We start from the raw sequence: 72,089 nt of genomic DNA, 5'->3' as shown, positions 1-72,089 counted from the left end.
TTCTTGCTGCCTTTTGTCCGTTAAAGCAACCATTTTACAGTGGTTTGAAGGTTAGCATTTAAGGAAAAACCTAATGATTTATGCATTGGATTCTACAATCAATGTCAACCAGGCTTTAAATTTTATGTACTTGACAATGCAAAATCAATTTTTAATGTACAGGATAAAAAGCAAAGGAGTAAAATGATTCCATATCTTTTGTTTTTCCTTAGTTAGTGTACATTATTTTCCAATTTTCATTTTCCCTGGATGCTATGTTTCTTTTAATTAATTTTGAACTCATTGGAACTTGTTTCATGTAAGACAGCTTTATTTATTGGGAAATTCTGCCGTAGAGTCTCTATCAGGTGCAGAGTACTCAAAGTTGACATCGGTATGATCTTTTCTTCGTTGCTTATCAATCTGTGATATTGTTCTAGTGTCCCAATTTAGGCTTAAGATTTATCTTCCAACATTATATTTATGAATATGGTAGTGTAAGTTCTCTCATTTAGTTTTCCTTTGGCAAAGACATTTTCAGGTCAGATCTGTGATTACTGAATTGAGGGAAAGACTTCAATCACATTCAATGAAGTCATATCGATCTAGATTTCAGAGGTAACCATCTTTCTCATCAGGTTACACTAACAGAATTGGGTTTGCATAGTTTTCAAATTATTGACACCTAAATGATCATATGCTTACATCATAACCAAGATTCATGCCCAAATCATCTTATCTACTGTAATATTTCTGAGGATATGTCCTCTAAGCTTCTTGAATTCCATCTAATGGGCTAATTATTGTTTCAAGCTTTTGGTAATGCTTTTCTACATTAATTGGTGTTTCATATAGGAATAATACTGGTTTTCCTTCCTGGTTTGCAGAATCTATGACCTTTATATGAGTATTGATTCCTCATCTTTCTCTGGGATTGATCAGTTTCCTCATCTGAAGCAATGGCTTGGGTTTACAGCTGCTGGCACTGTGGAGCTTGGTCACATAGTTGAGTCCCCTGTTATTCGAACTGCAACCTCAATTGTTCCTTTGGGATGGAAAGATGGACTACGAGCAAAAAATGGAGAACCTCTGAAAGTTGATATTGCTGGTTATGGGTTGCATTTATGTACACTGGTTCATGCTCAAGTGAATGGTAACTGGTATTGTCATTACCCCATAAAACATCATAACTTCTAAGATAAATGGAACAGAGAGAGGAGAGAAAAATAACAGTGAAAGAATCTGTGTGTTATTCACATTATTTGCACAATCATAAGTACATTGACTTATTTATGAGTCATTTACTAACAGCTGTCTAATGTTGACAGCTGTTCAATTACAGGGAAAACACTTGTACAAAAACAAAGAAAACTCCACAATATACTAACTATCAACTATTTAACTATAGTATTACTAACACTAAATCACTTATTGGTTTAGTTTTCTTTTGATAAAATTTAAATACTAAATGGATCTGTTTAGATTTGTGATGGGTGGAAATGGGGGCAGTCCCAGGGCAGAGAAAGAATTAGTAGTTATAATCAAGGTTGTCAAACTCAGAGTTTACGTATACTCGTGAGAGTCCGGTAAACTCATAAGAGTTTACTTTGACATGAATTTTTTTTATATAAATAACATCCTAATTCAAATGAGTCCACAAAATTATAGAACTTAAAAGTACTATAAATAAATAAGTTCACTCAAATATTATAAAACGTAAATCTAAATATCAAGTGTCTATGTCTAATCCTCTAATCCTCTAATCCTCTAATCCTCTACTGACATTATCATCTTCATCATCATTTTCATCCAACTCTTCCCATGATAAAAGTTGTGCATCCTCATTGGCATTGAAAGTTATTTTATCAAGATCAACAACATCTAGAGCTGGATCGGTTGTTGCTTCATCTAAGTGAACATTTTACCATCATTTCAAATGAGCTCCAATTATGCTCATATTCTGAAGAACTACAAGTCAAGCTTAGAATTTTGAATGGAAAATCTCTTCAACTCCGGAGTTCCATCCCTAAACATTTTCTCCATTCCACAGGATTCTATCATTACCATTAATATCTATCCTATGTTTCCATCCAATATCAGATCTCTCCCATGTTTCCATCCAATATCAGGTCTCTTTCCTGGAGCATTTTTACTTCTACTTCTACCGTTAATAGAGGAGGAAGCAGTTGGATTCCTCTCAATTGAATTTGATCTATTCCCGAACATTCCGATCAAATTTAAATTTTTTACTACAAAATTAAAAAATATATTATAAATAAAATATCCACGGTTTTTGGTAGACTAGAGAAGAATTTTCTAGTAAAAGAATTGCACAGAACAGTGCAGAGAGGGGCTGAATATAATAGGCTGAAACATAACTCAAGAATAATGCCACTTACACAAACAAACAGTACAGGCTCTGCATAGAAAGTGTGCATTGTGTGCGACGAAAATAGAGCTCGTGACGGAAAGCAACCGGCGATGGCAAGTGACGACAATAGTGAGTTAGGTGGCGACGACGTCAACAGTGAACGCGATGGCAATACACGATGAAGCGACGCAAAGCGATTCCGAGAGAGGGGTGCGATTGTGAGACAGGGGCTGCATGACAGAGGAGTTCAAAAGAACGAAGAAGGGACTTAATCACAACCTAATCTGGTTAGTTTTCTTCAAAAGACATCCTCCATACGAAGTCGTTATACACTTAAATATTTTTTATTGAACTTGCCAAATCGGAACCAAACTTGCGAGTTCGATCGATTCCACCTCCGTGATTCTACTCTGAAACTGAGTTTGGAAGCATTTAGTGAACATGTAAACTTGTTCGAGTTAACGAGTTAACTCACGAGTTTGATAACCATGGTTATAATGATCAGAAATAGAAACCGTTAAAGTACTAGAAAATATCAAGGTTTTCAGGATTGCACTAGGTGATCGATGAACGAAACATAGGAATACATTAACTAGCATACATTCGCGCTTTCTAAACATAATAAATAGGGAAGCCTATCATTGTGTACTGCATCTACAAAGATTTTCTCCTATTTCTTATTTAAGTTTTTCTGCTTAAAATAAGCTCAATAATTTTGGTTGAAAGAGAGAAAACCACTCAATCCTATTTGCACAAGGAGATCTGTTATAAGTTCCGTGCCTGGCTCAGTGGAGTTTTACATGGTTTTGTCCATAAGAACAACCCCATCTGGCAGTCTCTTGCTGGCACAGTAAGTTTGTTATACCATGTAAAACGAGTATGAGAGTCATATATAACGGATTCACTATATATAGTACAATATCCCAGGCTTGACCCAATCATGTTTGCCAAGCAAATAAATCACAACCAGAGGCAAAGGTCTCACGAGCTTACAATAGGAAGAAAATGGCCAATGATTGTCTCTAGACTGTTTGTTAGCTTTCTGTCTGGGGGTATCTAGTAGATAGTTAGAGCTAATTTGATAGGGATAAGAATAAGAAAGGATGGGTAGTTTATGAGAGGAGGAATAGGAAGAAATGAATATAACAAACAATGAATATAACAAACTAACAGTTAGGACAGTTGTGGTGAGATTGTAAGATTGTATAAATAGCGGCTGAGTAGAAGGGATTGGGGGATTGATTGATTACTTAGTGCTTACGGGTTTATACCTGTGGAAGAGGGTTATGCCTCTGCATTGGATTGTACAGATACTATACTGGTGAATAACATTCAGACTTCCCTTTCTTTCTGTGTTTCTTGGGGAGGAATTGAGTCCTGAACGTAGGTTCCCAATTTAGGAACCTAACATAATTTATGGGTGAACTCTCTAAAGTGAAATAGGGGAATCTTGTGTAATTAGACTGTTTGCACTGGGCTTTCTCCCAATGTGAAAGGAGATTGCTCTTTTGTATGGTTCGTATGTTTTCTTTCACTGTAAAGGGCATAGTCCAATTTTTTCCATTATTATCTCTCTTTTGTGGACTTTCTTTGGTTTTAACTATCTTTCTTAAGGTTCCCCTAACAAATCCCGTGCACTCTTAAAGTTCAATAACCTAATGCTAATAACCCTTAAATCCTCCTAACAATATGTAATATTTCTTTGACATTTTGGTTATCAGTAGCATCTGTCTTGTTACTCCATCTCCATTGGTTATTGTGATTGCTAATGTATATGGTTTAGTCCATGAAAGCATCTTATTTTCTTTATTAAAGTGCATAATGTCTGTGTTACAAACTTACAATTTGTTTTTAAGCTGAATTAGTTGAATGCTGTTGAGTCAATGCTTTTCATTTTTATATTGGTTTGTTAAAGTTATGATTTTATGAGCACTCTTCGGAACTCTCCATGTCTTAGTTTGACTTGAAAATTTACGTATCTTATCTGAATGAGTTTAATCTTTTTTTTGGAGATGATTAATTTGTGTTCGGAGAAGCAGTTTTTTCAAGGCCAAGTGCAGCTGTTAATTACCTGGTTTGATAATATTATGGAGAAACAGTTAAACATATATTTTACATGCTAAGTAAAATTTCTAAGGCAATATGATTAAGTGATTCATAGTAAGTGGGATGGGAAGTGGATTCCTGAAATTTCAGGATACTCATTATCATTGCAAACCCTGGGGATTGGATTTCAATGGGTGGGATTACATTCCATTCCCTTTCTTCCTGTTCCTGTGCATGAACAAATTATAAAAAGCTTTTCCAATATCATCTCTCCAATCCATCGGTTCATCTAAAGCTTTGGTTACATATACTATATAGATTATGGATGCTTGATTATAGGTGGTTTCTGGAGATGTCAATGACCTTGTTTTATTATATGAGCAAACTTTTGCTGACTTCTGTCTTCTGTTAAAACGATGATGTTCCTGAATGAACATGTGTATGGTTTTTGCTTTTCCTATTGATCTGAAAGTCTTTGTTGGTTGTGTAGATGGGTGAAGATGAAAATAAAATAGAATGTTTAGTAGGAATGAAAGAGGAAAGAAACAATTTTAAAAAATGGTGAGACCCATTTTAATATTTGTCACCTATTTCTTGTCTCTGTATCTCTTCTCTATTTCTCTTGAACCAAACACTTTTGCTTCTCACTTTATTTCTCATCTATTTCCTTTCTACCTACTTGTTTCCATCTTACTTATTTCTCTCCTCTCTACCAAACACAATGTTTATAATCTAGATTCCTTTATTAGTGACCTAGGAGGATGGAACAAAACTAATATATTTGCAATGTAATGCAAAATGGTACTTAAAATATGTTAAACGTCACCCCTTTCCTGTTGTTTCTCATTGCATATTATTTCTGCAAAGTAACTTAAATACGTGAGGTGTGTGACATTTGTTTAATGTTCATTAGGTGTTCAACTATGGTTGAATCATTTCCTTCTCCACCAAACTATTCTTCTGATCAAGGAATGCAGCCTGAGATACAGAGGTTGAGAATATTAGTTGGTCCTCCACTAAGAAGTCCACCAAAACATCAAACTGTGTTAGACTCATTGATGCCTGCTTTTTCTTCTGTTGACTCTGAGACTGCAAGTAGTTCAGCACCTGTTGACAAGGATAAATTCATCCGTCCAGAAAGTTTAAATAACTTTGTAATATTTTGCACCAGTGATTTTACAACTGTTTCCAAAGAAGTTCATGTAAGGACCCGCCGAGTACGATTAATTGGGTTAGAGGTAAAGGCAATTTTTCTTGGGGGCAGCATATTTAACTCCATTTATTATTTGTCCAATGACCTGCGTGAGTTTGCTACGTGCAGGGAGCTGGTAAAACTACTCTTTTAAGGGCTGTCTTGAATAAATGTAAACCAAATACTGCTGCCAATGATGATGCTGTTTCAGAGGTTGTGCGAGAAGTTATTGTTAATGGTTTGTGCTATTGTGACTCCAGTGGAATAAATACGCAGGTTTTCCATTTTCCATTATTTTTATTTGTCAGATTATTATTATTTATAGAAAAAAGAACAAGCATGTTCTTTATTTCTGATGTTTGCCTGCTCTATAGATCAAACAACCTAATGTTAACCAGTTGAATGTCTGTTGCATTCTATATTTGCTTTCTACTTTAATGGTATGGCCATGGTCTGTACTTTTTTTATGGATGCCAAAATATTGAATCAGTCCTATAACATTTATTTTATATTCAGTAGGGTAATGGTGTTGTTATCAATCTATTACGTGCATTATATGTTTCAATGAATTGTTATTAATATTTTAGACAACACAGTTAATATGATAGGCAAACTGGCCAGTTTTAGTGTTCTTATTACATAACTACTTGAGCTGGATATAGATTCTTCTCAGTTTAACTTTGTAGAAAAATATTCCTATAACCGAGTGCTGTCAAATACTCTGTAGTTAAGCAAACATTTGAGACACATAGTTATGATTGCTTGTAAGAGCTTGGCCATGAGCACTAGTATGTTTTGTTCACGTGTTAAATAAACATTAATGTTGTTTTACAGGAACTAAATGTGGAAACCTCTCGCTTCAGGGATAAACTGTGGCTTGGAATACGTGATCTAAGTCAGAAGACAGATTTGATTGTTTTTGTTCATAACTTATCCCATAGCATACCCCGTTGTAGTAATTCAAATGATAATCAACAAAGGCCAGTCCTGTCTCTTTTCTTAGATGAGGCTAAAACTCTTGGAATTCCTTGGGTTCTTGCAATCACAAACAAATTTGCAGTTAGTGCACACCATCAAAAGGCAGCAATTGAGGCTGCTTTGACAGCATACCAAGCATCACCTGGCTCGGCTGAAGTTATAAATTCTTGTCCGTATGTTATGCCCGGATTTGTTGGGGCTTCTATTTCTTTGGATGCAATCAATACAAATTCTACTAAAAGGGTGGGTGCTGAAAAGTTTATATTTGCTCCTATTAACTTCATTAGGAAGCCTTTCCTTAAAAGGGAGATTGTTTTTCCAGTAGAAGGAGTAAATTCTCTCTGTCAGCAAATTCACCAAATACTCCGAAGTGGTGAGGAGTCTTCCTTTCAGGTGGGAAAATCTGTATTATGTCAAATCTCGTACTTGTTTGAATAATTTTACTAGTACATTATTTTTGTTTTGCATATATTTTACTTCTAAACTGTGATTATGGCCATTAGAATAACACACTTTATTATTAATTAAAATTTATTGAGATTCCTCTTTGCTATTTGACAAGACTCTTATGCTATGTCTGAATTGGGGGATGAATTTGTGAGAGTGGATTTGAGAGGTATTGAATATAGTAAAACTAGGTATAGGATTAATCTCTCTTGTCTCTAAAATACACATAGGGTAATATATTTATAATGAAGAATGATACAAGTTATATATGACAACCAAACATGACTATGGTAACAGAAGATATTGTTAGAAAACAATATCAACAATATTTACCAGTATCAAACAATATCAAAAGTCTATGTTTCCTAATTAACATAAAACACAATAAATCTAACAAGAAAGTTGAGTTGTTTGGATTATGAGAAAGATGGTGAGAAATGAAGGTATTTGAGATGAAATTTTATAGGAGTTAGTGAGTAATGTGATGTGTTTGATAAATTAAAAAAATAGTTTAATCGATAAAAACAGAAGATTACTATTTTGCCCTTGATTATTACTATTTTGTTAATTTTATACTATTATTATTTATATTATTTTTACTATTTTAAAGTTCTATTATTACTATTAATAATTATAGTAGTGAGTATTTTATTATATTATACTATTTATTAATTTTATATTCACTGTTATCATGAAAATTAAACTTATTCAACTATAAACAATTATGAAAGGAGAAAGTGGTCATTGGAACGTATTTCCTCGCAAATCTTTTCAATTTTGCAAAGAAAGTTAACCTTCAAATACTTGCTTCGTTTTCTGTTTTTAAATACTTTTTTATTTGTTGTTTTTCGTGCATTCTCTTCCATTCATTGCTTGCATTTGTCTTTGCAAATCCGTGCCTGGAAATAAACACTGCATTAATGTAATTCTCATATGAATTTCAATCAATAATAAAAGATATTAGAGGATGTGTTTCTAGCGCATATATTGTGGCTTTTTTATCTAAATATTATCATCATAAATGGTATGGTACATTGCTCTTATATATTCATTCTTGAGCTTTCACTACATGCTTAAATTTTTTTAGCATAGTTGGTTATTGACATATTTGAATAGCTTTGATGACCAAGCAATAACATTTTGATATTGTCCCCACTGTTCAAAATTAAGTTCAATAGATAGATTATAAAAAATAACCTTTACTTGTGACCCTTCAGCTAAAAGCTTCAAAGATAGGAGAATCAATTGTTAACCCTTGCGAATAAGGCACGATTAGGAAAGCTCTATAGTAGACTAGGTAATAATTGTTCAGGTAGGGTGCACCCAAGGTAAAGGGTATTTGGGTCTTGATGTAGTTGTAGTATTTGTATAGAGTAAAGGTTTGTTATTGGGTAAGTATCTCAATTATTTAGGGCATTTATATTGAATTCCTTTTTATAGGTTCCACGTGACATAACTTTTGATCCTCCTCGTGTTAGTAAGTTGTAGAAGTGTTTACTAACTAAAACATTGAATTCATTTAGTGCATGTTGAAAATATATGCCTAAATATTTTTAATTTTGAATTTGATTAACATAGCTTTTAGGAGTTTTTGTTGTGTTTCAAATTTTAAAATATTGTTCAGAGAAAGAGAAATATATGGTTTTATAATCAAAATTTAGGAAGCTTTTATTTTGTTTCTAAGATTAATATAATGCTAATATTTGAACTTTTGTTATATTTTTTCTCTCTATAGAGTTAATGATCAACATGTTGTTGAAGCTCCTTCACTTCACATAATACATCTCTTGTTCTTTCAAAATATATTTAAAACAAAAAAAAGCTAAACAGTATCCAGCATATTACACTATTTTGATAAGAGATGCTCAAATATTCCAGTTGTCTAACATTGACTAAGAATACTATAAGAGGAAAAGTCAACCCATGTAAACCTTGATGTGAGTTGTGATGATATATTACTTATTCACTTACCAACTTTTGTTGTTTGATTTTGAAAGGCATGCATGCAGTGTCGTAGACATAGAATAACATTACATTGGTACCAATTTAGGTGTAAGAGGTGTCAAATAATGGTGATATCACTTGTCAAATTAATACTGGAAAAGAAATTGACTGGGTTGACTTAAATGGGAAGGTGCATATTTTCATTCAAAGGAATGCATATCCTCTAGAATATAAATTTACATATACCTTTGTTTTTTCTTCTTTTTAACACCCACTTTTAATTTTGCTATCTGTAATTTTATAGAAAGTATTATGTTTTAACTTAGTGTTTTAAGTTTAATGCTCCAACTTCCATCTTCACACTGCTTTTACCATGTGTCAAATTTTTGGCCACCTTTCATGTTTTTGGTTCCGTCCTTGGTGGCGTTATGTAATGTTAAAGTTTCGGCTGTAATAGATTGGGACCTTTAAAGGTCATCCTTTTTCTGGAAGTACGTGATCATGTAATTTACTTGAGATTTCCAGTGCTTTTTAATACCATCTACTCCCTTGTGTTTTGATTCCATCAGCTACACTAAAATATATTGGCAATTAAAATATTCATGTAGAGTTAGCCGTTTTTTTTCTGGTATTTTTAAGAAAATGATTTATAATTAAATATAAAAAACAATTATGATAATTAGACAGGTTTTCCAGAAATTGTTAGGGAGCAAAAGCCCCTAACAAGAATTTTATAGTTTTTCTTTTCTCTGAAATCAGGAAAAGTAGCTTGTAAACAAAAGTTGTCATGACAACACTTTATCATAGGAGATAAATTACCTGTCTTATGAGTGATATAATCAATAGTTACCTGTATAAATTACCTGTCATGACAACACTTTATCATAGTAGATAAATTACCTGTCTTATGAGTGCCCCTCCCTAAAAGAACTTTCGTGTTGGCTCAAGCCATTGACGCATGTTTGGCATCAGAGCAAACTTTATCCCATTTCTTTTTACTAACCTTAACCTTGGAGTCCACTTTTTTTTTTCTTGTCTTACCTGAATTCCGACAGTTCCGTGCCCTGTTTTTATGCAATACTTCGTGCCATTTAGTTTTCTGCAATACTTTGTGTTATGATGGCCCTTGCTTTGCACTTAAGGGTGTCTGGTGCCTTTTTTTGTGAGGTTCTTCCACTAAACAGTGTGTGTGCGAATCTTGTAATGATGCAGTTCTTTAGATACTTCACTAAAGATAATAGATGGAAATATGGTTAAATAGAAGTTTAGTTATTAGGATCTCTCTCATTTAGATATTCTACATCAAGAAAATGATAGAATTTCAGTTATTGCTAAACCAGCTGAGCTATTGGGTTAGAAGTTCGATCTGTTATGCTCAAGATTCCTTGTTTAAGGTCTTAGTTAAATATTGACATGTACACTTCAGATCTAATTCAATATTAAAAAACTAACCTGTATGGTGAGAATTGTTCTTTACTTGTATATACTAATTTGGTCAAAATAATATACTTTTTCTTGTCAATAACAGCCTGATAAATAAAGCAATAATCGATAGGATAAATTCTAATATTATTTTAGAATTTAGGTTTGGTACCTAACCCAACCTTATAAAATATAGTTGTGAGATAAGGAAGGACTGTTCTCCATTCGTACAGATTATTTTGGTCACATGACTATTGATGTTGGATTTCCAACATTAATGATACCAATATTTTCTCATGTTTTCATTGCACAGATTGATTATTTTTGTATAACAATGCATGCTAATAAATTCTATTTCTTATTAATGATTTCATCTCAGGAATTTGCAAGAGATAGGCTTACGATGGAGTTGGCACGAGAGCAAGCAATGTCGATTGAAGCAAGGAGAGGTGCTCGAGCAAAGGAAAATTCATTGAATTCTGCTGCTGTGGGGGCATCTGTTGGTGCTGGTCTTGGCCTTGTCCTAGCAATTGTAATGGGTGCTGCATCTGCCCTCAGGAAGCCCTAAGGACCAAATTTTCCTTATAATGGACCCGGGGCTCGCTCAACGGAAGTTGGATCTTGTCTTCCCGGTGCTCATATAATTTTTGTTATTAGGATTTCATTCTTTTCCTAGATAATAGGTATATAGATAGAAGAAAAGTATACGAAGGCAAGTTTTAATTTATATGTCAAGTTAGCAGCATATCTCACTCATTTATTTATTGAATTATTTTAAATTTCTTGAATTTTGAGTTTGTTATATTGTGAGGCTTGGTAAAAATGGCAGTAGATTGGAGTCCATTGAAATTGTGCTGATTGAGCTAAATGGTCAATGCATTATCCATATTTATTTCAGAGTCTAATGTCAGCAACTAATGACCAATGGGACAAAACTTAGGGATGCTCCCTTAGTATTCATTATGCTATTCTTTACAAAAGTGGATAGAAAGGCTTCAAAAGAAAATATAGTGGATTTTTTTTCACCTCCATACTTTCCTTTTCTCATAAATAGGAAAATCCCTACTATGCCCTTCGGGTTTTAAGTTTCTTTTTCTTTCTTTTGTTCAAATTTTGTAATTTGGAAACTTTTTGTACTGTGCAATCTGGAGTGGGTTTTGAATTTTATAATTCAAACGTCATTTTTTTCATAAAGAAATGCTTTTAGATTATATAGTTTGGAAGCAATTTTTGGATTTTAGATTATATAATCTGAAATTTAGTTTTGCATAAAAAGTGATTTTGGATTGTATAATTTTGAAATAATTTTTTCATAAAAGAGTCTCAGATTGTGTAATTAAGAAATGTTTTTTGTGATTGTGAAATTTGGAAGTAATTTTTAAATTGTGAAATCTAGAAGTTGTTTTTGAATTTTATAAGGTAAAAGTCATTGTTGAGAATAAAAAGTTTTCATTATAATTTTTTTATCGGTAAAAAATAAATAAATATAAAATAGAACACTTGAGCTTTTCTAATCCTTTTAAAAAAAAAAATACAAGATATCATCCTTCTTATGTTTCCCATTTTTATGGTACCTTATATTTGTAGCATACAAACTAATGAATTGCACCAGCTGGAGGGGATTCGGTCTATGTCAAATGGTGCATGAAAGCATCTTCCTGCACGAACAATTTTTTCGCTCCTTGCCATCACATATAACAACTTCGCCCTGCGTAGACTAGTATTTTGGGTGGCTTATCTGGACTGATTTAACCCCATTTCATTAACAGCAAGCCTTGACACAAACAACATAGATAGTCAGTGCATCCAAATTGTGTTTTTCTTACAAAATAGCATAACAATTGTTTTTCTGTAAAAACAACATAGATAGCTCTGTACAAACAATATCAAGAAACAACTCTGTTTTCTTACAAAATAGCATAACAACATAGATAGTGAGTACATCCAAATAATATTACTCCTGCTCATTGAAGCAGAAATACAAACTACTTGCAATCAAATGTTGTGTTAGTTATAATTTAGATATTATTATAACTTGTGTAAATTTGTAAAGCTGTCATTTCTTTAATAGATCAGAATTATTCTTTAAACCTTTTTTGCATGGTATCAAGAGCCAAACAACGATATCCTTTACAATATAGAAATCAATGCTTCTTTTTTTATTGTATATTTCTGATGACTTCTTATGATAAAATCAATAGGAAAAACATGATTTTTGGACTTCCGTTGCTACCCATATGCATGAATCGCTCACCTCTGAACGACTTGACGACACCAACTATGTTGAGTGGTCGTTGAACACACAAAAAAAGATCAGAGGCAAAAAACGTTGGGGTTACATATCTAGAGCAAAGGCTGCACTAGAAAACAACAAATTTGATGAATACGAAGAATGGGAAGATGAAAACTGCCTAGTCAAGTTTTGGCTTCTAGACTCCATGACGAAAGAAATCAGATCCCTCTTTATTTGCTTAGCTATGACAAAGGACATTTGGGACATTGTGCAACAAACATACTCGGTCAACCAGGATGCGTTCCGATCATATCAATTATATCGTGAGATAATCTCTACTCAGCAAAGTATTGTAATAATTAATATATCTATGTTGTAATAATATTCACGAGTAGTTTCAAAACAAAGTAAATTTTAGAAGGTCTTGCGACATCATAATTTTTCATATAAAATTAAATTATTCAATATCTAATATAAATTCATAACAATATTATTGTACACTAAAATTATTGTTAACAAAAAATGTATTTATTTAGATAAATGTAAAGAAAAAATATTTAACTTGCATAATATAAAAGGTGATGATTTATTCATTTTCAATTTTTGTATTTATTTATTTTCTTAACGAACATTTTGGTCTGATTTTAGATTCACTCTCCATAAGTTTTTTTATTGTTGTTGAACTCAAATTGACTCTTGGTTTACAACATGTTTTCTAAATTAGTAGACTGCATTTTCTTAATGTATTATTAGTAACAATATTTATTATGTCAAACAATGCATCAACCAAACACTATAACATAAATAACACAAGAGATTTTATACTGGTTCGCTCCAATTGAGCTACGTCTAGTGTCCTTTGCATAGGGTTCCACTATAATCTTCACACAATTAAAAATGAGTATTAGCACCACTCCTAGTGCTCAACTACATAGTTGAGATTTCCTTTGAGTATTAGCACCACTCCTGGTACTTAACACCCTTACCGAGATTTCCTTTGAGTATTTGCACCACTCTTGGTACTTAGCAACCTTAGTTGAGATTTACTTTGAGTATTCAAACCACTCCTGGTACTCAATAATCTTAGCCGAGATTTCCTTTTAGTATTTGAACCACTCCTGGTACTAGAATATCGTGCCTAGATTCCTCAACTCAAACAGAGTTCAGTTGTAGGTATTTTAATTCTCTTCAGAATTTCAATCAATGATTGCTTACAAGTAGTTTAGACAAAATTTCTTACAGAGAGGATTGATTTCAATACAATGTATTCTAAACACTTGCAAGTGTTTCTCTATTCTCTCTTACAATAGTAAGAAATTGGAAGCTTAAGCTCGAGAGTATATCTTTCTCTTTTTCTCTTCTCTTCTCTTTTCTTCAGTTCAGATGTATTTTTTTCTTTGAGCTCTTTCTCTCTTTCTCTCTTCAGGATAGATATATCATTGTAAGCTCTACTTATGCTCTTATATCCTCTTTATTTTCTTTTTGAGAGATCTTTAATTTATAGACTTCATGGATATATGTCCGTTATACTGGATTTGTAATTGATAGTCTCGATACTTGTAATTTCTCTTCTTCTTTTCACAGTAGTCATTGTGTAAGCTAACTTTGTGAGAGCATACATGCTTCTTCAGTTCTTTTCTTGAAGTAGGTTGTACGATTTTTTTAGACTTTGCTTCAAGTGAGGAACATTCTGTGAATATCTTCTTTGTCTCTAACGTCCACTTTTTGATTTTTGTTTTGTAGCACTGTCTCTAACAACAAAATGCTTTTGATTGTGCTCTTTTTCACAATGGATTAGCATGATATGTACTTCATCGTAAGACGAGGTATTTGTTAAGCTCATGGTATCAGCTTGATCAAGTAAACACTTCTTTATATTTTGTCTTTGGTTAGATAACATTTAGCATTTTTAGGTTTTTCTTATATTTTAACAATTTAGTCTTTTAAAAGGTTTTGTCAGAGACATTGTCTCGACCCATTTTTGTTTTCGAGAGATGCTGAATACCTACTCAAGGTATTATAAGTATTGAGCATTTAACTCAATCTCTCTTGTATGCTTTTAGACAAGACATCATGCATCTAAGCGTTTAGGTCTTTTAGCCTATATGTTTTTGTATTTCTAAGTGTTTTCCTAGGTACTTTTCTATTCCTAAGACCTAAGTGTTTTCCTAGATGTTTTTCTATATTTGGAGTTCAGGTGGTTTAGGCTCTAAGTCTCGTGTTATTACCATATGTTATTTTCTGGTTGTTAATCTGTTTTAATGTTATTTGATTAAATTTCAAAACGTGAAAACATTTGGTAGTATAGACAATTTTGTCATTAATAAAAACGTCTAATGTAAATTTGTTTATATTTTTTCATGAAACCCCTTTCTTCGTCACTTCTCCCTTGTGTTTCAAACATTTTGGCTATATGCTCTGGTTGTGGCCCTAGCTAGTGTGTACTTAGGTACAATGGTGATCTAAAATGCATTTATCTTTCATTTTAGCGTTCGGTGAGGTAGACATTTATGTTTGATTAGATTATAAATTAATTATTTTAGGTTAGTGATCAAAACCATTATTTCATCTTTTAAATCAACATTGTGGTTGTTTTTTTTCTAAATCATGATAGTGTATAAATGTTTTTATTGGATTGTTGTGTCTTTGATAATGTGTTATATAGATACTTAAATTTGATATTATGAATATCAAAGTTAATTCTTAAAATTAAGTTAAATAAATAATTGTAATTAGATTTTTATAATTTAAATTCAAAATATATGACAATAAACATTGCACGGACTACTTAGTTATTTAAGTCAAGGAAAATTATTAAATCATTACTTTGTTTACAAAGTATTGTAGTAATTAATATATCATGTTGTAAGAATATTCACGAGTAGTTTTAAAACAAAATAAATTTTAGAAGGTTATAATTTTTCATATAAAATTAAATTATTTAATATTTATATAAATCCATAACAATATTATTGTACACTAAAATTATTGTTAACAAAAAATGTATTCATTTAGATAGATGTAAAGAAGAAATATTTAACTTCCATAATATAAAAGATGATGATTTATTCCTTCTCAGTTTTTGTATTTATTTAATGTAAATTTTGGTCTGATTTTAAATTCACTCTATATATAAGTCTTTTTATTGTTGTTGAACTCAAATTGACACTTGGTTCATAACATCTTTTCTAAATTAGTAGACTGCATTTTGCATTTTGTTAGTGTATTATTAGGATAACGATATTTATAATCAACCAAACACTATAACACAAATAACACCATCATAAATTAAGTTGGGCGTTAAAAGTAAAATAACATTAATACACAAAGTAATAATTGGAAACTGATATTTGTGTATTACAACTATCTTTCAAATTAAATATGAAAAACTTAATTTTAGCAATAATACATTAAGATAATTAATTTTTTAAAAGGATATAGAATCTAACAAAACATTTATTTACTAATGAATACAAGAAGTGCACAAGATTTATATAAGAAGTGTACAAGATTTATCGTAAGTTTATCTATATAACTTTTACAAAAGTTAATTATATGAATATCTAGATGTGTGTAATAAAAACAATAGCTTGCATAATACAAAGAGAAAATTTATTCATTTTCAGTTTATATTTATTTCTTTTTCTTCATCTTCACTTTGATGAGATTTACAATTAACTCAAGTATTTTTGATATTAATCGATTCAAATTGGCACTTAGTTCACAAAATATTTATTCACAATCATAAACCAAGTAGTTGATTAAAATTAAAACAACATTAGTATACATAGTGATGATCTAGAATTGGTATTAATGTATTGTAATTATACGATAAATTATATAAGTCATTACATAAAGATAAATTACTAGTTTTACATCAAATTTCCTTCAAATATTTGTTTGGTATTTGTTCTGCCAAGTGAATGTAGAAATGTCCCATAGCTCCAGTGCGAAACTTGTTTTCATATATGGATTCCAGTGTTAGAATTTCTCCATCTTCAATCTTGATGGAACCAGGTTTGGGATAACAAATTGACATTCCAACTAGGTAACCCTTTTCATTTCCTGCTTCTTTTCCAGTTCCGTATTTTGGATTTGAAGTGCATAAAACCCTTCCATCCTAAGTTAAGCATCATCATAAATATAAAGATGATTCAATAAACTAATTAACTTCTTATAAAGATATATAAATATCAACAAAATTTATTCCTAATGAATATATGAATTACACAAAAGTTAATGTAAGTTTATCTACATGATATAACTTATATGGGAACAACAAATATCAAACATTACCTGTCCATATAGAGTAGCATTGACAACACCAGTGTGCATATGTGCAGTGCCATATATAAGATAACCACCTTTTGTCATTGGGATGTCTGCTTTCTTAACATGAGGGAAGTTGCTGTCATGATTTCTCGGGATCGTATACTCTGCCTATAACAAATTTACGAATTTATTTTACTCACATATCGACCAAAAAAGTAATTAATACCCTAATAGTTTTGTTTTGAAAATAAATAATTTTCTAATGTTTGCTTATAATTTTTAAAGTATATTATGTATTGAACAAATCATCTACCTGACAATCATGAATTGGTGTAGAACCATTTGATCTTACACGATCAGTTGAATCAAGTATGTAGAACTTAAGAGGCACTTGGTGTTCATCCCAATCAACCCACCTTATTTTGTATCTTAGGGAAAGATTTCTTGTTGGGCCACGAAAACCATTTCTTAATTTGCATTGTATGTTATCTTGACAACAAAAGAGTCCTCCTTTATAATTTTTAGATAACAATTGACCATTAATGCCTGTTGTGACATTGTAAAAGTCCTTTGGAAGATTCATAAGCTTACACCTACACTCTGTACAACCTTTTCTATCATGTGTTCCACGTGTATCAATAACCATGATGCTAAACAACCATTTTTCTTTAAACCCACACTTTATTTTTGCAGCATTACCTAATTCAACTGCAAAAGACTCTGGAAGATTTGATTGTGTTCCTCGTGATTCTCCTCCCAAGCCCCAATAATGTGGAAGCAAAAAACCTTGGCATGCACCATCATTTCTTTCAAATTCGATACCATTGCGAAGGTCATGAGATTGTTTAATGTAGGGTGACATGGTAATGTTTTCAATATATTTTACAGCAAACCAATGATGAAGGTAAGTTTCATACAAAGGTACTGAATTACCAACTTCATCAACTACTTCAACATCAAAACTCTTGACCCCAATGTGACCCCTTGGAAATTCAATATCTAATAATGTTTTCACCGCAATTTTTCCAGGTCCCACTTCAAATTTTTCAGAAAAAAAAGTAGCTGACTTTATATGATTTTCACCAGACTCCAAAACAACTGAGTGAGTTGTTTCAGAAAGCAACATCATTATTGATAATAAAATCATAGCTACTTTAGAGATACTCCTCATATTAACCTACACAGAAATCAATGCCATTAGCCATGAAAATATGTATATAGGATAATTCATTTGATAATCATGTAGATAACTTAAAACATAACGAGAAAATATGAATTTGATAAGATTGAAATTAAAATGTGAAGTAATAGAAAATTAATGATAAAAAGTGCATACCTTATAAGAAAAAGATAATTTGTTGATCATGATTTCTTATTGGATGAAGATTATGATTATTTAAATTTTAAACCGAGTAAATTTATAGTTATAGGAAATTAGTTACTAGTGTTATATATAGTGGATCACTATATAATGATATATTTGGCATAACTAAATTTTAAATTGATGTTGGTTGTCAATTTTTCATTACATGTATAGGGTGTTTGGTAAGGTATTTAAACCTAATTTAACATGTATTGACCTAGTTTTAGACGTTACAAAACTATTTGGAAACTTTTGTAACTTTGTTTAGACGTGAAAACAACTTCATTAGTGATTTGTTTAGGCAAACTTGATATGATTTCACTTTTATAGGTTTTTCTTTTTCTTAAATAATAGAAATTACTTATTTTATGACAACAAATTTTTATCTTAAATTATGCTTAAAAGATGAAAATAAAAAATATCAATCATATAAATTTAACAAAAAACGTTTATTCAAATAAACTTATAAGAAAGAGACACAAAATATAATTTCAATAACATTATTTAATGATACTTTAATAGAATATATAAAGGAGAATTTTGTACATGACAATAATTAATATATATAGAGGTTGAGAGTTCATTGCATGTGCTTGATATTTTTTTTTATTATTCATAGTATTTAATTAAGACATAAAATAATGTTTTTATATGATTTATAAATATTTTACCTACCTCTAAATTTATACAAGTTAAATATATTTTAAGATTATACTTTAAAACTTGATTATTGAATTGTTGTGGTCCTGAATCATAAACTACTAGAAACAAAGATGTTATAGAGCAACTATTACCAATAACATAACTTAGCTTTTTTAACCAAAATGAACAAGTAATACAACACACAACAATAGTGTTAGCATACAGATGAATCTTAAAAGTTTTGATGATGTCTTAAAATCAAGTTTCAAGTGCTTTTGTTGCAAGAAGATCTTCATGAAAACTTGTTTTATGTTAAAACTTTTGTAATTTCGTAGTCCTATGTATAAGAAGTTGGTTTCATGTATTGTCTGCTTTTAGTTTGCTTTATAATTCGTTTTGGAATCATAAAACCTCATTTTGACTCAAAATACTATAAATCATGGAAACTTAAAGGTAGAAGGGTATACTGATGCAAATTGGGCAGGTTTGAAAGATGATAAAAGATCTACCTTTGGATACTTTACTTTTGTAGGAGGGGACCTTGTAACTTGGAGGAGTAAAAAACAACCTATAGTAGCAAGATCTAGTGCTGAAGAAAAATTCAGAGGCATGACGTTAGGTGTATATGAACTTTTGTGGATTAAAAATGTTCTATCAGATTTGGGCTTTAAACCAAATGAAGTTATGAGTTTATACTTTGACAATACGTTGGCTATAACAATTGCTCACAATCCTGTTCAAGATGATAGAACAAAGCATGTGAAGATTGATAAACATTTTATCAAAGAGAAGCATGAAGCTGGAATAATTTCCTTTCCCTTTATAACATCAGAATTGTAGTTGGCTGATGTTCTCACCAAAGGAGTGTCAAGCAGAGTGTTTAATGAGTCTCTATTCAAGTCGAGAATGTGTGGGGGTGTTAAGATATGCCAAATATTCTATTAACAAATATTAGGCAATCAAATATTGTGTTAGTTATAATTTAGATGTTATTATAATTTGTGTAGATTTGTGCAGCTGTTATTCCTTTAATATATGAAAAATTATAGGATCCTTGTATATATATATATATATATATATATATATATATATATATATATATATATGCTACTTTACTCTTTTAAATAACACATCAAAATTATTCTTTACACCTTTTTTATACAATCTAGTATTACAATCTGACCTCGTCTTTTGTAAATTATAGCGAAGATTTTAAGTATATTATGGGTTTAATGCACTAGTCTGAAGATGAAAACTTGACTTTAGAGTATTTAAAAATTATCCAACCCCATGTTTTGAGTTACGCTAGGATAAATACCTTTTACAATTCATTTTTAAAAATAACTCTAATTCTTTGTCCTCATAGAACCCACACAATTGCTATCCTTATACAATCCCATATACTATTTTGTTTACTATTCACTTTCGTAAGGTAAAACTGTTAGAAGTGTTCTTGTCAATCATTTTGGTTAACCTTGTATTTCCAATCCTTTATGACATTTGTTCCAAATGCTCCATGCATTTTTACACACAAAGAACAAAGGACTAATATTTTCTTCTACATTGCCATACATAACACATATGTTTAAACCATTTAGTATACCTCTCCTACCCAAATTGTCCAAAGTTGGCACTTTGTTTAGAAGAATATTCCAAGAAAAGTGTTAGGCAGATGAAAGAGCTTTAGTCTTCCAAATTTTCTTAAAAATATTGTTTTGCTCTCTGTGATTCACACCCATCAACTTCTTGTAGGTTGATATAACAGTATAAGTGTCTCCACTTATGTCTTTTCATTTCAATGTGTCTTCCATATCCATACAAAGTGTTATCCTTGTCAGTTCACCCTTAAGTTTATCTAATTGAGTTACTTCCCATTCAAACCAACCTCTCCTCCACTTCATATCTCATTCCCAACCATGATTGTTCCATCTTCCAAATTCCACTATTGCACTAGATTTTTTTATGGAATTGGCACATAATCTTAGAAAGACAGCTCTTAAAAGTTGCTCCAGAATTCATACATTATCCCAAAATTTAATCTTTTCCCCCTTTCCAACTTTCCACTTAATATTATTATATTATATGGCCTTCTGGTCAGCCTAGGACCGGACAACCCAACTAACAGGTAATACGTCCTTTAGACTGGTTGCTCGAATAATGTGCACCGAACAACAAGCCTTAAACAACAATTATAATTTATTATGATTAACTTAAGTCAAACCACTATCATTACAAGTTGGACCGTAATTAGGCTAACGTTAATCCGAAGCCTATTTCGACATTTATAAATCCAGGTTTGAGGTAATATGGTAGGCTAACTATATTTAATACACATTTATTTCTAAGACTATCGAATCCTTGTTGACTTTGACATCAAAGTACCTTCTACATGTAACCCCCTAGTGCAACCGAATAGAGTGAAGGACGAGCGGTGATCAAGACAAGTAGTTGAACAAATGAAACTTAGAAGATTTATAACCTCTGTAGAAAAAGATAGGCCAAGTTTCTCAACCAAGAGGGGGTGAATTGGTTTCCCTTTATAAAAATTGTTCTTTTAAAAAACTTTTTGAAATCTTTAGAATTTTCTTGGAATGCAATTAACAAAGAATGAAAGGTAATGTAAAAGTGTAAGGAAAGAGAGAATCACACTGTTGTTTACACTGGTTCGGCCCAACTGCCTACGTGTAGTATTCTTTCAATCAACCTTAGATTGAAAGGATTCTACTATATTGATTGAGTTTTACAAGCAAGACTTCCAGAGACAACACTTTTAATGTACTCTCCTCTCTAACTCCAAATCCAATATTGTAACCTAGAAAGAACAACCTCTTTCTGTCAACCCTTAGAGATACCACACTCTAAGTCACTAGAACTTCTCTAAGTCGTCTTCCTGGCAAACATCAATAGGGAACCACAATCACTCTTGATTGTAAATGAATCTGATCTCCAGAAAATACAGCTCACTTGTGCATATATCATCAGTCTATGACATCACTTGAATTCTTCAAGAATCTTTGAGAATTTCTTCCAAATTTGATAATCTTTATTCTTGGAGAGTTTCTGACGCTCCTACAATAAAAGCTCAACAAACAAGTCAGATATGAAAGTTATGAATCGCTAAAGTTGTTGAATACAAAGAGCAATGCATCTATTTATATATATATATATATATATATATATATATATATATATATATATATATATATTAGTGTAGATGCATACCTGATTTACATTTTTCAGATTTTTAACAGATTAAGTAGAACACATAACAGATTAAGTAATTAATACTCATAACATTTAAAAATATGACCGTTATGATAGTTATGACTTATTAATAAAAAGGTTTTCAATCAACACACATTTTAACCGATTAGAGAAATAACATTAGCGGTTAAGTATCATACTTAAGCAAATTTTGAAAACTTTTTATACAAATCACATCAATGCACTCAGTAAACATATGCAGGCATAACCACAAGTTTTAATCGATTATACCATAATCTAATCGGTTAAAACTTGTTGTTTTGCCATGGTTAAGCATATACCGATACAAGATGAATCTAACAGATTATATAATCAGTGTAATCGATTAATTCATACAAATATATTATGTGCAAAGTGTTTCAATCAAAGATTCATTTTCACACAATGAATATACATCACAAATAGTTCAAGCACATACACAAATATAATCAAGCAACAATTTGCTAATTAGATGTGCTAGAAACTATAAAACAATTTTGTTGTCATAATAAAAAACACAATGTGAGATATAAGTTCAATTACATGGCTCCCCCTATCAACAACCTCGACCCCATAAACTGAAACATTTTGACGTCCACCGTGTGAAACAAGTAAGTTGAAGAAAATCTAATGGTGACCACAAGGAACATGGGTCCAACAAGATCAAGAGAGACAGGAGAGCAACAAGATCCCTTGGAAATGATTAGGGAGATGCATCGACAAATATAAGAGATGTAGAGGAGACATGAAGTCGAGATAACAGTGTTGAGGGCTGAGGGTTGAGAATGTAGTCGTGCATTAGAAGCATATCACCCAACATGTTATGTTAGGTGGGACTGGTCCATCAAATGTCAGCAAACAGGTTGAAGGACCGACCAAGACGGTTCGGCAGACGAGCACGTGAGCGAGAAGGGTAGCTTTCAAGGTGAAAACGATGCATATGGAGGGTTTGTTACCTTTTCCAGATGTTATCATAGAGGCACCCATGCCCGAAAGATGGATGCCTCCTGCGTTCAAGATTATGATGGGTCAACTGACTTGATGAACATCTATGGTCCTTTGTCAACATCATGGCTTTCTACTCGGCGAGCGATTTCGTGTGGTATATGACATTCTCCATATCCATAAAGGGGGGGGGGGCAATGACGTGATTCAACACTTTGCCTCCCAACATACTGGATAGCTTCTCCACTATTCGTACCCTGTTCAATCAACAAGGGTTAAAGCTTAACACACCTTGCGTTGATCAAAAACAAGCAAGACAAAGATGAGTCCTTGAGAGCTTTCATGGACCGTTACAATAAGACTACTCGACAAATGAAGGATGTTAGCTAGGAGTTCTTCCTCAACAACCTCTCAATGGCCCTAATAGCGGGATCATTCACTGGAAGCTTGTGTGTTAAGCTGCCTAAGACCATGGACGAGCTGCAAGAGGTCATAGTAACCGATGGATGGCAGAGACAAGGGGAAGATCTCTCGACTAGAGGATCTTCCTCAGGGGCCAACGTTATACCCTATACTCCCTTGAACGTGCCAAGGGCGAGGATCTTGGAAGAGGTGTTAAACGTAGACCTTTTCCCTTTGGTGAAGAAGAAGCCAACCCCTAGGAATACTGATGGTAAGAAGCACTGTCGGTATCACCAAAACTTGAGGCATACCACGGAGGAGTGTGCCATCCTTCGTAACAAGACAGAGGAGCTGATCTGGTTGGGTCATCTCCCACTTTATGTGAAGATCAATCATCCTTAGAGGAGCCCTCCTTGACGAAGCCTTAAGTGGTGTCCAAGTTGCGATGATCGTGGACGAGAAAACCGACAAAGAAGGAGTATAAGCAAGAGCTGTGACCTCACCTTGCACGGTCACATAAACAACATAAGAGGAGGATTCATGAGCGACAGGTCCTCATGGACCGTAAATTGAAGTCTATATTGCCCATCACGTGTACATATAAAGACTTTCAGGCACCAGACCCCAATCAAGATGACCCATGGTCATCATAATAGAAATTGTGTAGTATGGCGTGAGAAAAGTCCTAATTGATCAAGGTAGCTATGTTAATATTTTCTACGAGAATGACTTTCCAAAAGATAGATATGCTTCAGGACACCAAATCCTAAGCTTTTTAGATGTGTATTATAGTTATAACCAAATACTCATGTACCTCTCAAGCAGTGCACAACTATCTTGTAGATAAGGAGTCCCAAAACTTGAAGGAGGTGTAGCGACTTGTTGGCTGTTTGACTTCCTTATCCTGGTTCATCCCTAAGTTGGTTGAAAAGATACGACAAATTTTGAAGGTAATGAAGAAGAACACCATCATTAAGTGGGAAGAGTAGTGCGAAGGTGCATTTGTGAACATGAAGGTTATCTTGGCCAGCCTACTCGTCATGGCCAAATCGGTCTAGGGCAAAGAATTACAACTCTACTTGGCCGTGTTCAAAGGAGTGATCAATGTCACTCTCATGAAGAGGCTCCAAAACTATAATTGATTTATTTCATAAGTCGTATTTTGCAGGATCCAGAGATGTGTTATTGACAGGTGGTCGTACTTCCAGAGTCATCAGGAGGTCGTACATGTTATCTAAGTTGGCGAGTGGAAGGGAGAATGACCAATTGTTTACCATAATTAGACAAATGCTTACCAAATCTATTGTAGAGTATTTATCCACCTCATCAACTAGGAGCAAAGACTTAAGGAGGAGATCAAGCTACTAATGAAGAAGCAAGATAGTGGGGAAGTTGTCAGTTTTATCAAAAGCAAGAAGATCACTCAATATGTTTTTGTAGGTAATGACCTTTATAGGAGGGACTTCTCCACCCCTTGTTTAAAGAGTGTGATGAGTCAATATTTTATTCACTTCACTTAGTTTATTGTACCGAATTTAATCGGGAAATTGTGCTTAATTGTCCGGTATTTTCCCGTTTTTGATAATTGTGCTTAATTTGACCAAAAATTCTTATTTTAATTAATTTGAATTATTTGAGCTAATTATTTGCATTATTAATTGTAGGGAAATTGTTGGATAATATTTGGGACATTTGGAGGTGAAAAGAAATACCACATCAATTATGTTTTAAAATAAAATGAGAGAGGAGGTGTGGATTTAAATTATAGGGGTGCACATGGAGAAGGAGCTCACGGAGGTGCAGCCAGCAAAAGAAAAGAAGCACATGGCAAACGGCACCCACGGTCCAGCAGAGAAGTGAAAACGTGGTGCTGGAAGAAAAAAATGATTCACGGTCCAGCAGGAAAAGCAGTTTGGAGAGCAAACAGATGGCAGCAGGGGCCCATGGAAATTAAGTGGAGTGCTGATTTTATTTGGTGATGGAAGTGGAGTCACGGGAGGAGGTGCACACGGAAACGGTCCAGGGGCTTCATTCAATTTGGCAAGCACCCAGCAGAGCACACGTGAAGAAGCTCCCAAGTTATCTCCAGCTCACGGAAGGGGGTGACACACAGCAACTTTGGAGTCCAGCTGAAGCAAGGAAGCACGAGCAGCAACATGAAGAAGGAAGTCCAGCACAGCTTCACCACGCGGTCCAGCAGCCAGCAGCACGCAACGTCCAGCTTCGGCAATGTAGCCCAACGATGATTGAAGAGAAGCGTGGGTGTGCACATGGAAATGAGATTCTAAATCTTTATTCCAGCAGAGGGAGAGCTCCAAGAGCAGCAAGCCCAGCAGAGAGAAGACTTCAGCGGAAGCACATCCAGATTGGTCACAGTCCAATAGCAGCTGCACGCACATGGAGGGCCTGCTTTCACGCGGAGAATGAAAAGCTGGAAGGAATCCATCAGCAACACGTGGTGGCAGAAGCACTTGGCCTGGTCCAGCAAAGCAGCGTGATCCAGAGCACAGCACACACACAACCATATCCAGCACGAGCAAGGGAGAAAACTGGGCTGATACACTCACGCTCCAGCAACACTCACGCTCCAGCATTTTTCCAACAATGCACGAGGGAGAGGGTCACGGCCCAGGTCCAGCAGGTGTGTGCTTGGAGAAGAAGGGAGGTGCAGCAGGGATGAGGCCTTCATGAGAAGCTTTCCAGCAGCAACATCCGTCCGAGGAGAGTCCAGCAGCGTCTAGCGTGGAGGTGGGCCAATTAATATGAAGTAGGGCGGCCGCCACGAAAGAGGAGGGGAGAGTTGGAGAAAGAAAGCATGGAGGGTTACGGTTGAGTTCTTCTCTACGTTTACTGCTGTTGTTTTTTTTGGCTCTCGGTTTTGAGTTCTTGGAGGAGAGGAATGAGAAAAAAACCTTCTAATGTTTTTTAATTTCTTATGGAATGAGAAATGGCTTTACACTTTGCACTGCAGATTTTTTTTTATTCCAGCTTGGAGTAGTTTACTTGCTTAGTCTATTTCCTTTGCTGCCACGTTTGGTTTCTTTTCTGTTCACATTTTTCTTGTCTTTGCTTTGTTGCCGAATGAATGGCATTGTTGACTGCTGCAAAATGGCATTTTACTTCTAGCTCAAAAGTTGAAATCTAATAGCATTGAATGAGTTTTCCTTTGAAGTTAGTCTCGCTACTTTAATTTGGTTCAAGCATTATGTTGTTGCATTAAATTTTGATTTCAGCTGTTGTGCTTCAAAACCGCAATTTAAATTTTATTATTAGCTGGCACGTGCATTTTGTTATTTAATGTATTTTCCTTGTTTAAAATTGGTTCAAGCACTTTTTGCATATTTTACTTTTAATCCCCGCTAGCTTGTGTTTTAATGTTTTAGCTCAACATTGCCTTTTAATAGCTTCAATTGTGTTTGGATATTTATCTACTGCAGTGATCAGTTTAATGCTTTGTTCATGAATTTTATTGCCTTCAATTTATTCAGTTGTGTTGAATTTTTTAATTTCGTCATTTGCATTCACAAGATCTTTCACAAACCTCCCCACTACGTGTGTGATCTGAGACTGAACCAAAAATTGGTCCTTGAGAGACGACCTAGGAGTCACTTCCTAGTCTATACTGCATTCTTTTATGCACAACTTTTGTTGGGAGGTGCGACCCTTTCATCAAAATGGCGCCGCTGTCGGGGACCAATGGTTCGGTCTTAGGTCTTTTTGTTGTGTTTGTGTGTGTTGTGTTTTGTCTTGTGTTGTGATGTGATGTGATGTGATGTGATGTTTTGTTTTGTGTGTGCGTGTTGCATGTATAAATGTGTTGTGTTTTATTTGTTTCGTAATTTGTAGTATTTTTCTTTTTCCATGTCTACCTATTTTGATTTTGTGAATACTGCTTATTTTGCTAGTGCCTCGGATTATGATTCTCCTTCTGCATGTTACTCTGATTGTAATTCATATTCTGCTGACTTCTATGTTGAGAACAATATGACTCATCCTCTAATTTCTGAGAGTGCTCTTGGTGAGCCGGTTTCACTTAAGGAGGATGATCTTCATTGCGATCTCACCCCTGGACTGATACATTTGCTGCCTAAGTTTCATGGTTTTGCAGGAGAATGCCCACACAGACATTTGGAGGAGCTCCACATCATGTGCTCTTCAATGAAGCCTCCAGATGTCCCTCTTGATTACATTTTCTTGAGCGCATTTCCGCATTCATTACAAGGAGCAGCTAAGGATTGGCAAGACTCTCTTCCTCTGAGATCCGTTACCGATTGGGGATATCTTGAGCACCAGTTTCTGAGCAAATTTTCCCCTGTGCAATATGCTTATAGCAACGGTCTTGGATGGAATGACCCTACCTTGGGATGGTATGATGGTCCACAGCATCAATATCAAGAACCACCATTCCAAAGTACTTTTATGCCTCCACCAGTCCAGCAATACGAGAGTCAGCAGTATGATGCTTCTACCGAAACAGCTCCTTAGCCTTCTATTTCTGAGCCTACATTGCAGGAGTTGTTGGAGCAGATGACCATGCAGAACCTTCAGTTTTGGCAAGAGAACATGCAGTTCCAGCAAGAAATAGGAGCTGCCATTCAGAGTATGACTGATCAGATAGGGCAAACGGCTACTCAGCTCAATCAGGAACAGCCTCATGATTTAGAGGAATCACCATTTCAGACTGTTCAGATTCCTGATGATGATAGTGTCGTCCACATAGGAGATGGGGAGCAGAGTTATGAGCTTACCACTGAGCAACCTACTTTCCCACCTTCAAATGTCCCTATTCTTGCGATTGAGGAGATAGATCCTGATGATGATTTGGAGGACCAGGAAAGTATAAGCAGAAATTGTGAGCCAGGTAGACCACTTTCATATTCCACCACTTTACCAATCTTTAGGGAAGTGGAGGTAAACATACCTCAATTTGATTATGTTGATGATTATGCTTTTGAGGGGTATGTTGATGATTATATTGTTGATGAGAATGTTTTTAATTCTCCCTCTATGCATGATGAGAACCACTTTTTGCTATCACATCCAAATGTTTATTCTCCATGCACTGAACATGAATCTGAGTCTGTTGTTGATATTGCTTTTGAATTTGAAACTGATTCATGTTCTGAGAGTATATTTGTTGTTCAGCCTGTTACACTGGGATTGGGTGTTATACCCCTGCGTGTCAATTCTTTGGAGCCACAATGTACTAACCATGTTGCAGGAGGTACATATGAATCTGACCAACAAACACCCACAGTGGAAGACAAGGGTGCTTACATACACAATAGTTTGAATATCAATAGGCACCGGCTGAACCCACTCATCAACAATCTTTGCTTCTTAGATCCAGCTGTGGAAGACATTTCCCTGCTAGATCAAATCTGGAGGATGAAGAAATTCTTCCTCAAAACTTCCCTGCTGGATCCTATGACGGAAGACATCTCCCTGATAGTCCAAAATTGGCAACTGCCACCATGACTAGGGGAGTTTTCTTTTTCCCTTCTCCCCCTTTCCGTACTTTTATTGCACTTGTCCATGATCTGTTCACTGTTCTGATTTCTGATCTTATTGTTTGTGACACATTGAGGACACTGTGTAGTTTAAGTGTGGTCTATTGGGGGAGATTTTTATTTTTCTTTGTTAGTTTTTGTTTTTCTTGGTTAAATTTTTTTTTCTTTTCTAGGTAGTGTTTGTTTTGTTTTGTGTACAGTTTTACATGTTTCTCTTGATTTCTGGACTTTGTTTGGGTTGTAGACTTATCATTTCACTTCACTTGATTGATACTTATTGGTTTGAAATCCCTTGTTTTTCTTTGCTTGGGAAGATGATTATGATGTTTGAGAGGTTGAACTGATTGTGACAATTACCCTGTGTGAGATTTGAGCCACTTTATGTTCTTTCTTGTGTGTGATATGTCTCCTGATTGCTTGCGCATATGCCTTGGCTTGACTCTTGTTGATAACTCTTGATTGATATGCATGTTTGGAAGTGATAAAGGCAGCTTTGTTTTTTTTAGCCTCTCTAGCCAAATAAGCTTACCTTGTTCTGATCCTTTGAAAACCCCTTTTGAGCCTATACTTTCCTCATTTCTTTCTTTTGAAGCTCATACACTAGCCCTAAGTGAAAAACCATGATTACCTTAACCTTAGGGAATTTTGGAGCTTTGGAAGTGTTTTGGGAACAAGTGTGGTCTCCTTGGGGTTTCTGATGAATTGGCTGGTTGGTTCCTCTTCTTGTTTTATGTTTGTAAATATGTTGTGTATCTTGTCTCTTATAGTTGTGTCCTAAACAGAGAGAAAAGAAAAGAGACAGGATGAAAAAAAAAAAAATGAAAAAAAATGAAAAAAAAAATAAAAAAAATAAAAATTTGTGAATAATGGAGTCAAGAAGAGGATTGAATTAGAGGTTTGGGTGTGATTTGACTGTGTTTACACTTGTTCCCCCATTGCTCCTCTATTCCTTATGGTTTGTAGCTTCTTATCCAGATATATCCTCCCTTGTCCTTGGCCCCATTACAACCATGAAAAGACCTTTTGATTTGAACATGCATGTGTTTGAGTGTTGATATTAGAGGTTTGCCAAGTCTATTTGTGTTTGTTTTCTTGAGTGCATTGAGTTGATATTGTTTACCCTAGACACTTGAGAGAAACACTGATAGTGCATCTGTGAGATTTTGTTACTTTTGATTCACCTCTTGAGCTGATTGATCATTTTTCCATGTCTTGAATTGCTTGGATGATTTCATGAGTATCTGCTTTCTCTGATTGATTCTGTGTTGGATATTGTCTACTTCTTTTCTTGGTCCAGATTCCTGGAGAACTGTGTAATTTTGTTTCTGTCCTTCTTGAGTCTTTGTTTTCTGTATGCTGAGTCTGTGTCACCTTCCTAAAAGTCCTTTGAACTATTCCTTGATCTGCGTCTTGATTTTGCCCAGGAGTGCAAAAGACTAAGTGTGGTCTATTTTGATGAGTCAATATTTTATTCACTTCACTTAGTTTATTGTACCGAATTTAATCGGGAAATTGTGCTTAATTGTCCGGTATTTTCCCGTTTTTGATAATTGTGCTTAATTTGACCAAAAATTCTTATTTTAATTAATTTGAATTATTTGAGCTAATTATTTGCATTATTAATTGTAGGGAAATTGTTGGATAATATTTGGGACATTTGGAGGTGAAAAGAAATACCACATCAATTATGTTTTAAAATAAAATGAGAGAGGAGGTGTGGATTTAAATTATAGGGGTGCACATGGAGAAGGAGCTCACGGAGGTGCAGCCAGCAAAAGAAAAGAAGCACATGGCAAACGGCACCCACGGTCCAGCAGAGAAGTGAAAACGTGGTGCTGGAAGAAAAAAATGATTCACGGTCCAGCAGGAAAAGCAGTTTGGAGAGCAAACAGATGGCAGCAGGGGCCCATGGAAATTAAGTGGAGTGCTGATTTTATTTGGTGATGGAAGTGGAGTCACGGGAGGAGGTGCACACGGAAACGGTCCAGGGGCTTCATTCAATTTGGCAAGCACCCAGCAGAGCACACATGAAGAAGCTCCCAAGTTATCTCCAGCTCACGGAAGGGGGTGACACACAGCAACTTTGGAGTCCAGCTGAAGCAAGGAAGCACGAGCAGCAACATGAAGAAGGAAGTCCAGCACAGCTTCACCACGCGGTCCAGCAGCCAGCAGCACGCAACGTCCAGCTTCGGCAATGTAGCCCAACGATGATTGAAGAGAAGCGTGGGTGTGCACATGGAAATGAGATTCTAAATCTTTATTCCAGCAGAGGGAGAGCTCCAAGAGCAGCAAGCCCAGCAGAGAGAAGACTTCAGCGGAAGCACATCCAGATTGGTCACAGTCCAATAGCAGCTGCACGCACATGGAGGGCCTGCTTTCACGCGGAGAATGAAAAGCTGGAAGGAATCCATCAGCAACACGTGGTGGCAGAAGCACTTGGCCTGGTCCAGCAAAGCAGCGTGATCCAGAGCACAGCACACACACAACCATATCCAGCACGAGCAAGGGAGAAAACTGGGCTGATACACTCACGCTCCAGCAACACTCACGCTCCAGCATTTTTCCAACAATGCACGAGGGAGAGGGTCACGGCCCAGGTCCAGCAGGTGTGTGCTTGGAGAAGAAGGGAGGTGCAGCAGGGATGAGGCCTTCATGAGAAGCTTTCCAGCAGCAACATCCGTCCGAGGAGAGTCCAGCAGCGTCTAGCGTGGAGGTGGGCCAATTAATATGAAGTAGGGCGGCCGCCACGAAAGAGGAGGGGAGAGTTGGAGAAAGAAAGCATGGAGGGTTACGGTTGAGTTCTTCTCTACGTTTACTGCTGTTGTTTTTTTTGGCTCTCGGTTTTGAGTTCTTGGAGGAGAGGAATGAGAAAAAAACCTTCTAATGTTTTTTAATTTCTTATGGAATGAGAAATGGCTTTACACTTTGCACTGCAGATTTTTTTTTATTCCAGCTTGGAGTAGTTTACTTGCTTAGTCTATTTCCTTTGTTGCCACGTTTGGTTTCTTTTCTGTTCACATTTTTCTTGTCTTTGCTTTGTTGCCGAATGAATGGCATTGTTGACTGCTGCAAAATGGCATTTTACTTCTAGCTCAAAAGTTGAAATCTAATAGCATTGAATGAGTTTTCCTTTGAAGTTAGTCTCGCTACTTTAATTTGGTTCAAGCATTATGTTGTTGCATTAAATTTTGATTTCAGCTGTTGTGCTTCAAAACCGCAATTTAAATTTTATTATTAGCTGGCACGTGCATTTTGTTATTTAATGTATTTTCCTTGTTTAAAATTGGTTCAAGCACTTTTTGCATATTTTACTTTTAATCCCCGCTAGCTTGTGTTTTAATGTTTTAGCTCAACATTGCCTTTTAATAGCTTCAATTGTGTTTGGATATTTATCTACTGTAGTGATCAGTTTAATGCTTTGTTCATGAATTTTATTGCCTTCAATTTATTCAGTTGTGTTGAATTTTTTAATTTCGTCATTTGCATTCACAAGATCTTTCACAAACCTCCCCACTACGTGTGTGATCTGAGACTGAACCAAAAATTGGTCCTTGAGAGACGACCTAGGAGTCACTTCCTAGTCTATACTGCATTCTTTTATGCACAACTTTTGTTGGGAGGTGCGACCCTTTCATCAGAGTGCATCTTTCAAAGAAGCCAAGTATGTGCTAAACGAAATTTACAACAAGGTGTGCGGTCTACATACCGGACGGTGGACGCTGAAGGCCCAAGCATTGCGAGCCGAGTATTATTAGCCAACAATGGATGAAGATTGAAAAACCTTTGTCCAAGAGAATAGAAACAATGTCAGGGTACCCTCAACTGAGCTGCATAATATCATCTCCCTATGGTCGTTTGCTTAATAAGGAATGAACATTGTGGATCCCTCAGATGCAGAGAAGTTCCTCTTTGTGCCCACACACTATTTCACCAAAGTGTAGAATTTCATGTGGAAACTTATTTGCCGCTGCAGTCTTCCCTGCACATTCATTATTGATAATGGCAGCCAGTTCATCAACAAGAAATTAGCTGAGTTTTACAAAAATTGGGCATCAAACATGTGACGAGTTCAATCAAGCACCTCCAAACGAACGATCAAGCCGAAAAGGTCAACAAAACCATCATGGTCGAGCTTAAATGTCATCTGAGGGACACTAAAGGAGCTTGGGTAGATAAACTCCTAGAGGTCTTATGGGGATATCACTGCTCACCACACAGTACCACGAGCGAAACACCCTTCAACCTCACGTCTCACTTGAAGTGGGTGAGCCTTCTCTTAGACGACGATTAAAAGACATGGACGTTAAAGAAGTTGAATTGAGAGTAGAGTTAGACACCCTACAAGAAAGAAGAGCAGCGATCGTGCAATTAGAGTCGTATAAAAGACTAATCGCAAGAAGGTATAACACTAAAGTAAAGCTGAAGAACATTCATAAAGGGGACTTGGTATGGAAAAAGACGTGTGAAGATCGTAAGAAACCCACTCATGGAAAACTGGTAGCAAATTGAGAGGGATCATTTAGAGTTGTTGAAGATTTGAAGAATGGAACTTACCGATTGACATACCCGGACAACATAATTATCCCTAACACGTGGAACACTTCCCTCCTAAAATTTTATTTCAGTTAAAATGCTACATGCAATACATTTTATTGAAATGAATAAAACATAATTTCCAGTTATTCTTTCATGTGGAAATGACCGAGTCAAGTACATCTGACAAAGGTTGCTTAGGGAATGTTCTCAATGAACTCCCAACAACCTCCAAATTAATCAACAAGGAACGCTCTAAGTGAACTGTTGTTGCATCGCAAAGGCGAGTTTGGAAAACGTTCTTAGTGAACTCCTAATACTCAACCGATCAACAAAGAACATTCTGAGTGAACTCTTGTCGCATCTCAAAAGCGAGTTTGAGGAACATTCTTAGTGAACTCCTAATACTCAACCGATTAACAAGAAACGTTCTAAGTGAACTATTGTCAAATCCCAAAAAGAAAGTTTAGGGAACGTTCTTAGTGAACTCCTAACACTTGATCAACTGGCAAGGAACATTCTAAGTGAACTCTTGTCGCACCATAAAAGTGAGTTTGGGGAACATTCTTAGTGAACTCCCAACACTTGATCGATCGCTAAGGAACATTCTAAGTGAACTATTCTCACATCGCAAAAGCGAGTTTGGTGAACGTTCTTAGTGAACTCCCAACACTCGATCGACCAACAAGGAACGTTCTAAGTGAACTCTTGTCACATTGCAAAAGCGAGTTTGGGGAATGTTCTTTGTGAACTCCCAACACTTGACCGACCGAACAAAAATTTTCTAAGTGAACTCTTGTCGCATCGCAAAAGCGAGTTTGGAGAATGCTCTTAATGAACTCCAAACACTCGACCGACCAGCCAGGAACGTTTTAAGTGAACTCTTGTCAGATCCCAAAAGCGAGTTTATTGAACGTTCTTGGTGAACTTCCAACACTCGACTAATGATAAGGAACGTTCTAAGTGAACTCTTTTCACATTGTCAAAGGGATTCTTGGGAATGTTCTTAGTGAACTCCCAATACTCAACTTATTAGCTTAACCACCAAACAATGCTAAAATTTCAATAACTATATATTACAACGTGTGCCTTACTAAGCATTTCGAGACTAGCCGTTTAATGAGTTTAAGTAAATTTAATGAAATCACATTATTTTACGATTGAGTGTCCTCGCAAAATAAGGCAATGAGTAATGAGCAAGTAAATTATGAATTTCCATTAAGTCTTGACAGGTATACAAAATAAGGCATTTTCCCAAACAAGGCAGTCTAACCCAAAATAACCTTGTTTGGTCGACGACCATCATAATTACATGTATTAAAAATAAAAAAAATATGTCCTAAACCCTTACATTAAGGCATTCGCCTACTCGTTATCCCTCGCACGACTCTTTTCTTCCTTCCCTCCAACAACTTCAACCTCATCGTGAACAATTTCAATGTGTTGGTCCTCTCCTTGCTCAGCAGGTTGCTTCTCTTCTGGTTTAGTGAGATTGGTGTCCACTAGCTACCCATCCATCACGTGCTTCATCACGTCGAACCCTTCGTGATACGTAGGATATCAAAGAAAATGGCATCTTGGGTATCGCCTTGTTGAACTTGACAATGTGTTCGTTGAAGATAACATCACTTAACTCTTCAACCTCTTGCATCAAATTAACCTTATGCTTCAACAAGGCCTCCTGCTCGTCTGAGAGTTCTTCGTAATTATTATTCACTTTTTGAAGATCCAACTTAAGCTTGACATTCCTTCTTTGAAGTTACTCGATGGTCATCCAGGCATCGTCAATCTTCGAGGTGGCGTTCTTCATGGTCTCCTCACAACCAGCATAAGCCTTCTTGGCCTCATCCAACACCTTAGCCAATTCTTCACTTGCCTTCTTGGAGGCCTCTAAATCTCCCTAAGCGGCCTTCAACTCCTCCAAATAGGTCGTCTCCTTAGGATCAGATTAAGAAGCTTGGGCTAGGCAGATTCTTGCCCGAGGGTTAACTTGAAGGTCACCTCCAAGGCTTCATTCATCATGGGTCATGTTCTTAAAGAAGCTTCGCTCAGCACTTGGCAAATTGAAGTTAGGCTTAGTAGCCACACGGATCACTGTGTTAAATGGCCCAATGACGAGGGACCCAACTTGGTAGGCCTTCTTCTTACTCCTCTTTTGTGAGGAATATGACCTCTCTTTGTTGGACTCCTCTTCTTCTTGCCCCAAGCGATCGGGGGACATAATCATGATTGGGATAGGTTAAGAAGCGTAAGGAACGAGCTTAACAGCTTATAGGTCTTGTCTTGAGTTCTTCTCCCTAGATGTGGGCTTAGGGGTAAAGGCTTGTGTATGGAAGGACGAGCACTCAACGTACCCTCTCTAGTACCTTTATTAACAACCTTTCGTTGAACAACAATTTTGGCGAAGGCTATTACATCAACATTATGGGAAACCTTGATATATGAAATGAAGTACAAAAGTTAGCTAAGTTAAAAATGATAGTTATAACATGCAATACAATTGAAATCCTACCGAACACTCTATTACAAAACGCTTTCAGAGTTAATGAGGAAAATGAAACTCCAAGAGGAGAGGCGACAGAGTAACTAGTCGATCAAGCTGACCGCCTCTATCTCTTCAGGCGTCTTCATAGACTTCGCCCACTACGTCAACCTCCTCGGGCTCTCAATCCAATAGAATGGAAATTTTGGCCAACCATTATCCATGTAATATTTTGACCGACCAACTTCCTTTATTATTATCTTTAAATTATTAGTTTTAAATCTTTTAAAGGGAACGTTAAAAAGCATGAAAAACCACTACCCTTTTTCGGATATGAGGGATACCCATGTCCTATTAACGTGCAGTCGAGTCTGGAAAAAGAGAAAGGAAATGGGGTGTAGGAGTAATATCCAATGCTTTGCATATCACCTAGAACGCCTACATGAAGGCCCACCAATTCAGGTGCAGTTGGGTGGGAGCCACATTGAACTCCTTTACGACGCTCATTTGGAATTCGCTAAAGGGTAACCGGACAAGCAGATCCTTAAATAAGGTAGAATATGCATAGAACAAATCTTGAGCGACACCTTCCTTTCCGTGGAAGACCCGTTCATTCCTCTTACACACGAGAAGCTTGAAATGTTCAATGCCAGTTACTACCCTAGCTATGTCCATTGTACCAGTGAATTCCTCTAAGGAAATTCACGTGATGAAATAGGACACATACTCCCCAACCTCATAAGAAGCCCAACCATACCCTGGAATGGGCGAGACAGATGCTCAGGACTCAGTCCACTCCCCAACTACATCCATTTCAATTGTAGCCACCTCACCCACATTGACTTGAGTAAACATTAATCATATTTACACTCATTGTTGTGTCACCTAAATCCATTTCCCGCTTGATTGATCTGAGGATGGAAGACCCGATCGACGATACCGATGACGCCGAATTGCTATCAACATAACTCCGACCTCCCCTCCCTTCGGACTCCTTAAAGAAAGATAGCAAAACGGTCAACATTATTACCATAAAAGAAGAAGTGTGCAACGCTCGATTCATGCAAAGAAGGTGGACAACAATGATGAAAATGATATTGAGCCCCACCTATATCTATAGTTGAAACAGGTGCTCCAACGAACAAATCCTGATCGTTAAATCAAGGAAGATCTGACAGCCTACACCTCATGACCTTTCGTTTCAAGGGATGCACGAATCCTAATGAACCATCGATTGTAACTTCTCCCAACTGACCCCTAGATAACATATCAAGCAGTCACCCATTACAAATTGACCAGTTACGAAATGAGTCAATCATCTCCAAAATGCATGAGACCCTTTTTACTACAAACTCATTCGCCCATCAACATATGCTCGGGCTTAAGAGGCTTGTGTATTGTATGGTTGTCTGGTCAGCCTAGGACTGAACGTCCCAACTAGTTGTTAATACCCCCACATAGACCAATTAATCAGATAATATGCATTGAGTGGTCAACCTTAAACAATAATTAGGATTGGTGATGATTAATTTAAGCCAAAACACGTAGTTGGGCTGTAATTAGGTCGATGCTAATCTGAAACCCATTGCAAAACCTACAAATACAAGTTTGAGATAGTATGGTAGGTTGGTTACATTTAATATGCATTTATTGCTAAGACAATCGAATCTTTGTTGACTTTGATATTGAAGTACCTTCTGTAAGTAATCTCCTGGTGCGACCAAATAGAGGAAAGGATGAGCGGTGATCATAACAAGTAGTTGAACGAATGGAACTTGAAAGATTTATAACATCGATCCCATAAAGCGAAACAATTATTATTAAGCCAATTTTCCCCTTTTCCCTTCACACACGCACGCATATATATATATATATATATATATATCCCACATAGATTCCTGATTTTATGAACCCTTTTGTTGGATTTTTTTTCTATTCTACATATTTAGATTCTAAAATTCCTTTCCATAGTCTTTCCTTCCTCCTTGCTAACATCCAAATCCATTTTCCTAGTAATGCCATCTTTAACTATTTAATACCATATTCTGCCCCCCTTTTCACTTACAAATCTTATCCAACTTTACCTATGCTATCTTTCTACCTTCGTTACCACAACTCCAAAGGAACTCTCTTTGAATTTTTCTTATATATCTCTTCACATCTGGGGGCATTTTAAAGAATACACATAAAATAAGGGTAATGCCGTTAATACCGATTTTAGTAGACACGTCGTCCCCCAAGCGGTAGACGTTTTCCTTTCCATCTAGCCAACTATTCCCTAACCTTCTCCATTACCTCATTCCACATGTTATAGCTTCTAGGGTTACCTCCTATGATCATTCCCAAGTATGAAAAAGGAAGATTCATGATTTTACAATTCAGTAGTTCTCCATACCTCAATATCATACTTGCATGTAACCCCACACCTCCTATTTTGGTTTTAGAAAGGTTTACCTGAAGTTCAGAGGCTAGCTCAAACCACCTTAAAATACTCTTAATAATCATAATATTTTTTTGTGTTAGCATGACATAGAAATAAGGTATTATATACAAATTATAGAATATTCACTAACACCTATCTATCCCCTATCTTAACTCCTTGTAGTAAATATTTCTTTGTTGTCACACCCTAACTATTCCGGCCAACCCTTATGCCATAATAAGGAACAAAAAAGGGGTTAAAGAGTCTCTTTACCTAAGACCTTTTGATGGACTAAACTCTATCATTTACTTTGACCGAAATCGTGGAGGACTCAAAACATGCTTTTACCTAATTGATCTGTAAGTTTGTAAATTCCATCCTTACCATCATATAAAATAAGAACTCCCATTTCATTGAGTCATAGGCTTTCTCATTGTCAACCTGAACAACTAAACCTCTTTTCATTTTCTTTTGATTTCATCTATAGTTTTATTTGCGACCACAACACTATTAAGCAAGCATTTCCTTCCAAAAAAGATTTGGAGTAATCTATATCAATCTCAATGATAGGGTTTTGGATATAATCTTATAAAGGAAATATGCTCCCCTAAATTTTGTGGGTTGACACATTTTTGGAATGAGAGATAAGAAAGAAGCATTTCCTCCTCTAGGCAATTTTTCAAAATTATAAAAATCATTAATTGATTTTAGGACATCACCTTTAATTGTCTCCTAGAATTTCTTTATAAAACTAAAGTTGAAACCATTTGGTTCTGGACTCTTACTACTCTATTACACCTAACTTCCTTTTCAGGGAACTCATTAATTAATTTTAGATCAAATTCTTCCTTTCTCCAATTAGTTATCATGTGAAAGAACCTTGTAATCAAATCACCTGACTTTAACCATTGAACTCTAGATTTTTTTCTCTCTAAAGCCTCTTGTATAAGATTTACTCTTTTGTGGTGAGCAAGAGTTGAATTCTCTCCTTTCTATATTCATCATCTATTTGACCTTCCTCGTCAATTCTATCTATATGATTAATTTCATTTATCAACCGCTGCTTCTCTTTATGTCACCAAAGATCTCTTTGTTCCATACTTTTAAATCATATTTCATTCTTTTAAGCTTTTCTTTACCTGGCATTTTGTTTTTCAATTTTTCCTTTTAAATATTCTTTTTAAATTAAGATATTTATTTTATTAGTTTTACATTTTGAGTGAACATTTCTTTAAAATTAACCGTTTTTTATACTTAACCATTTTATTACAAAATAAATAAAAACTATTTACAATAAAGATACAAAAATTATTTTAATTTTATAATAATAATAATAATAATTTTATTATCTTTTATTATTACGTGAAAACGTGGATATGTGTTTTCGCTATATATTAGTGATATTTTATATTATGATTTATATTATTATATGATGAAAAATATTATTTATTTTGGTATATGTATTTTTTTCTTACTTTTATCCTTTAAATAACTATTTTTTAAATTAAAATAGTTACTTTATTAAATTTATCTGTTTTTTAAAATTGATATTTTCTATTTAATATTTTTAAAATTTTACCATTTTAAAATTAAAATAATTATTTATAATTTTTTATTATCCTAAAATAAATTGTACATACATACACGCGTTTCACTATTAACAATAATAATAATAGTTTTGTAAATAATTTTTTCTTAAATTTCTTCTCCCTTACGCTTATCATGGAAAACCGTCTCTAAAAAAGGTTAAAACTTAATCGTAACTTAGGACTGGATCGGTGGCATTGCCATGCATGAATGCAAACACAAAGAGACTGTTACGTATGCTGCTAACCTCACCCGACTGTCTCGTCTCTTCTCCCACGACCCACTCCACTTCTCCTGTCATTTTCTTCGTCACCACCATCAGGTACACCAATTTTCATTTTTTCTCTTCACTATTTCAAAATCTCATTTTTAACATTCTCAATCTGTCATCATCCACTTATCATTGATACACATAACAGATGCTGTTCTCCGATCACAACTAAATTCTGACGTTCATGAGAATCTGAGTAACAAATAATTCAATAAATTTCATAGGGCATTGCCAAAATTTGTAATTTTAGTAAAATCCTCAATTTTGCGTACATTTTTATTTCGTTCAATTTGAATCCTAAACCTAACATTTGTTTTAATATTTCTTGATTGGTTATTGGGGTTAGTATGATAAGTTTGTGTAAGGTTTGGTTTGTGACAAGAAATGTGTTTCCAGATTAAGGGAGTTTAAGGGGCAATGGATGTAATAAGAACAAAGAAAAGAGCTGATGTAGATATTGGTGATGAAGGAGAAGACTTGGTTCTTGCAACTCTTGTTGCCAATGGAGATGACATTAGTCCTCTTGTGAGGCATGCCTTCGAAATGGGGCGCCCCATGGGGCTCCTGCGCCAACTGGATTTTGTGGTGAAGAAAAAGGAAGCTGAAATCGAGGCAATGTGCAAGACACACTATGAGGAATTCATCCTTGCAGTTGACGAACTTCGTGGTGTGTTGGTTGATGCTGAAGAACTCAAGAGTGAACTGCAAAGTGACAATTTCAAGTTGCAGCAGGTTGGCAGCACCCTTCTTGTCAAGCTGGAGGAGCTTTTTGTGTCATATACAGTGAAGAAGAATGTGACAGAAGCTATAAAGATGTCGAAGAACTGTATGAAAGTTTTGGAGCTGTGTGTGAAGTGCAACAATCATATTTCTGCAGGGGAGTTTTACCCTGCTTTGAAAACTGTTGATTTGCTTCAGAAAAGTTATATAGAGAACATTCCTGCCAAGGCTCTCAAAAGGGTGATAGAGAAGAGAATTCCTTCCATAAAATCACACATAGAGAAGAAAGTATGCAGCCAGGTTAATGAATGGATGGTCCAAATACGAAGTTCTTGTAAAATAATTGGGCAAACGGCAATTGGTCGGGCTGCATCGAATCGTCAGAGGGATGAGGAAATGCTTGAAAGGAAGAGAAAGTCTGAAGGATTGAACATGTCAGGAGTTGAGGATCGAGCTTTAAGTTTGGTGGTTGAAGAAGATGAAGATTCTGCCATGAAATTTGATCTCACGCCCTTATATCGTGCTTGTCATATTCATAGTTGCCTTGGGATCCTAGGGCAGTTTCATGAATATTACTACAAGAATAGATTGCTACAATTGAATTCGGATTTGGAGATATCTTCAATGCAACCTTTTATCGAGTATTATCAGACATTTTTGGCTCAAATTGCTGGGTACTTCATAGTGGAGGATAAGGTCCTGAGGACTGGTGGTGGGCTCCTAGAACCTGATCAAGTTGAAACTATGTGGGAAACTGCTTTGGAAAAGATAACATCAATGTTAGAAGTGCAATTACCCCAGATGAAATCTGCCACACATCTTCTCCTGGTTAAGGATTATGTTGCACTTCTTGGGTCTACTCTTAGACAATACGGATATGACATTGGCCAACTCCATGATGTGCTTGATAATAGCCGAGAAAAATACCACAGGCTTCTTTTGGAAGAATGTAGGAACCAAATCGTTGATGTTCTTGGAAGTGACACATACGAGCAGATGGTGATAAAAAAGGATTCTGATTATGAGAACCATGTTCTGGCCTTTAATCTTCAAACATCAGATATCATGCCTGCTTTTCCATATGTTGCATCATTCTCCTCCATGGTACCTGATGCTTGTCGCATTGTGAGATCCTTCATCAAAGGCTCTGTTGATTACTTGTCTTATGGTGTACGAACCGGTTTGTTTGATTCTGTGAGGAAGTATTTGGACAAGTTCTTGATTGAAGTGTTGAATGAATCTTTGCTTGACATCATCAACAGTGCAAGTATCAGTGTTTCTCAGGCCATGCAGCTTGCTGCAAACATAACTGTTCTTGAAAGAGCTTGTGATTTTTTCCTTCGACATGCTGCTCATCAGTGCTGCGTACCCGTTAGAGCAGCTGAGAAGGCTCAAGGTTCTTTGACTGCTAAGGTATTACTGAAAACTTCGAGAGATGCAGCTTATATTGCTCTGCTGACTTTGGTAAACGCAAAGTTAGATGAGTATATGAACCTTATAGATGGTATCAACTGGATTATAGAGGAGACAAAGACTAGTGGAAATGAATACATGAATGAAGTGATATTTTACCTAGATTCACTAATGTCCACAGCACAACAAATTTTACCCTTAGATGCTACCTACAAGGTTGGAACCAGTACACTTGAGCATATTTCCAACACAATTGTGGGAGCTTTCCTTAGTGATAATGTCAAAAGGTTTAATGCAAATGCTGTTATGAACCTCAACGTTGATCTTAAGATGTTGGAGAGTTTTGCAGATGACAGGTTTTATTCTTCTGGTTTGTGTGAAATTTATCCAGGAGGTGGTTTCAAGGGCTGTCTGATAGAAGCACGACAGTTGATTAATCTTCTCTCAAGTAGTCAGCCCGAGAACTTCATGAATCCTGTGATAAGGGAGAGAAACTACTATGCTCTTGATTACAAGAGGGTAGCATACATTTGTGAAAAGTTCAAGGATTCTCCAGATGGAATCTTTGGAAGTCTTTCAAATAAGAACACAAAGCAAACTGCTAAGAAGAAATCAATGGACGTGCTCAAAAAGAGACTAAAGGATTTCAATTGACTAGACTTTGGATATTATTCTTTCATTTCTACTAGGGTATAATTGTAGTGTTCTTCTGTTATGGATGTTTAACTTTCAGTTAAATAGTATTCTGTATTGCTCTGATTCTTTCTTTTTTTCATATAATAAAAAATCATTTCTGTCTTTAGTTTGTTTATATGACACTAATAAATGTTTCTCCCACTAGAATAACGAAGTTTGATACCATTGTTCATTAAAACATGCTGCAAGGTTTTTAAAAAAAGTGTAAATCTTGCTGCGAAATAAACTGAAGCATCTTGTTATATATTGATAGAAACTGGATCTGATTATGGAGTAATTAAAGAAAGTGTAAATCTTTATCCAACATCTTGTTGCATATTATACTCAGTACTGGTCAACTGAGAAGTTACTTTGACGGAAGCACTAGAGCAAATAGTTCTGATTAGAGAAGTTACTTTCATATTAATACACCATAGGAAAGAAGATCAATTTCTCTCCAATTCAAGGTTTCTTGGTAATCCAGAATCCTCTGCAAAGAACAACACAAAGAACTGTAAAAATTTCTTCATCACATGACATGAGTGATGAAAGAGAATACTGTAATGACAGACAGTTAATGTCTGCTCCTTTAAGAAATCAATTGGGTGAGTCTTTTTGACAAGAGTTCTTTTTTCTGTACATTGACCAATATTTTATGAATGAGTAATGATTCGTGCACACTTTCATAGCACCAAAAAGACTATAAACACTTCATATATACCTAGAAAGAGTAAAAACTATAAGTTTATAGTTTATATGATGTGATAAGAAGAGGGAGATAGGAAGAAAAAATAAGTGTGTAATAGGTGTAGATAAATGAAGGTGTCCATGAATCATTACTCATACTTTATTTCCCTTTTATGGGTTTCACTGCTCACTATATAGTTAGAATTAAAGCAGAAGATTTTTAGTTTTTGATTCACTACACTATTAACCATATGAGGGGAGAATATAGGCATTGCTATAGTAAAAGGCTAGAAAGAGTAGGTGGCCAAAATTTGCTCTATTGCTTTAGATAATGCTACACTAGTTCAGACATTAAGTTCTATCGTATTTTATTTTATACCAAGTAAATGATAAATATTTTCTATTTCAAACTATTGTAAGGCTTTTAAGAAAATATGTACTTTAGATTGACTTTATGCATTAAATATTTTAATTATTTAAAAATAATATAAGTAATTTATTTTAATTAAATGATGATGCTTTTGAAATAAAATCTTTGCCATTTCTTCCTTTGAATATTTTGGTAAGATTCAATGTGTCATGTAAAGGATAGAAAAGTAATTAAAAAGAAAATTTTCTAAAAAATACTACAACTTTAATAACAAATGAATAAAAAAATGAAGAGGATAAGTTAGAGAGAAAAAAAATTAAAATAATGATCACGAGATCTGTTGAAAATAAAATTAAATCATAGAATACTTAAATAAAAACAAAAAAAAATTGAAGCATTCAATATAACAATAATTTGCAGTAAAAAACTTGATTAAAAGTATTTAAATTTTTAAAGAAACAAATACTTAATTAAAATTTAAGACAACTTTTTTATTATATTTTTTCCTTAATATATATAATTCACGCGTAAGTGGAAGTCTTCATAACTAGAATTTGACATTTTGCTTTGCACTCTACAAACGTATGCAAACAGAATACACTACTTCCCGCCCAATTACCGAACACCAAAGAATACCAAACCCAAAACCCAACACAACAAAAGAACCACACAACACAACCTCGTCTAACTCCGAAATAGAAACAATCCCTTTCCTTCTCCCTCAAACCTAAAAACCTTCTCTAAGCAAAGCATCTTTCTCTCTCTATATCATCACCATGTCTTCCCCATCTCCTCCAGTCACACCAACAAACAAATCCTTACTCCTCAAGCTTTCCTCACCACCATGCCAACAACAACAAACCAACAAACTTCTCCAGCTCCTCTTCATCTCGAATCATCGCATGATGTCCCACTGTTACAATATTCGAATCGTGTCCAAATCAAGACTTTGCTGGATCGATCAAATAGTTTGGTGGGACAACGGGTAACTGTTGGTGGATGGATAAAATCTGCCAAGGAAGTTGAGAAAGCGGTTGTGTCATCTTCGTCGTCGTCTATGGCAAGTAATGTCGCAGTAAAAAATTATAAAGGCAAGGATGTGTCGTGTGTGGAGATTCTGCAATCGAAGATACCTTTGATAAGGAGCATCTTGGATGTATTTGGAGGAAGCGGTTACGTGCAGCGCAAGAAACGTGAGTCTGTTTTGACTGAGCCCAATCATGCAACGCTTTTAAAAGCTTCTATTGTGTATTTGCTTCTCACGGATGGGTCATGCGTTCAAAGCCTTCAGGTTTATTGCTCTGTTTGGTTCTGAAGTTTTTTTTTGTTCCTAGAATGCGTTTTGAAAGTATACAATATGAACACACCCAAACACTCCATTGATTAAAATATTTAGGTAGTCAAATAATCAAAATTCATTATTGTAAAAACTAACAATTTTAATTACCTGGTTATGAATTTTTATTCGATGAAAATGTAGTTAGAGTCACTGTGTTGAAATTGAATAAAAAAGTTTGTCGAATGAAAACTTATTTTTGTGTAACCTTATTTTAAAGGGTAAAAATTAGATTTATGTGAGTTAATCATTCTTTTTAAAATATTCATAGTTGACATATAAATAAGGCAACTTTCAGAATGAATACAAAATATAACAAAGCCTGTCTGAATTCATGTATTGATTTTGCATAACATAAGGACTTGCTGAATAAAAAAATTCGAAAACAAATATGATATCATTTTTCAAAATATGTATAATAGTAAAAGTGTTTTTATCATTCATTTCTTTTATAAATTATTTATATTTCTTTTGCATATTTTTAGTTCGAAAGCCATTTTTTCCTTACAAAAATTACCGTAAAATAAGTAGACCTATTGAACAAAATCAGGAATTAAAAGAAGCATATAACTTCCTTGAAAGTGAAGGCCTTTGATTTCTTATCATCACTCTCAAAACATAAAAGAAAAAACAAAATTTAGAGAATTTATTCGATGTGACATTATATATGCTTAACTTCTACACCTAAATTTCCTTATTTGAAGTTAAATCATTCATTAAGTAGGGAATTTTATGGCTTAATTTATGTGTCTAAACTAAAGTTACAAATGGATGGTTTTCATGCGTTTTAAAAAGCAAAGTGGCAAAGTAACTTTTCAAAATCTCATAACCATGAAACACTTTTGTTGTATATGTTTTAATTTAATTCTTTTCATGTTTTCTTGTTGTTTAAAACCTTTCAGGTTGTTGTGGATTCGTCTCTAGCAAGTCCAAGCAGGGTTATGGCTACTGGGACTTGTCTATTAGTGGAAGGTCAGCTAGAACGTACATCAGAAGGGAAGCATGATATTGAGCTTAAAGCTGAAAACATTCTTCATATTGGAACAGTTGATTTTGACAAGTACCCATTATCAAAGAAACGAATTCCACTAGACACATTGAGAGATTACTCCCACTTTCGCCCTCGAACTACCACGGTGAAATTCAATTTCAGATTATAGTGTCTTGTTCATTTTACACAGCTAGAATTTTTGCATATTAACACATCAGATTTTCTGAAAACTGACATGTGATACAGTAATAGATGAGGTTAGACCAATTTATAGTGTGTAAATTGATGTAAACCTTGCCGTAGGATTGAGTGTTTTGAAAATCATCTTATACAATTGTAAATCATTTTATACCATTTTTCTGGACAAAATTGCAAACTCACATACAATATTTTTTAGACTTGGAAACTTTCTCATGACTCACAAATATCCAAGCACCATACATCTAAAGAACTAATTGAGTTGTAATGGTAATTCTCAAATCAACTTTTCATTTGATTCCTTCTTCATATTTCTCGATTAGGAACTTCAATAAATATTAACTTGAGAACCAACCGTTAGACATGAATTCTAATAGTTGGTTATACTTTCTTAACTGAGATAGCAATTAATGAGATTTGAAGAAGCAAATTTGGTAACAATATTGGTGTTACTAGCAAGACCCTTTTTGTGTTTTTTGGTATTAATATAGCATCTTCTTCTACAAGAATATAAATTTTAGAACTTGATACTTGATTGCATTCTACTGATAATTGTGTGTTTTATGTTAGTTTTGTATGATGAGAAGATTAGCTTTGATCTGGTTGTAGGTGGCAACTTTGATGCGGATTCGTAGTGCTCTCTCTTTTGCAACCCACACATTTTTCAAGAAACATGAATTTATTGATGTGCAAGTACCCATTATAACGACCACAGACTCAGAAGGATTCAGCAACATGTTTAAGGTTACCACCTTGGATCAGAATCAGAAAGCAGAGAAGAAGGAGAAACTAGAGACCATTTACGAGAATGAAGGTGTTAGCCTTGAACATGTGAAGGCAGCTGTGAAAGAGAAAAGCAACATAGTTGCGCATTTGCAGAGAACTGAGAGCAATAGAGAAGCACTGGCTGCTGCAGTTCAGGATCTGAAGAAAACAAATGACCTGGCATCACAATTGGAAGCAAGAGAAAAGAGAAAGTTAGGAACATCTTTTAAGGATGATAAAGTAGACTCTTCAAATGATTTTTTCCCTTTCCAAACCTATTTGACTGTCTCTGGTCGCTTGCATCTGGAGAGTTATGCATGTGCTCTTGGAAATGTCTACTCTTTTGGACCTAGATTTCTAGTAGATAGAACAGATTCTGCTAAACTTGCTGCAGAAATGTGGATGGTTGAGGTGGAAATGGCTTTTTCTGAGTTAGAGGTATCACTCTCTGTTCATCTGCATTTGCAACATCAGTTTAATTTCTATGCAACCTCATAGTAAATTTTTTACCCTATCAAATGTCCTCAAAGTAAAAGGCTTAAAATGTTCACTAACCAGACATGAACTTAACTGATATAAAATATTGACATTATCTCCAATCAAGAACTTTAAGACTTGACTTTCATAGCTTTATTTTTCTTATATACTATTCGACTTTCTTATTTCTATTTAATGTGTGATTTTCAATTTATATTTAGATTCTTAACCATATCTTTCATAAGTGTGAGTTGAGTTGAGTTTTATCACCGATTTCTACTCCAATAGGACATTTGACTCAATGTTACATAAGGATTGTTACTTAAGTTTGGTTCAACGTTCCTTCAGGTAGTGTTTGATGCATGGATAGAACAGAATGAAACATTCTATACTCTTATGTTCTCTTTTGGTTCCACTACCCATTTTAGTAGAACCAAAACGTTCCAGATTAACACTATGTAAATTCTTGTTTATTTATAGAAAGGCTTTTTGTTTTGTATCATTTAGTAGCATGAATGCACTTTGTGTTACTTGCAGGATTCCATGAGCTGTGCTAGTGACTTTTTCAAGTACCTCTGCAACTGGGTTCTTGAAAATTGCTCTCAAGAAATGGAGTTTGTTCGTAAAAGAATTGACACCACCTGTTCCAATCGTCTTAAGCAGATTATAACAGGTTCTCCTAAAAAGTTGACCTACCATGAAGCTATAGAAGCTCTTAGAAAGGTAGGCAACACTACCAAATCCTATAAACAAATCTCATTTTGACTTTTACCATTATGATCTTTCTTTTCAAAGAGAAATTAAACTTTGTTCCTTTTTAATGTTAACTAGTCATCTTCTCAGACTGAAGATAAGAAATATGAAACAAACTTTGAGTCTGGTTTTGTACTCACTTCAGAGCATATAAGGTATACTGATACTTTCATCATATTCTGAATTTTCTGATTTCTAACTAAGAAGAAGTTTTTCCTTCACCATTATCAGTTGCTTATGGTTCTATTTGTTTCTTGACAGCTCTCTCGCTGAAGACATCTTCAAGAATCCGATTATAATATACAATTATCCAAAAGAAGCTAAGCCATTTTACGTTCGCCAGAATGATGATGGAACTGTTGCTGCATTTGACTTGATTGTCCCAAAGGTATGTCCAAATGTGACTACTACTATAGTGCAGTATGTGTTGATAGATTGGCACATTTTTGTGTGTTGAAGTTCTTAAAAACTTTTTGCAGCTTGGAACAGTAATTTCTGGTAGCCAAAACGAGGAACGTCTTAACATGATAAGCTCCAGGTACTGCTTGTGTGATTCTTCTCTCTTTCATGTCCTCATAATAGAAAACTTTCAACCAAATGGTTGATGTATGAGTTGAAAATTGGTAAACTTTTTTCTTTCTCTTTTGTGTTGAATGGCAGGATTGATGAATTAGGTTTGGAAAGAGAGAAGTATGAATGGTACTTAGACCTTCGTAGGAATGGAACAGTGATTAACTCTGGGTTCACCCTAAGGTTTGATCTTATGGTTCTCTTTGCAACTGGCCTTGCTAATGTCAGGGATGTTATCCCTTTTCCAAGAAGCTATGGCAAAGCCAACAACTGATGAAACTAAGAACATTCAAGTTCCATTTATTGGAATCAAAATTCCAATGTTCATGCATAGAGAGGCTTCTGTAACAACAATTATCATATCAGTTGTTTATTTGTGTGTGCCTGATGTATATAAGGAATGTCCAAGTAATCAAATTTACTCAAGTCTTGTCAAGTTCTTCTTTGTATATTAATTCTCCTAGTTTCTGTTTGATTTACTACAGTTTGATTTTCTTTTCTTTTTTTTTTAAAAAAAATAAGATCTCAGATTTAAGTTTTACAGATGAAAAATTCTACTCACAGAGGGAACTAGTTTATACAATGTTAGTATTCAAGTTACCTCACAAAAAGGTTTCATTTTAGTAATAAGAAAATGATTTCGACTTTAGTGTTGTGTTTGTGAGAAGAAAAAAGAAAGTGTATACAAAATGTGAAACTAAGAATTGTTTGATTTAGACTAAAAATAGAAAATAAGTATAGTAGAAATAAGAAAAAAATATAATTAATTGGGTAGACTAATTAAATAAGCTTGAATTTTATTTTTATTTTTATTAAATAGCCAATTAAAATTACGTGCCATTTACAAAATCTTCTATTTTTCTTTTCTTCAAAATAATCGTTAAAAACGTGCCTAGATCAAGTTAAAATATATATCACAAATATCTTCTATTTTCACCAAATATTGAATTAATTAAATAATAACGAAAGAATTAATATTAATTGGGAATCACACTAAAAATACAAAGAATAAATAATTTACAAAGCAAATATAAAAAAAATGTATGAGGAAACTTACAAAATAAATTGAAAAAAAATGTATATGAGAAATTTAAATATAAAGTTAAAAGTTTCATATAAAATAAAAATAAGATACATATTATAAAGAAATATTATATATTCTAAAAGTTTAAAATTATTTAAGATAATATGTTTCTTATATATATATGGTTTGACTCATATCTTTTCATATATTGAAATTTTCTGGATTGACCATTTTTATGTCCAATTGAAATACCAAATGAGCCATCGAGTCTAAGTTTTCACAGTGAAAATGAAGAGTTGGAACAAATTACCCATGAGATGGTCGTTTATGTTTATTATTTGGGCCACTTCCATTATTATTTAATAATGCATGTACATTTTTTTTCTTTATTGAGGAATTGAAAATTGAAATGGATTATGTGTCGGGTATGGTAAATACAACTCGTTTTCTAGATAAATTTTTTTTGTAAACACTTCTAAAAGAAATAAAATAAGTGTCTTGTTCTATGGTGAAAAATATTTAATTTTTCTTTTCCTTTTTTATTTCTAAAAGTATTTATGAAAACATTTGTTCATAATTCTTATGAGGGGAGAGAATCGAGTAAGGTTTTTAGTATGATAAGAGTGTTGTAGAGTAATTCGTCCAACAAATCTAAGTGGAAGTTATAAGAAGAAATATAGAGTGTATCTTGTCTCTTACCCAATAGGTGGATTTTCAAGAAAAACTTTTTTTCTTGTTAAAGAGAACTTAAGGACCTAAGAGTAGTAGTTATTTTAATACTGACACTCAATTAATTTATTCATAAAAATGTTGAACTACAAATAGATTTAACATTAACTGAGTTTTTAAAACGACCATCTCTCTAACAAGATTTTTTAGATCTTCATATGTCTTCTCTTTATTCTTTTGAGTTCATCTACTCATTTGTTTGACGATTAGAGACCACTAGTGGATTCACAATAGAGAGGTCTACAATTCTAATAGATTAAAATATCAAATAGGGTAAGGTCACTTCTTTCTTTATTTTTGAGTTTGTTTAGCATTTTGAGGCACACGTAGTTTTAGAATCCATGTATGTGACTCAAAATAGTTTAAAGGAAAACTTTGTTTAGTTAGATTGTAATGACATGCTTAGACATTTGTTATGATGTTTATATAGGTAGTTAGAGCATCTTGTGAAAAATAGAGCTCAAAGGAGCAACTATGACATAGGCAATGGTTTAACAAAGGTAAGGGAAACTAATATTGTTTTATACAATATGATTTATACACTGTTGATTAGTGAATTTTTACGATTGTATTTGTTGTTTTTGGTTTTATGTGTGTGTTTTTATTTGGATAAGTAATATGGGTTTCAATGTTTAAATTGATCTCTAAGTTGTGAAATTATGGATGAATCTGTGGAATGGTATCTTTGGCTTCTAATGAGTCATTTTAAACGAGTTGTCACAGTTTTTTACTTGAATAAAGAATGAGAACACTCCCTCGATCCAAATGTACCTTCTGTTATGTTGAGACAATATCATCTAGAGATAGAATCTCTAGCAACCTATGTTTTGAAGTTTATCAAACAAATACTCAACGAAATATTGCTTATAGAAAGTAGCGTCTAAGCAATTGGTTACGCTAAAAGACAATATTGAATGAAGTAAGTGTTTGTCAATATAATCATCTATTTGAAACACTGAGCATATCAAAATACTTACAATGTATGAAATGTTTGAAGTTATTTTGTCTAATAGATAACATTTGATATATTAGAGACATCCACATTTTGAAGTCATCTTAACTCTACTAGACTTACCTACTCATATAGAGGATGAGATTTAGGTAGTGAGAGATGAGGGAGGTTCTTATAATGGGATCTAGGGCTAGGGGCCCATTTTCTGGCATGACTATAAGTGAATTTACTTTGTCAATGTATGATTGAGACCTAATGAATTTGGATCAATCAGGACACTTTATTCATGATTACATGATATGTATATGACTTCATGAATATCTGATTTAATGCATAAATCCAAAATTGAGTCTAAAGTAGGTTATGTTAGAATTATAAGATATAATTGATTAATAATACCTATTGCATGTAAATGTGTAGAATGATGTTTTTGTTTAATCATTGTGATGTTATAATATGTGATATTATAAAATACTATTAGCTTACCCTCTATTCTATGTTGTGTTGTGGTTTATATACTTGTAATCATTATATGTTATATATGAGTAGACGATACTAGAGGTGAGGGGAATCAATAGTGAGATAGTCCAAGATGGATGTAAATAATGGAAGGTACTTATGTTAGTTTATTTTGTATTCTGTTTGATTAAGTATTTTGTTTTGAAAGCATTTCTATTTAAATCTTTAAGAAATATTGTAATACATGGAGCATACTTATTTTAACACTCTGGTTTAGGAATGTCACGTGTAAATAAAATAATAATACAATTATCTAATAATGTATAAGCTCATAACATTAAACCATTTCACAATACAAAACACATTGTTAATTCAAACTCTTATCTAGATGAACCATGTCACCACCACCTATCAGTATCGCTATATGTCGTCTTTCATACTTCACCACACACGACCAATTCACCAAAACTTCGCCTCACATAGAAAAACTTAGCAAAGTGCTCAAAGAGCTCGAACAACACCATTGACAGCTTGACCATGTGTTAAAACCCCTAAGCCAACCTAAACCACACTCAAAAACAATTTTCAGAACCTTGAAACCAAGGTCCCCAAACAGCTTAACTAACCTCATTAAGAGGTCGACCAACATAAAAAACCCCCCAAAATGACCCTAAAAACGTCCAAATCTAAGCTTGAGAACCTCGAAACCAAGGTCCAAAACATTCCTAGACCTGGAAAACCCAACCAACTTGGCCAGACAACTCGACCTCAATTCGGCTAGCCCGGCCAGCTCAACCAGACAACCAAGACAACTCAACCACAACTTGATCAGCTCGACCAACTTGGCCAAACACCCTAGCCAACCCAATTTCACACACTATTGTCCCTAGAATAGCCAAATAAGGCACATAAACAGAAACACACCAATTACTCATCATTACAATCATAATACATAATTACAACAACATCGGAAGCATGGAAATCAACTATAACAATAAGTCAACCATCCCTAAAACACCATATCCTCATGCTAACCAACCTCAAGTAAAATAACCCTAAAGAACTCGACATAGTCTTTTAACAATATAGTCTAGGCATATATCAGCATGGCATTACACATACATAACCAGGCAACCCCATAGCACATGTTATACTAACGTTATAGCAACCCGACATAACCCAAAACCACCCCTACACAAGTCATTCTTGGAAAATAATAATCCAATAAAATCATATAATACAAAAAATCATGTCTCATGTTCATCCAACACGTAAAAACCCTAAAATCATTCATAATAGTTTACGAATACAAGGATGAACAAAACTCAACAAAACATATGCAACACAATGACCACTAGTACAAAAATCGCGTACAACGTTGAATATTTTGGACTTTAACGGAGAATTCGCGAACGACGTCATATCAGGAGACGTTAAATTAACGTCGAATTTTAAAAAAATCGACGTTAAATTAACGTCGAATTTTGTCAATATACGACGTTAACTTAACGTCGAATTTTGTCAATATTCGATGTTAATCAATTTTTTTTATTTAATTAATTGTTATCCTTTTTAACAACTCTACGAGATCTAAAAAGTAGAAAAACAACAAATTTCAAGTTTTTGATATTTTATAAAGTATGAACTTTGATCAACAACAAACAACAATAACCAACAACAAACAAGTTCAATCAAACAACAACAAACAAGTTCAACCAAGCAACAACGACAAACAAGTTCAACAAACAACAACCATAAACAAGTTAAAAAAAAACAACAAACAAGTTCAACAAATAAGTTCTTCAAAACGAAAACGAAAACTAACATTCAAAAGGTGGGTTCATTAGAATAAAGTGTCGTCACCCGTGAGAGAGAAAGAAGAATGCATCTATGAAGGACAAGAACACGAAAATAATTGGTTAAAACAAACGAAAATCATACATAAAGTAGTTAATTAACATGCATTTGTATCAAATGAAAGAAAAATGACCTGTGATGGTCGTCAAACTTCGTTCAAGAAAAGTTTGAGAAGAGAAGAGGGTCTGGTGCGCTAAGATAAAGTGAATGAATTTTCAATCTCCCGCTCAAATTTTTATTGAATTCACTAACCTTTTAACGTCTAACGCTAGGACATTCGACGTTTTATATTCTTTTACGTCGAATTACAATTATAAACGACGTTTAATAATTGTATTTATTTACAAAAATGCCACCGGTCATTTTTAACTTTGGCTATTTAGTGGTTCGACGTTAAACATGTGACGTTATACATTGTTTTTGCACTAGTGGACATTTGGTTAAAACAATTAACATGACTCACATGATTCATAACATCACCTTTAAAATATGGTAAATTCATACTAATATATTTATAAATATTCCTAATATTTTCTCAAGTTTTACAATTATATAGGTATTAGATCAATACCAATTATGAGTTGTTTTAATTAATAGAATAAGTCTATTAATTAATATGGAGTGTTACATGTTATAATTACTTTTCATTTTTATCAAATATTGAATTAATTCAAGAATTAGTAGAATATTAATTGTGAATTATACTAAAATCTATTAAGAACAAATAATTTAAACAATATAAAAAGTATGAGAAATTTAAGTGTAAAATTTAGGGTTTTACATTAGATAAAAAACAATTGAGATAAGAAAAAACATTCGTAAATTTATTTAATAAATTTATGGTGAAAGATGGTATGTCTCTTGTATAAATTAACTCATGATTAAATCTGATAAATTATTATTGATTGTAAATATGTCCACTTGAAATATTTATAATTGAATTTTCCTTAATTTTCTAATTACTTGGTTTGATGAGTAATTCAAAAATCTTAAATTTCAATTTTTTTATTTTAATATATTAATTTAATTTTAATGCTAAAGGAAAAAAATTATTTTAAAAATATTTGGATAACTCAACTCTATTCTTCAATCTAAGTTAACTTAGTTTGATATTCGGTAATGACTAACTCATCCTCACCTTTGGTCTGACTAACACATCCCAACCTTTGGTATGGTGAACTTTCCTTGAACTTTCATCTATACGGACTTGTTTCGACCTTCGACTAGATCGACTCATCTCAAGCTTCGACTAGGGTATATTTTGGTCGACTTTCAACTTGGGTTGACTTGACTCGACTTTCGGTCGGAGTCAACTCGCCTTGACCTTCGACATGAGTTAACTCGTCTTGACTTTTGACTTTGTTGACTTGTCTCGATAACTAACCTGTGTAAACTTATCTCCGCCTTCGACCTAAATCTAGTCATCTTGACCTTCAACCCTTACTAACCTGTCATAACCTTTTGATTTACTAGTCTACTGGTCTCGAACTTCAACCATAACTGACTTGGCTCAACATTCGTTTTAGACGAATCAACTTGACTATTGATTTGTACTGATTCAGTTTGACCTTTGGCCTACACTAAATCAGCTTAACCTTTAGCCTACACTGAATCAACATTACCTATGGTCTATGCAACTTGTCTTCACCTTCGACCCAATCAACTCGTCTTGACCTTTAGTCCATGATGACACGTCTCAACCTTTAGCTTGGTTCTAGTAAACTTGATTTTCACCTTGGCTGACTCATTTCAACCTTCAGCCACAACCGATTTGACTCGTCCTTCGTCCCATTCCTAATCCACTCAATCTTTGGTTCGACTCTAATAAGCTCAAACTTCGACCTATGTGATAGGGAATAACATGCTTAGAGAGGAAAACTCTTCACTGTTGCCCATCTATGATCATATCACTATGCCAATTCAGTTCAATCTTTGACCTATGCCAACTCATCTAAACTTTTGACCTGACTGACTCTTCTCAACCTTCCATTTGGGTTGACCCATCTTGATTTTCGACTCAAGCTAACTTAGTCGAGGTTTCAATCCAAATTGATTCGACTCGATCTTTAACTTGAGCCAATTTCAATGAACCTTCAATCCAAACCTTATTTGAAAATTGACTTAACTCAATCTTTGTAAATAAAATAAAAAATATATAAAAATTCATATTTTTTTTGTACTTTTTGACAATATGTAAAATTCGCTTATTTTATTAATTTAAAATATGTTTCAGTTACTTAAAATTTTAATTTCTTTCTAATTACTTTATACAAACAAATTATTTTAATGTAAAAGATTTTAAAATCTTCCATTAAATGAATTATTCATTCTAAGTTATTTCATACAACGCAATGAAAATGAAGAGTTGAAACAAATTACCCATACGACAGTCGTTTATGTTTCATATTTGGGCCACTTCCATGTGCCACTTATTATTTAATCATGCATGTACATTTTTTTTTTCTTTATAGGGGAATTGAAAATTTAAATGGTTATGTCAGGTATGGGAAATTGTACACAAGCACTACCAAATTAACCATATGCTTCTTTAGTTAAGTATAAGTCATTTTCTAATTTAGATAAACTTTTTTATAAACACTTCTAAAAAAATAAAGTAGGTGTTTTATAAAAGTTCTATGGAGAAATTTATCTTTTTTTTTCTAAAAGCATTTATGAAAAATATTGTTCATAATTATTATAGCGTAGATAGAAGAACCTCGGCCTAATTCTTGGACTTAACATGTAAAACGTAAACTATCATATATTCTGAAAGATCCCAAATGTTACTTCTAATTGGTATTATACCATTTTGTTATATATATATATATATATATATATATATATATATATATATATATATATATTCCCTAGTCTTTCTAAATATAAAAGTTTAGAAAAAAAATTCTTCAAATAAGATTTAGTAGATTTAGAATGACTTGACACATATTCAATGTATAAAACTAAACTAATCAATATGACATTCCTCCTATTACCATACAATGCACACAGTATCTCTATAAAACCATAATCCTTTAATAACATGAGTAAACCAAATCAAAATTTTCAAATTTCAAACATATTTCTCATTCAGAACACATAATCGCTTAATGAAATCACAAAATCACATATTCGTTTAGTGAGTTATCATTCAGGATGTATTCGCTTAACGAATAGGTGATTTTCCTAGCAAGTCAAGCATTGAAACAAAAAACATATAAATTTACATAACGAAGTTAGACTCACTCAGCGACCAAGCCTCCTTTGCCTTTATGCCAAATTCAAAATTCACTCTTGCTCAATGACTCAGGCTTTGAAAGCTTTTTTACTTCAAGCTTGCCTAACAAGTGAAAGGTCTTCATGGTCTTTGTAATCTTCTTTTTAACGTCACTTAGCGAAGATATGGCTCGATCAGTAAGCCTTCATAAAACCAAAACACAATTTACATATCATATTGTACCATTAGCTTTAATGAGTGTTTTTATCCCTTACTTTTTCTTAACTTTGGTCGAATGATTTTGTAGAGTTCTTTGCTAGAATCACTTCTATGATCTCTTATCTTCACAAGAATTAAGAGTGAGACCAAAAATTTAGAAAGGAGAAAGAAAAGTTTTATAAAGAAGATTATTTTTTTCTAAAAATGATACTCGATAAATAAAATTTTTATTTATAGTCTAATTTTTAAATAATAAAATAATAGTATCACTTTTTAAAATCACTTTTATTCTTAAACTATTTTCTAGGTCTTTATAATATTTTTCTTTCTAAATTAATTAAAAAATGAATTATTTTATAGACTAAAATTTAACTTCAAGTAAAAAAAATAAAAGAAAAGAGTTTTAAATATTTATATTTGACTATTATTATTATAAGTAATTAAATTGTATTAAAATAGTATATAAAATAAATTTTTGTTTCACTTTGTATCTCTTTTCCATTATAATTTATGTAATTGGAATAATAATTTCTCTTTACGCTAAAATGTTCATCTCAGTTTTCATCATCTATTCTAAATAAGCATTGAAAATAGATACAAAATTACTTTTTCATCCTTAGTTACAACTATCTATTCAGATTTTGTTCATTATTGATGGTTGATTGTGCAGCGGCTCTTCTCTTATTTGGAACAATTTCTCTTATTTGGAACAATTTCTCTTATTTGGAACAATTTATCTGAGCGTCCTTTTATTGGTTAACATGTCATTCGTGACACCTTTACACATAAAGTATTTCGTACTATATTGTACTATTTTCTTTTTACCACCAAATGCTACTATTTATAAACCTCAATAATGATATAAAATTGTTATTATAGTCCATATTAATTTAAAATGTTTAATTACTCATATAGTCTTTATTTTATCGAAAGTATGTCTAGTTGCTTTTCGTTTTCTTAAAGAAATTTCAATTGTTATAATTTTTGTAAAAGTATTTCAATTAAGTTATTTTAAAAAAGAGTAACACACTTGAGAACATGTGTCAATATGTAATTTCTTTTAATTTTTGTAATTCTTTTTTTAATTTTTTAACTTTTTTTTTAAATTATTGTCTGTGTCATATCTTTTACGTATTATTGTAAGTGTTACGTGTGAGTGTTTTGTTTTAATTTAATTTTTTTATTCAATTTAGTTTCAATTTTTAAAAAAATAAATAATATTATCTTTTTAAATTAAGACAAAATCTATTATTTATATAAATATCATATTGATATTGTTTTATTAAAAATGACATTTTAACCTATTATATTATTGTATATTATTGGGTTAAATATGTTTTTAGTCCCTAAACTATTCGCTGTTTTTGGTTTTCGTCCCTCTTTCAAAGTAAGGTACAATTTGGTCCTCATTCTTTTCGAAACGTTCGTTTTAGTCCTCGGAACTTTGGTTTTAGTCCTCATTTTGTTGCTAAATGAGGACCAACTTTTTAAACGGTGTTAGTTTTCGAGGACTAAAACGAACGTTTTCGAAAAGAATGAGGACCAAATTGTACCTTACTTTGAAAGAGGGACGAAAATCAGAAACGGCCAATAGTTTAGGGACTAAAAACATATTTAACTCTATATTATTAAGCCTGATTTGTTAATCATGATTTTAATCATTAAATTTTAATATAAACATCAGTATAACATTTATAAAAATAATAAATTTGATCTAGTTAAAAGAAGACCAAATTTATTATTTGTATAAATGATATTAATTAATTTATTTTTATTAAAACACATGAATTAATAGTATATGTTTTAATACTTGTTTTTTTTTTAAATATTTATATTTAATTAGTTTTAATTTTATAAAAATTAATAATATATAATAATGTAATATGTTAAAAAAAATCATTTTTAATAAAAATATCAATATAATATTTATACATATAATAAATTTTGTCATAATTTATAGAGGGACCATATCGCTCCATTTTGAGAAAAAAAAAAGACTAAATTGAATCAATAAGATAAATATGAAGATTAAATTGAAATCAAGACATCCTGTCACGTGGCACTGACACAAGATACTTGATAAGTGACAACAAAATATTTAGAAGAAAAAATAACTAAAAAATTAAAAAAATTTATAAAAATTTATAAAAATTTATAAAAGTTTATAAAAATTAAAAAAATTTAAAAAAAATCACATATTGACACGTGACATATTGTTAATGTTGTTAGTATGTTTTTTTTCAAAAAAACCTAATTGAGACACTTTTTTAAAAAATTAGGACACAATTGAAGCTTTTAAAAAAATGGGATGACATACAACCCCCAAAATAAAAATTGATTCCTGTTTCGGGTATAGGGTTGAAGTCCCTTACTCAAAGCACTTCAGGTTGACTTGAAGATCGGACGAACCCTGCTCAAAGCACTCCCAGTTGTGTTGAAGACCGGACGCTCGCTGCTTAGACTCTAGGTTGTCTTGAAGACCGGACGTTCGTTGCTAGTACTCCTGGTTGTCTTCCGTCTTTCAAGTTACGTTGTCCGTTCTCCCTCTTGCTTGTCCAAGCCGGGTGGACGGGTACCTGTCAAAGGCACTCTAACGCTCAAGTTAGTAATGTAACCGAGTAGTTGTCACAACAAGTAATGCATATATTGGGCATCATGATCGTAAAGTCATACCTGAGACCTTTATTTATACTAGTTGTGATGAGCCTTTACCTTTCGTTGGCCTAATGACGGCTCAATCACACCTTAATCTGCACTAGGATTTTAATGAGTTATTATCATTTATAATCTAACCATGTGGTCGGCCTGGATGGTTGATTGTCCTGGATGGTCGGCCTAGATGGTTGTCTGGTGATTGATCATCCTGGATGGTCGGTCTGGTCTGAGGACAGCCTAGTTTGGTGGTGTTGGGAGACCGTATAGTCCACAAGGTGTTGGGAGACCGTACGGTACACAAGCCCCCCAAGCCCGAGCATGGTGTTAATCTACAAAGGGGTTTTGTACATGGCCTTCCTGGAAAGGACGAGTTCTTTGGTTGGCTTTCGTCTCTATGCACTCTTTGTTCTTTTGATTAAGATGAGTGGTTGGAAGACAAAATCGAGTCGTGCCCTTGTCGGCCGAGTTGGATAGGCTACTGATCTTGTTAAAGTGACATGATGTGGAGATCGACAGTCATTAAATTTCGATGGGGTCGGTCGGGGTTCCTTCGATGCAAATCCACGGTCACCGACCTTCGGTGAGGCCGGCCGAGATTTCTTTGGGGTATGGCCAAACGGTTGAACACTTGTAGTACTTGTGAAGATCCACAGTTGCCGACCTTCAGTGAGGCTGACCGATATTTCTTTGGTGAAGATCCACGGTCGCCGACCTTCGGTGAGGTCGGCCAGGATTCGTTTGTGGTATGGTCGAACAATTGTCGATGAACGTAAGGCCACGGGAGGCCGAGTTGAGTCGGACGGTTGAGGCTCAACACTTGAAGACAAATGGTTGGCCGAATACCTATGAGGACATGTTTAAGAAAGTATCTGAGAAGTCAAGGTATGACCAAACGAATGAGGCCACAAGAGGTCGAGAAGTTGAGGCCAATGTAAGGCCGAACGGTTGAGGCCACAAGAGGTCAAGAAGTTGAGGCCAATGTAAGCCCGAACGGTTGGGCCACGGGAGGTCGAGAAGTTGAGGCCAATGTAAGGCCAAATGGTTAAATGCTTGAAGCTAAATTTGGCTAAATACTTGTGAGGCCATGGGAGGCCAAGCAGTCAGGTCATGGACGACTGAGCAATTGAGGCCGGATGGCCGAATGCTTGAATATTGATGCCAAATTTGGCTAAGTACCTGTGAGGCCATGGACGGCCAGGTAGGCCATGGAAGGCCGGATAGTTGAGGACGGACGTCCGAATAGTTGAACCTTTGTTGAAAATTTTGGCTAAGTATGAGAGGCCATGGAATGCCAGATAGGCCATGGAAGGCCGGAAGGTTGAAGACGGACGACCGAATAGTTGAACATTTGATGCCAAATTTGGCTAAGTATTTGTGAAGCCATGGAAGGTCGGGTAGGCCATGGAAGGCCGGATAGTTGAGGACAAACGTCCGAATAATTGAACGTTTGTTGCCAAATTTGGCGAAGCATTTGGGAGGCCATGGAAGGCCGGGTAGGCCATGGAAGGCTGGATGGTTGAAGACGGACTATCGAATACTTGAACATTTGATGCCAAATTTGGCTAAGTATTGGTGAGGCCATGCAAGGCCCGGTAGGCCATTGAAGACCAGATAGTTGGGGACAAGCGTACGAATAGTTGAATGTTTGTTGCCAAATTTGGCGAACATTTGTTAGGCCATGGATCGCCGGGTAGTTGAGGACAGATGTCCGAATAGTTTAACGTTTGTTGACAAATTAGGCAAAGCATTTGTGAGGCCATGGAAACTCGGGTAGACCATGGAAGGCTTGATAGTTGAGGATGGACGTCCAAATAGTTGAACATTTGATGCCAAATTTGGCTAAGTATTTGTGAGGCCATGGAAGGCCGGGTAGGCCATGTAAGGTCGGATAGTTGAGGACGGACATCCAAATAGTTCAACGTTTGTTGCCAAATTTGGCGAAGAATTTATGAAGCCATGGAAGGTCGGATAGGCCATGGAAGGTTGGGTAGGCCATGGAAGCCCGGATAATTGAGGACGGACGTCCGAATAGTTGAACGTTTGCTACCAAATTTGACGAAGCATTTGTGAGGCCATGGAAGGCCGGATAGTTGAGGACGGACGTCCGAATAGTTGGACGTTTGTTGACAAATTTGGTGAAGCATTATTGAGGCCATGGAAGGCTGGGTAGGCCATGGAAGGGCGAATAGTTGAGGATGAACGTCCAAATAGTTGAACATTTGATGCCCACGGTGTGCGCCAAAATGTTTCGGGTATAGGGTTGAAGTCCCTTACTCAAAGCACTCCAGGTTGACTTCAGGATCGGACGAACCCTGCTTAAAGCACTCCCGGTTGTGTTGAAGATCGGACGTTCGCTGCTTAGCACTCCAGGTTATCTTGAAGATCGAATGTTCGCTGCTTAACACTCCAGGTTGTCTTAAAGACCAGACGTTCGCTACTTAGCACTCTTGGTTGTCTTTCGTCCTTCAAGTTACATTGTCTGTTCTTCCTTCTCCTTGTCCAAGTTTCGCTGGCCTAATGACGGTCCAATCACAGCTTAATATGAATTAGGGTTTTAATGAGTTATTATCGTTTATAATCTAACCATGTGGTCGGCCTGGTGGTTGATCATCCTGGATGGTCGACCAGCCTGATGGTCGGTTTGGAGGTTGATTGTCTTAGATGATCGGCCGGCCTGGATGGTCGGCCTGGATGGTCGGTCAGCCTGAGGGTCAGCCTGGTGGTTGATCGTCCTAGATGGTCGGCCTAGTTTGAGGACGACCTAGTCTGGTGGTGTCGGGAGACCGTACGATACACAAGGTGCTGGGAGACCGTACGGTACAGTTCCAGTGTGGGGTTTGGGATCATAATTGAAACACTCATTCACACTTTTCTGCAAGCATCCTAACGTGGTTTGCATAATATCCTTAATACTCCTTCTCCAAGTCGTGCAGGGGTGTACCTGCTAAAAGAATTCCGACGCTCAAGTCGGTACTAGTTAGCACAATAAAATTTTAAATTCGCAATAAATACAAGTACCATTTTACCTTACACCCGTATTTATAGGTTTTAAAATGAGCTTTTAATTAAGGTTAACTTAATCACAATCCAAAAGCTTATAAGTATATTTTACCTATAAACGTGTCCAGTTGTAACATGACCAATTAACAGGTGTTTGACCGATGGGTTACTCACTCTTTTATACAGAATAGTCAGATCTACGAAGCTAAACAAGGGTGGAATATATTGTAGCATTACATAATTCATAATTGATATATTGTAGCATTACATTTAAGGTAACATCCCATAATCTCACACTTGATCATTCATAGTTGATATATATATATATATATATATATATATATATATATATGTTTTAAACTCATATTTCAACTACAAACTCATAATTATAACTCGAATTCTTCTAATTTATTCTTCTATCTCTTTCTTCATTCGCACTGAATCAGACGACATTCCTTCATCTGCTCCCGTATAACGAATTATACGATCATCGCACAAACACAAACACAAACAAGTAGGGTGAGCTAACATGCATCAAATCATTTATAAAACATGCATAATTATTTTGATACACTCAACAAACATCATATGATAATTATGTCAGACACCCTCACATCATCATACAACAATCGCACCATAGATACTCATCTCATCATGCCATAATCCCTAATAGACACTCATCCCACAATACCTAATAGACACTCATCTCACAATACCCAATAGACATTCATCCCACAATACTCAAGAGACACTCATCCCACAATACCTAATAGACACTCATCTCACAATACCCAATAGACATTCATCTCACAATACTCAAGAGACACTCATTCCACAATACCCAATAGACACTCATTCCACAATACCCAATAGACACTCATTCGGATGATACATTGATGAGCGGTCACAGGAGGTTATGCACTTGTGATGACTTCTACTTCTTCTTACAAATACACTTCCAAAATACTCCATACCATCCACAAGGTTAGTCCTAAACACTATGTCCAAAACCGGCACATAGACCAGGACCTCATGCCCCTTTCTCCACACTAAAATCCTTCTTACCCTAAATTATTCCTAATCTTATGATTTCTCTCTACTTCTTGGTGCAAAATCCCCCTCCCCCTTGCTTGGTATTTATAGGCCAAGATTTTGGTACTATTTGGTGTTTTTTTTTATTATCATATAAATATATATATATATATATATATATATATATATATATATATATATATATATATTATCATTTCAATCACCGAAAGATGTTTTGGTGTTTTGCTATTTCAATCATCGAAAGTTTCTTTGTCCATTTGTTTTCTTTTCTTTTTTAAACAAAAAAGTAGAAAAGAATTTGAACTCATGTTCTTGAAATCATCACAATTTTCTATCATTTAAGCTACCAAAATTTCTTATTTAGCTTTCCACATTTTATTTTTACATAAACTTATTAATTACATTTTTCATTTATAAATAAAAATTTATTACTGCTAGTAATAAAATTATTACTATTAAGGTAAATATTTTTCATAGATCTTACACATGTATTAATGATAAGTTAATCTAACTTATTTCATGATAAGTGACTATTTTATAATTAGGTAATAATCATCATTCATATATTAATGATAAGTTAATTAAATTTATTAAGGGTCACTTTGTTCCGTGATAAGTTACTATCATAATATACCACAAATTAGTTATAAGAATGTTAACTTTATATATGTAGTTTAATAAAATAAGTAAAACATTTATTGTATTCTAAATTTTCACTATAAAACTTCAAAATGCAATAATTATTGAAATAAGAGTATGATGAAGCATTTAAAAATAGGTTTAATTATAGTTTGGTCTTAATATTTTTCATTTATCTTTTAATTAAATAATTCAATTTAAAAATCAACGTGACTTTTCAAAGTTGAATAATTTTTTTTAATTTTTAAAAATATAAACAAAAATTCACGATTCTTCTATACATTGAAATTGACCTAATTAATTTTATATGAAAAAATATAAAATATCACTATAACTAAAGTAGAATCATCACATCAACGTACTTTTAACCATTTGACGATTATGGTTAGTGATAGAAATAATATATCATATAAGGTTTTATAAATATTAAAAAAATTATTAAAAAATGAAAAAATTCAATATAATAAATAAATAAATAATAGGATAAAAAGGTTAAAAAAAATATTGTAATAGCATTATATATTATACCATTAATCATACATCACTAATATATATAATGACATCCATGATTAAATGGTATAACTGTGCACCTTTTTGAGCTCATGATTGAGAAGATATAATGGAAACTTGGAAAAGAAATGAAGATTGTACTAATTAGTGATGAGTGATGAAGAAGGTAAACCAAAATCTGCTTAAATCTGCCTGAATAGACTATTACATCCTTGAACAAACCAGGGTTTCCATCATCTATGACAAACACATCTATAATGATAGGGGCTATTGATCGGATCATTCCCCTCCACAGGAACCTGTTCAGCTCTGCATTTGTACTTGCATCCTTTACATTCATTGTAAGTGCAAGTTGGTGCTGTTGATCCAATCATGGCTCTCCCTGATTTCCTCATTCTCCATACCTCATTGCCACCCTATATATCATTCCACATTTTTCAAACCACAAACACTTTGGAAAAAAAAACAAAGCTTTCCAAGGAATTATTCAGTTTGATCATAATTAACCTTTATTCTTTGATCTCTTTGAGGTTGCGAGTACTTCAACACCCATGCTTCTGTTTCATTGACTGCAGCAACAATGGCGAGAAATTTGATGACAATGACACCCTTTTGATTAGAGATAACTAAACAAAAATGCTTGACAATAACATGCAACAGAAAGCGTGTTTCAGCATATCAAGAGGAAAAATCATTACAACAAACAGATAACAGACATAAACATAGGAAGAGATCGAAGCACAGAGAGAGTATAATTGAGTATATATAAGCAAGTGGAGGCATTAGGAGAAGAAGAAATGAAGTTGTGGAACAAGATAAGCGGAAGAAGAACATTGCATTTGGATGAGTATGACCTTGTATTTGTTGAGCAGCAAACGTGAAGGCCAAGAGTATGAAGAACAATTTAGCTAGTTTGGTGAATTCTTCCATTTTGTGCTTGTGTTGTGCAAGAGGGTGCAAGCATATATGGAGAAGATGTTAGAGAGAGAATGAGGAGAGAGAAATGTGGGGTTAATGGCAATAAATAAAGAAATAGGGTAAAACCTGCAACTTGACAGAGGAAAATATAAGAGAAAGCATAGCCGACAGATAGACCATTATCACCAACTCCTGGGGAATTCTAGAGTCAACTACAATTACTAGATTGCCCATCTCATAACTTACTGAATAATTACATTTGACTTTTTCAAGTGAAAAAAAAAATATGCTTTATTATTTTACTGATATAAATATTTTTTGTACTGTGGATAAGATATGTGGTTAATTTACAATGGAAAATGACACTTGAACAATCATTTTTGACAACATTTAGACACGCGCACACGTGTCAAAATCTGAGTGGTCCATTTTCATTTAATTTTTCCAACTGGACTACTCAGATTTTGACACGTGTGCGCGTGTCTAAATGTTGTCAAAAATGATTGTTCAAGTATCATTTTCCATTTATAATATTCAAGTAAGAGCACACTTTATTTCATATTGTAGAGTTTTAAATTATATCTTAAATATTCTTAATAAAGTTTATCCTATTGTAACACCTTTATTGAATTGTTGTTAAATTATTTGTAAATATTTAATTCACATAAATAAAATTAATTTATAATAAATGTAAAGTTTTTTTTTTAATTTTAGGTGTGAATTTAATTATATATGTTTAATAAAAAAGAATACAATAATAAAGAGAAATATGAATTCTGTATTTAAAAATTCCTTCTACCACAGTTTTCTTTGAAGACAATTCCATCATAGTATAAGTTTACTCTCTCTTATGTAAAATCAAATTAACTTCTGAAGGGTAAATTTTATAAAATCCATGCACAGAAGCATTTGCAAAGAATCAATTTGGGATGCAGTCACATTAATATTCACAAATCATATGGCTTTCACTGTTATACTTGAATTTTGGTCAACTTGATGTTGTCATCTAAAACATTAAATTATGAATGTTCCATTTTCCATAAACCGACACACAATAAGTAACTGCACAAAATACGAGCTTCGGAAGATGCTGTTTCTGAATTTTGTTTCTTCCACTTCACTTACCAATTCAGTAAACTCAATTCTTTAAGTATGTCCTCCATTTTTTTAAATCTCAGCCAAAATTTTATAAGACTTTTGTTTTAGTAATATTTTTTAAAATTTATTGTAAGAACATTTAATTTCAAGATAATTCTTTTTTCTATAATTCATTTTAATTTTGTCATACCAGCACATAAATGACAATGTTTTATTAAATTCTATGTTTTAAACTTATAATACTGTTATGACCTATGGAAGACATTTTCATCACATATATCTTATTTTGTAGTCATAAATTTAAAACTTTTCTCATATAAGATTCTCTCATTATATGGTGCTAACCAGTACGGATAATAACTTCGACTTAATTTAGTTTGTCCTAGTTTGTTTCATTTTAACCATAAAAAAATTGGCTAGACCCAAGTCAAAATTGCAGTTTAATAAGTCTACTCTACTTTTCATAGTTTTGTATAAATTAAAAAAATTCAAAAATTTCTTTATGATTTTTTAAGGTTTAATGAATAACTTGTTTTTTTATTTGATTTATTAGTTATTTATGTAATTTATTTTTTTCACTCAAATGAGTTCTTATTTTTTAAAAAAATAGTCGTTTCTTTTTCTATATTCGGGTTAGGTGTCAAAATATAAATTATCTTCTAGATTTGTAATTTTTTTTTTATTTTTGTTGTTGTTTATTTTGTTTCTTCATACCACCTTCCACTTTCAGCTTTTTTTCCTTTTTTTTTCTCCAACATTCACCTTCCGCCATCCTTTTTTCTTTTCCTCCTCTCTTCTCTCACTTTTTTTCTTTCCTTTTCCCTTTCTCTCTCCCATAGGATTTTTATGATTATGGATTGTTGTTTGAACTTAGGATGGATGTGTTTGTTGGCAATGAATTTGTTATTACTTATTAAAATTTGGGTTTGTGGAAGATGCACACGACGTGTTTAAAGAGGTTTTTGGTGATATTTAGGAAGATGAAATGAGATGAGATGATTCCTTGTAAATGATAAAGAAGGTGGTACGAGGTGGTTAGAGGTAAGGATGACAGATGAAAGTGGAGGATAAAAACAAAAAACAAAAAACCAAAAAAATAAAAATAAATTAGAGGGAGTTAAGTAAAAGATAACTTAAACTCTCACAAATGTCACTTTGCAATCAGTGTTAAGTTGATTTAAAGGAAGAGATAACATTGACTCTATCTAAAAATCTAAGGATGCAATTAACTAAAGAAATATAAGATCAACCTACTTGAAGCAAAGTCTAAAAAGATCGTACAACCTACTTTAAGATAAGATCTGAAAAGAAAAATGTTTGCTCTAACAAAGTTGACTTACACAACAACTTCTGTGAAAAGAAGAAAGAGAAAACACAAGCATCAAGACTACGAACTACAAACGTGGTCCAACGGATAAATTTTCATAAAGCATATATATAAAAGATCTCTCAAGAAGAAAATCAAGAGATAAAATAGAGAATAGCTAAAGAGCATAAAGCTTACAGCGACATATCCATCCTAAAGAGAAAAAGAGACAAAAGAGCTCAAAGAAAAGAATACATCTGAACTGAAGAAAAGAAGAGAAAAGGAGAAAGAGATACTCTCGAGTTTAAGCGTCAAATTTCTTACTTGTAAGAGAGTATAGAGAAACACTTGCGAGTGTTTGAACTGCATTGTATTGTAATCAAATCCTCTCGTAGAGAGATTTAGTCCGAACTACTTGTAAGCAATCGTTGATTGCAATTCTACAAAGAATTAAAATACTTACAACTAAACTCTTTTGAGTTGAGGAATTTAGGCGCAGTAGTCTAGTACTAGGAGTGGTTCAAATACTCAAGAAAATCTCGACAAGGAGTTGAGTACCAAGAATGATGCGAATACTCAAGGAAATCTCGGTAGGGTGCTGAGTACCAGGAGTGGTGTTAATACTCAGAGGAAATCTCGGCGAGGTAGCTGAATACCAAGAGTGGTGCTAATACTCATTTGTAATCGTGTGAAGATTATAGTGGAACCCTCTGCAGAGGAGACTGGACGAAACTCAGTTGGAGCGAACCAATATAAAATCTCTTGTGTTATTTTCTCTTCTCTTTACTAAACGATCCTCTTAGAAAACTTACAATTGAGTTTTATATTTCAAAATATAAGAACTTCCAAGCTACACGGTCCTTTATTTTTAAAGGAAGTTCTTACAAACACTATAGTAGAAACATTCTTAATAGTGTGACGATGTTATCCAAGCATATATATTTCAAGTCGAGCGTCTAAGCCTTCAAAAAAATATTTCATACGCTTGACAAAGTGCTATATCTAAAGGGTTGCGAAAAACGTTTTCCATAAACACTATTCAACCCCCCCCCCTCCACCTTTAGTATTTTTTAGGTACTTCATTTATTCCTTATCTTTTTCCTTTCTAAATGTAGTTTGTAGTTTTAATCCCTATTAGGGTGTTGTCTAGGTAATCTAAGCTTCCTTGGTTCTTATTAATTAAATGGTCCAAAACTTGCTGGGTTCCAATGTTAGTCTTAGCATTTGTAATATGTTAATAATGTAAAATGATATGACCAAGGGTTTAAGTTAGTTAGGTGCAGTTGCCATGGGTTTTCTACCAATTGTTTAGTGGGCATATAATCTATATTCTCTTTGTTTAAATGCTATGTGGTGTTTTCCAGAGGTTTAGTTGCTATCATAGTATTATGTAGTATTTATAGTTGATGTAGAATGTACTTTTTATTAAGATAGTTGTTATAGGATGTGGTTCCATTTGGTATGGAGTTTTTTTCCCTATAATATCACCATACCATAACACCATAGTGGAAAGAGTTTATCTCATTCATGTACCCTACCTCACTGACTGTAGCCGCTCCTACAGCCCACCTGTAGCGTCCCCTATAGGACATATGTAGCCTCCCCTATAGATATGCTCGAGTAGTCCCACAATCCAGCTCAGAAACATGTAGTCTTGTCACACAAGGACAAGGAACACACCTTTACCCCCACACAAGGAAAGTTCAATATTCGAACAACACTTCTACTGCACATAAGGCAAAAGGAAGCACTTATCTGCAGATAGAATCGGGATTTACGAGGTACAACAAGTAGACTTATCCTTCACTCTCATGCTCATCAATCACATACTCAGGTACATCTCAAAACTCACTCATGCTCCATTCTCAACCACTAGTCAAACTAATTGTAAACATAACCACTAACCTCAATCTCTAATTATCATCATGTTCCACAACTCATCAGGCTTAATCCATGTTCATTCTTCATCAATTTCACCATTTTTCACCAAAATGCACTTTGATAATCGATTATCACTTAAGATAATCGATTATCTTAGTAAAATTTATCAGAAACATCATGTAGGAAAGGATAATCGATTATTCCCGAAACCACACTCAAAATCAAAATGCAGATAATTGACTATAACTAATGCTAATCGATTATTGTTGAATTGAAACACATCCTGGACATTATTCAAGCATTCAAACGTACATAATCCTAGATCACGTGGAAACATACTTAACACATCATACATGCATTCAAGCATTACATACAGATGTAAACATACTCAAACGCATATAATAAATCACTTGAATCATCCAAATCCAATCATTGACATGTTATACCCCCAATAAACTCAATTATATTGTATATGATTATTACCACACCCTTACTGATGGGAAAAAAGGCCAAAAAACAATAGCAATTTAACAAAGAGCAATAACATAGCGAGAATTCAATCCCCCTTCTTGTGAAAATATGCTAGGAGCACCAAACAAATAGAGAAAAATTAGAATCCAAAGCACAAAGAGACACCAACAATTTTTAATGTGCAAAACCCTTCAATGGAAGGGTAAAAATCATGAGTCGTTCAGACCAAAGAAAAATTTCCTATGATCAATAATAGGATGCAAAAGAGTCTCCGATAAAAACATCAAATGGGTTTTCAATAAGCTAAGGTAACTAAGCATAATGCTTACAAATGAGAACTAAGAAGATGAAAATTCTCCAAAACAAAGTTGTTGATGCGAGGTTGTTTTCTCCCAAACTAGACATCTGATTGACGATTCGAATGGTAAGAATGAAGAATCATACATTTGGAACCCAATGTCCAAAAATCAGTCTGATCCAACGGTGAACAACTTCACAACGAAAAAAAACATCGGTGCAAGTTTTATGTTATGCGAGAATGACTTCTTCTCTTCCTTTCTCTCTCACTTGACTTTTCCCTCTCTTCAAATGACTCTAATGTGCCCTACTAATCTGACCCATCTTCACTAAAACAAAGTGAAACATAATAGTCCACATTATTTGACCTATTCTCCACATAGGAAGGGAGTCCAATAACCGAACACTTACAACATATATTTGCATGAAAACTCTGAAACATTATAACTTTGTTCTCTTTTAACATCAAACTATATGTTGGGATAACCCAACAAAACATACATAATACATTCATAGGAAAAACACATCACAAATATTACCAAAAACATATTCTCATGCACACACAAAC

The 72,089-nt window shown here is 34.1% G+C and overlaps 4 protein-coding genes and 1 pseudogene across 5 annotated transcripts in view; 3 read left to right on the top strand and 2 right to left on the bottom strand.

The window, feature by feature from the left end:
* Nucleotides 1-11,222, top strand: part of LOC124822160 (lipase class 3 family protein) — an 18,267-nt gene extending 7,045 nt beyond the window's left edge. The window contains exons 8-14 of the mRNA XM_088094058.1: nt 308-373; nt 521-597; nt 867-1,139; nt 5,310-5,634; nt 5,718-5,864; nt 6,423-6,959; nt 10,759-11,222. Coding sequence (XP_087950184.1) covers nt 308-373; nt 521-597; nt 867-1,139; nt 5,310-5,634; nt 5,718-5,864; nt 6,423-6,959; nt 10,759-10,947 — 1,614 coding nt within the window. The 3' untranslated portion in view covers nt 10,948-11,222. The remainder of the gene's footprint in view (nt 1-307; nt 374-520; nt 598-866; nt 1,140-5,309; nt 5,635-5,717; nt 5,865-6,422; nt 6,960-10,758) is intronic.
* Nucleotides 11,223-16,489: 5,267 nt separating this feature from the next.
* LOC124842560 (uncharacterized) lies at nt 16,490-18,055 on the bottom strand. Its single transcript, XM_088095258.1, has 3 exons — nt 17,198-18,055; nt 16,909-17,052; nt 16,490-16,732 (listed from the first exon to the last, which is right to left on the bottom strand). The coding sequence occupies exons 1-3, from the start codon at nt 18,053-18,055 to the stop codon at nt 16,490-16,492; spliced, it is 1,245 nt and encodes a 414-aa protein (XP_087951384.1).
* A 22,646-nt stretch (nt 18,056-40,701) lies between these two features.
* Nucleotides 40,702-43,071, top strand: LOC148195627 (exocyst complex component SEC15A pseudogene; annotated as a pseudogene).
* Nucleotides 43,072-44,964: 1,893 nt separating this feature from the next.
* On the top strand, nt 44,965-49,714 carry NS2 (asparaginyl-tRNA synthetase 2). 2 transcript variants are annotated; one of them, XM_088094772.1, is made up of 8 exons: nt 44,965-45,440; nt 46,388-46,621; nt 47,284-47,877; nt 48,454-48,639; nt 48,760-48,824; nt 48,931-49,057; nt 49,149-49,207; nt 49,330-49,714. In XM_088094772.1, the coding sequence occupies exons 1-8, from the start codon at nt 44,994-44,996 to the stop codon at nt 49,511-49,513; spliced, it is 1,896 nt and encodes a 631-aa protein (XP_087950898.1). In that variant the 5' UTR covers nt 44,965-44,993; the 3' UTR covers nt 49,514-49,714. The 2 variants fall into 2 exon arrangements, with proteins under 2 accessions (XP_087950898.1, XP_087950896.1); XM_088094770.1 differs by having other exon boundaries at nt 48,748-48,824.
* A 15,946-nt stretch (nt 49,715-65,660) lies between these two features.
* LOC148195625 (uncharacterized) lies at nt 65,661-66,592 on the bottom strand. The gene is made up of 3 exons (XM_088093792.1): nt 66,405-66,592; nt 66,058-66,119; nt 65,661-65,966 (listed from the first exon to the last, which is right to left on the bottom strand). Exons 1-3 carry the CDS (start codon nt 66,478-66,480, stop codon nt 65,784-65,786), a joined length of 321 nt encoding a protein of 106 aa, XP_087949918.1. The 5' UTR covers nt 66,481-66,592; the 3' UTR covers nt 65,661-65,783.
* Nucleotides 66,593-72,089: the final 5,497 nt, after the last annotated feature.

The sequence above is a fragment of the Vigna umbellata genome, chromosome 7 (assembly GCF_029865625.1).
Source record: "Vigna umbellata cultivar VRB3 chromosome 7, Vumbellata_1.0, whole genome shotgun sequence".
NCBI classification, from domain to species: domain Eukaryota; kingdom Viridiplantae; phylum Streptophyta; class Magnoliopsida; order Fabales; family Fabaceae; genus Vigna; species Vigna umbellata.
This window is presented reverse-complemented; position numbering and strand designations above follow the sequence as displayed.

Excerpts from the sequence above, each read along its gene's own strand:
- LOC148195625 (XM_088093792.1), bottom strand. The coding sequence starts at position 66,480 with ATGGAAGAATTCACCAAACTAGCTAAATTGTTCTTCATACTCTTGGCC. Across the intron at positions 66,120-66,404 it reads TGCTGCTCAACAAATACAAG|TCAATGAAACAGAAGCATGG; the intron begins GTCATACTCATC and ends TTGTTGCTGCAG. Across the intron at positions 65,967-66,057 it reads AAAGAGATCAAAGAATAAAG|GGTGGCAATGAGGTATGGAG; the intron begins GTTAATTATGAT and ends AATGATATATAG.
- LOC124842560 (XM_088095258.1), bottom strand. The coding sequence starts at position 18,055 with ATGAGGAGTATCTCTAAAGTAGCTATGATTTTATTATCAATAATGATG. Across the intron at positions 17,053-17,197 it reads CACCAATTCATGATTGTCAG|GCAGAGTATACGATCCCGAG; the intron begins GTAGATGATTTG and ends AATTTGTTATAG. Across the intron at positions 16,733-16,908 it reads ATGCTACTCTATATGGACAG|GATGGAAGGGTTTTATGCAC; the intron begins GTAATGTTTGAT and ends TGCTTAACTTAG.
- NS2 (XM_088094770.1), top strand. The coding sequence starts at position 44,994 with ATGCCAACAACAACAAACCAACAAACTTCTCCAGCTCCTCTTCATCTC. Across the intron at positions 48,640-48,747 it reads CTATAGAAGCTCTTAGAAAG|TCATCTTCTCAGACTGAAGA; the intron begins GTAGGCAACACT and ends AATGTTAACTAG. Across the intron at positions 49,208-49,329 it reads CTTAACATGATAAGCTCCAG|GATTGATGAATTAGGTTTGG; the intron begins GTACTGCTTGTG and ends GTTGAATGGCAG.